At 43.5% G+C, this 72089-nt stretch overlaps 1 long non-coding RNA gene and 1 other non-coding gene across 2 annotated transcripts; both read left to right on the forward strand.

The window, feature by feature from the left end:
* The first annotated feature begins 10931 nt into the window (after window positions 1-10931).
* Window positions 10932-11050, forward strand: LOC112429299 (small nucleolar RNA SNORA26). Its single transcript, XR_003021490.2, has one exon. It is a non-coding gene; the product is annotated as a small nucleolar RNA SNORA26 (small nucleolar RNA).
* Window positions 11051-13445: 2395 nt separating this feature from the next.
* Window positions 13446-50294, forward strand: LOC139358818 (uncharacterized). Its single transcript, XR_011614322.1, has 4 exons — window positions 13446-13622; window positions 16704-16834; window positions 35081-35135; window positions 49702-50294. It is a non-coding gene; the product is annotated as an uncharacterized lncRNA (long non-coding RNA).
* Window positions 50295-72089: the final 21795 nt, after the last annotated feature.

Below are 72089 nucleotides of genomic sequence, written 5' to 3' on the forward strand. Positions count from 1 at the left end.
ATCTGAGGTCGGGAGTTCCAGACCAGCCTGGCCAACTTGGCGAAACCCCATCTCTACTAAAAATACAAAATTAGCCAAGTATGGTGGTGCACCCGGGAGGTGGAGGTTGCGGTGAGCCAAAATCGCGCCATTGCACTTCAGCCTGGGCAACAAGAGCAAAACTCCGTCTCAAAAAAAAAAAAAAAAAAAACTACTAAGTTATTGTTTTAATTAATCAAGCACTCACCCAGGACCCATGCCAAGTGTTGACTCTGGTTGTGACGCTGCAGGGAGGACCCACTGCTGGACATCTCTACAGTAGAGGCCCAGAGAGGGCAGAGTATCTGGATTTGCCCAGTGTCATGCAGAGGGTCATCAGCAGAGCCAGAGCCATACAGAGGCCTCCGCCCTCCTGTCCAGGCCCTTGCATCTCAGCCTTGCCTATACCTTTGAATCACCTGGGAAGGTTTTTGAACTCTCCACACCTGAGTTGCCTCATCAACTAAATCAGAAAATGGGAGAGTGAGACCGGGCCTGGATAATTTTTAAAGCTCCTCAGGTGATTCCAATGTGTATCCAAGGTTAAGCAGCCACTGCTTCCCCGAGGAAGCCTATCTTAGAGAAACAAGCTTCTTACAGCACCTGTCTGAGCTCAGCCAGGCACACTGATGTACCCGCCTACACTGACTGGGAAACCTAATTGCCTTAAGGTTCTTTGCAGAGCCAACCTGGACCTAATCATGCCATCACATCAAAATATTTACTCCCAATAGTCATTACCACCTGGAAGGGGCTTGTAGGTAGCTAGGGAAAAGGGGTGAGGGGAGGCAGCAGAGTTCAGCACGCCCTGTAAGCTAAGCAGGCTATCTGCAGAGGCTGCTGTTCTTGGCATCCAATACTCAACTATCCCCCAAGAGATTCCTTGAGTTAAGTGTTTGCGCTTTAATGCTCCGAGGGCTGAATCATTCGATTCTTCCTGGTGCAGGTGCTAGGGCTTGGGAACATATGATAGATGATTTGCGTAAAGTGCGTGATTTGCATAGAGTGGAAAATTTGCATGCAGTAAATAGCTAAGGGGAGGATAAAATTATGGTCTAGAAATGGCCTAAAATAATGTGTTAATTTGTAACCCCAGTGTAATATGAATGCTTTTCTGAAAAGTGAGCCTCTGCCTTCAAAGGGAGAAAGCTGCCCACTTCCTAGCAATCAAGGCTCATGTCCTGAGAGCCCTGTGCGACTAAGAATGACAGGACACAAGGACGCGTGGGACCACTCACCAGGCACCTGACCCTTCCACACCACTACTTTCTCCTGGCTCAGCACTATCAGCGTATTTCATTCAAGCCCAAAGATTGCTCATGAGGTGCTTCTCCACTGGACTGTGAGCTCCTTGAGGAAAGGAGATGTACACAATTCAGCTCCATTCCCCAGTATCGAGCAAAGGGCACAGCATTGTACCAGTTGGGAATGTTTTCAGCTGCAAGTAACAGAAAACTCCACTAAAAATTGCCTAAATCATAAGAATGTGTATTGTTTACTTAAGAAGTTCAGATATAGGTTGGGGGAGGGGTGACTCAACAATGTCATCAAGAGTCATCAAAGCACCCCTGGGCTCTTTCCACTCATCTTCATATCTGCTCTCATGATATCAAGATGGCTGCCTCAACAGCAAGCCATGACATCTTCACAATGCACAAAGCAGGAAGCAAGGGGACTTGCAACTAAATGGCTGCTCTATCTTATCAGGAAGTGAAGTTTCCCAGAAACCCCAGCAGACATCCCTTTCCTCTATTCCCCAAAGCTGAGTCACATGTCCACTTCCAAACCAATCAGTATCAAAAGGTACGAGGACTGAAGCAGGGCACATTTCTGCTGGAATAAAATTAAAATTCTCTTAGCAGAGAAGAATCAAATAAAGGCTGTTGGGTAGAAAACCAGTGATATCCATCAGTAAAATAAATGTCTATTAATGAAGATGTGAAGCAGTGACTCTTGGGAATTAAGTGGTGGCTCCTCTTTCCCCCAACCCTGAATCCAGATATTGGGTTCTTATCACAATGGAATGTGAGCAGATATAAACTGCATCACTTCTAGCCCATGTAGGTAAGAGCTGGTATACCTTCTAGGCCCCTCTTTCTTTCTTTTCCTGCTGCAGTGACATCAAAAATCACGTGTTGAGATGCGAGTATCTCAGAGAGCCTGGATGGCTGAATCACCAGAGGAAGGAGAGCACCCACAGTCTCCATCAGACATTTCAGGAGCAAGAAATAAACTTTCACCTTGTTCAAACACCAGCTTTGAGGATTGATTTGTTACAGCAGCATAACCTACCCTATCTTAATTCATACAGCTAGGACGCAGGTTCCCATTTGGTCCTGAGCAAAAAATTTAGAACTCTTTTTAATATCAAGAAGTCCACAGCCCCTAGAAGACTGAGGTTCTCAGTATGCTTTAAACCAATCTCAACCAGTAATTCATTAGCCAAGTTACCTTAGCCTGTCAGTATTGCCCTTTCCCCATCTAAGTGAAAATAATACTAGTTCCTGCTTCATAAGATGATTATGACTAAAGAGAGAAGACCTAGGAATTTTACTTACAGAAATTTATTCTACTTACGAACTTATACCTGTATGCAAAGAAATACAGGGAGGATTCTTATTTCTGGGTTTTCTGTAAGAGCAAAAGATTGGGCACAACCTAAATATCCCTCAAAAGGAAGGTAGTTTAATAAATTATGGCACATCCTCAAAACAAAATACTATGTCACTTTAAAAAAATAAAGTAGATCTATTTGGGATAAAATGAAAAAACTCGCCAAGATATATTGTTACTTGTAAAAAAAAAAAAAAAAAAAAAGGAACAGCACGAGATGTATAAAATGTAACCATTTGTTTTTATTTAAAGAGCAGTCTCATATATGATTGCTCATGGATTTCTTAAATTCTAGAAGAACATGCAAGAAACAATGTTTCTGAAGAGAGAAACAGAGACTGGGGTGAGAAGGGAGCTTATATTTTTATAGTGTATCTTCTTATACTTATTTTATTTTATTTATTTTTTGAGACAGTTTTGCTCTTTGGCCGAGGCTGGAGTGAAGTGGTGCCATCTCGGCTCACCGCAACCTTCGCCCCCTGGGTTCAAGCAATTCTCCTGCCTCAGCCTCCCAAGTAGCTGGGATTACAGGTGCCCGCAACCATGCCTAGCTAATTTGGTTTTTGTTGTTGTTGTTGTTTTGTTTTGTTTTGTTTTTAGTAGAGACGGGGTTTCACCATGTTGGCCAGGCTGGTCTCAAACTCCTGGCTTCAGGCGATCCACCTCCCTAAGCCTCCCAAAGTGCTAGGGTTACAGGTGTGAGCCACCGTACCTGGCCAATTATATTTTTAAAAGTGAATAATAACGTAAATTAAGTGCTTACCACTCAGTGACAATACATTTTTAAATTTTAATGTTACTAAATTAAAATATTTTCCAATTTAATTTTAATTTCAAACATATTAAATATTATTGTTATTGATGATGTTACTTTAATAAAAGAATATTTATGCCGGGCGTGGTGGCTCACGCCTGTAATCCCAGCACTTTGGGAGGCTGAGGTGGGCAGATCACGAGGTCAGGAGATCAAGACCATCCTGGCTAACATGGTGAAACCCCGTCTCTACTAAAAATACAAAAAATTAGCCGGGCATGGTGGCAGGTGCCTGTAGTCCCAGCTACTCGGGAGGCTGAGGCAGGAGAATGGCATGAACCCAGGAGATGGAGCTTGCAGTGAGCCGAGATTGCGCCACTGCACTCCAGCCTGGGCAACAAAGCAAGACTCTGTCTCAAAGAAAAAAATATATATATTTATGTCTTTTGCCCAAGATGACATTTCTAGGGCCCCTCCCTCTGGCTCCTTTGGAAGGCTTGTCTCCAACCTCCTTGACTTCTCTCTTTTTCTCCAAAGACTGTGAGAAATCTGAAGACCAAGCTCCTGTTTTTGATCTTTTCTGGAAGTAACAATTCCACCTGGATATATCCATGAGTCAACATAGCCCGGACTGCCTCTCAGAAAAGATGTGAGGCTCAGCTAGAGGTGCTGGGAATGTGGTAAGGTCTCTGCAGCAGGTGGAATTCTGCTGCTGTGCCTGAGGAGATGGTTCTCAGAGAAATATTTGTCCTGGAACCACAGTTGCAACTCCAGAGTTTGTAGTGGAAGGTGACTGCCTTCGCTGCTACTGTATGTTCCGCCTCCTGGGACTGGCCTGAAAAGAACACTTCTTCCCCACGGGGGCCACCCGGCCAGCCTGGCGTGGCTGAGCAGGGAAGATGTCAGTGTGGCAGGCTGAATCACAGTCCCCAAATATGTCCACGTCCTAATCCCTGGAACCTGTGAATGTTACCTGATAGGGCAAAAGAGACTTTGCAGAGGAGATTAAGTGAAGGATTGCAAGATGGGGAGGCTATGCTGGACATCTGGGTGGGCCCGTTGTAATCACGAAGGTCCTTATAAGAAGGACAGAGAAGGAGTCAGAGTCAGAGAAGGCCACGTGACAATAGAAGCAGAGAGAGATTTGAAGATGCTATGTTTTGAAGATGGAAGAAGAAGCCAAGACCCAAGGAATGGAACTCCAGATGCTGAAAACGTCAAGAAAACGTATCCTCCCCTAGAGCCTCCTGGAGAAACAGCTCTGCTGCAGTGGTCTGAATGTGTGTGTCCACCCAAACTCATATGTTGAAATCCTAACCCCCAAGGTGATGGTTTTAGGGAATAGGGTCCTTATAAAAGAGGCCTAAAGGAGCTTGCTTGTCCCTTCCCCCATGTGAGGGCACAGCCGGAGGGTACTATCTTTGAAGCAGGGAGCAGGGCCCTCATCAGACACCAAATCTGCTAGCTTCTTGATCTTGGACTTCCCAGCCTCCAGAAGTATAAGTAACAAATATATGTTGTTTATAAATTGCGCAGAATAAGATAGCTGCCCAAACAGACAAAGGCACCTGCCAACACCTTGGCTTTCAACTAGTAAAATACATTTCAGACTTCTGACCTCCAGAACTGTGAGGTAATACATTTATGTAGTTTGAAGCTGCTAAGTTTATTGTAATTTGTTACAACAACAATAGGAAACTAATACAGCCAGAGTCCACTTCTCACTGCCTCTCCACTCATCTCTATTCACCTTCTGCTCTCAGCTGCCTTCTCAACCAAATGTGACCTTCATGGTCCCAAGACGGCTGCTGCATCTCCACACCTTACATCCTCTCAATTTCCAGTCCTGGAAGATTCATCTTGACTAATTTAGGCCGCCTGCCCCCCTCTGGCTCTGCTAGGATATGGGGGGAAGGATTTGACTGAAGAAATGGTAGGACCCTTTGACTCTGCAGTGGGAGAGCGAATCAAGTCTGCACACCACGGCAGTAAAGTCGTGGTAAAGAGCAAGGATTGGGCTAGACCGCTTGTCACTACTGTGTGACCCTGGGCGAATTACTTGACCTCCCTGTGCCCCTTTTGCATAGGGATAATAATAGCATTCAGCTAATAGGGCTATTATGAGAATTAAGTGAGTTAATAAATATGAAGCTTTTAGAACAACCCTGGAACATAAAAGAGTTATAATGGGATTTTATTATGATCCTCCCAGAGGAAGTCAGGTGTTTTGAAGAAGAGGGATTAGATGCTGACTGGCCAAAAATATTGATGAATCTCCACCTTGGAAATGGGATTCTGGACAGGACAATGTGTATTTCTCTATTTCTAAAGCTCTAATGCAGGCTTTCCAAGGCCCAAAACTTGTTACAGGGGATGCAACAAAGTTTAGAACTCCCTGTCCAGCTTGGCCATGAGTAACACAAGTGGAGGGTTAAGGAGGGAGGAGGAGATGGAAGGAAGATTGAGGCTGGAGAGAACAAGCCCTGAGGTTCAATCAGAACCTTCAGCACACATTCACATGGTCAATATGGACTGGATGCTGGGGACAGATAGAGGATTAGACACTGGCCCTGATGAGCAGAGAAGGATGAGAGAGGCTCAGAACTATAAAATGGCAATGCAGCTGATCAATGTGAGCATTAGTGTATTTAGAAAGGGCTATGGCTGCGCAGAGGAGGGGCTGGCTCACTGCCCAGAAAATCCTGGAAAGGCTTGGGAGAAGGGGTGCAATGTGAGCTGGGTCTTAAAGGATATCTGGGCAATCTCTGGATAGAGAAGGTGGGGAAGCCATCCCAGACAGAGAGAACAGCTTGTGCAAAGGCACAGAAGTGTGGGCATCGTTGCTGAGGGAAGGGACACTTTTAGATCCTGGTCCTGCAGCAGGGTTGAGTTCAGAGCATGCTAGCCAAGGACTGGGGTGAGTCAGCAGGCCGAATGAATAACACGCAGCCTCCTTCCCCAGCCTGCATGATCTGCTCTCTGCCTTCTCTGGTCCCCTGCCGCCCCCCTGCACCCCGCCCCCACCGGGACCATTCTCCCCCCACCAGCCTTCTGTTCCTGAGATTCACCAAGCTCAGTCCTGCCTGGTTACTCCCCTGCCTAGAACACCCCCCCTCTACCCCCAACACATACTATGGCTGACTCCTTTATGTCATTAGGTCTCCATTCAAGTGTCACCTCCCCAGAAAAGCCCTCCCTGATCACCAAAATGAAACAGCCACCTTTGATCATAATGCTCATCCTTCACTAAAAGTCTTATTTGTTGACTTGATTTTGGATCCACCCCTCCCTCTAAAAGGTAAACTCCATGAAGGCAGGGCTCGTGTTTGTATGTTCACTGCTGTGTCCCTGGTGTCTTGGAATATGCCTGACACATCGTTGGTCCCTGTGATGGTTAATTTTATGTCTCAACTTAACTGGGCCATGGGGTGCTCAGATATTTGGTCAAACATTATTCCAGGTGTGTCTGCGAGGATGTTTTTGGATGAGATTAACATTTAAACCAGTGAGCTGAGTAAATTAGATTGGCGTTCCCCAGTGTGAGTGGGCCTTGTCCTATCAGGTGAAGGCCTGAATGGAAAAAAAGGCTGATCCTCTCCCAAATAAGAGGGAATTATTCCTACTTGGCAGTCGTCAAACTGGACTTTGGGTTTTTCCTGCCTTTAGACTAGAACTGAAACATCAGGTTTTTTTAGGTCTCAAGCTTGCTAGCCTTCAGACCACAACTACACCATTGGCTCTCCTGGGCCTCCAGCTTGCCAATTCACCCTGCAGATCTTGGGACACGTCAGCCTCCATAATCGTGTAAGCCAATTTCTTATAATGCATGTCTTTGGTTCTGTTTCTATTGGTTCTGTTTCTCTGGAGAACACTCACTACTCCAGTGCTCCATGAATGTGGAATGAATGAGTAAAAGAATAAATAAATCCTCTTTCAAAGGCAAGGTCTATGATAAAGAGTCTAACTCAAAAAAAGCAACGTAGAGCCCAAGCAGGGCTTCCTGGAGCCACTCCCAGGGGCTTGCCTGTACCTGCAGGTTTCTGGGAAAGAAAGAGTGGCGCTTCAAATGAAGGACTGACTCTCCTGATCATAGCCTGGGCTTGAGCTTCTCTTCATTTTAACTTCTCCCTTCCCTTTTCCTCTGCCGCATCAGGAATGGCATCCCTGGACCAACCAGCACTTCCCAACATGACTGGATGAACCGCTGGGCTAGAGTGTGGTCCTTCCTGGTGCATCCTTGTGCAAGATAATAATTATTCACCAGCCCTGAGTCAACCAGACCCAGGTCAGAGAGCCAGCTCAGCCAGGATGTCAATAAAACATAGAAAGCTGACATGTAAAGGTTTTCCCTTTCATATTTCCTCTTAACATTGCTCACAAGGTTTCAAAAGCACAAGTATGACCAACTTTCTTGAGCTGCTACCTCCCATGATGATGTTTGTCACAAAGTATTCCTAAGCATCTCCATACAATGTCCCCATGCATTGTCTCCATGCAGTGTCCCATGCAGGGATCCTGCAGATAGTCCCTTTTCTAACTTCATAACTACCTTTTTAAAAATGCTGTATATCAGGAACTGAGCTAAGTATTTCCCATTACGATATCTCATTTGATCCTCAAGAGAACTCTAGATGTGGGAACTGTAGCACAGTTCTCTGGGTGGCCTTAGACCAAGCCAGTTCTCACCCCTTTTCTTATCTGTAGTTCTCAAGAATAACTGCAGGACGTGCTGGAAATAAAACATCCTGAGATAAGAGGAGAACTGGTCAGGACAGTCCAGGCTCTGTTCCAATCCCTCCCTAGAAAAGAGATATCCTTCAGTGCTTAGCCCAGAGGGTCTTGTAACCCCGAGGTATAAAACTCATTGTGGGCTGCTTTCTGAGGTCCCTCAGCTGCTATGAAAGTGCAGCACATGCAGTTGAGACTCCACCCACCCAGGCAGCTTTCCTGAACCTTGGAGGACTGGGTGGCAATGAATCCTAGGTTTCTGTTGTCCCTTGTTGCCTGCCTATCTGTAAGTAATAAACTTGTTTCAGTTAACTTGTTGTGAGCATGGGTGTTCTCTCTCACCAAACTCAGATCAGTTGGTAACCAGTGCACAGGAAACCTTCTTTACAGTGTCTATTAATAAAGAAGGGGAAACCAAGGAACAAATATGTCATTTGTTAAAGACCAGAGAGCTAGTGAGTAGCAAAACCTGCACTGCTAACTACTATGTGTGTGCTATGGTGGCCCTGTTGCAGAGAAGAAAAGAATCATCTGAATCAGAGGACAGTATTTTAATCCAAAGGCTACATGGCTACAGGTTGAAAGCAGAAATCAGACCTTTCCACAGGTGCAGGAGCCACTGGGCCATCATCCATCAGCAGTGGGAGATGGCATTGGCAACCAGGGCTGAGGTTTGCTGGGAGCCAAGCTCTGGGCTTCAGCAGCCGCATCTAATTTTCCTGAGATCATACCAGAAGCTCTGCTCCTCTGCCTCTCAAGTCGCCAATTCTGACCCTGGTACCCAGCTACAAAAGTGATTTTACAGCATCTTGAGGATTTTGTGTAAAACCAAATTTAGGCATCAGAACAGTTAAAGGACACCCCACCCTCTTGCTATTACCTGGAAGGAATTTGCTTTACCTCTTTTCTATGAGATTACATATCCATTCCAAAGCTCTAAAATCTTGCAGACAAATGGGAGGCATGTGTGGCACTGGTGAGTCTGGGGTCTGCCCTAAAGAGCCAAACATTTTAAGAGAAAATGTTGAGAAAGGACCTCAGTACTTGGAATCTGAAGACTTGGATTTGAGTCTTCAATATGTCACATGGTCTTTCTGGGTCTCAGCTTCCATTACTCAAAAACAGTAGCAATGTCTCCAGCAGCATCTACTTTAACTGCTTGGCTGTCCGTGCTCCTGGGAAACTGTAGAGGTCAGTCCAAGGTCAAGAGTATCCATCCTTAACAACCCAGAACCTCTTTCACAAGCCAAACAGAACCTAATTGTTGGAAGACGGCCAACTATCACTCCAAGAAATAGCAATGTGTTCTATTGAAAATGCAATGTTTTAATAGTTTAATTTCTATGCATTTTAGCTTTGGAGATTAATTTCAAGTTTGGAAAATTAATTTTTTTAATGTAAATTGGCTTTGACTGTGAAAGAGCTGAGATGAAGTTCTGGGGTGTGGCCTCCAATCATAATGACCATCATTTGCATATCAATGGCCTCTCACTTCATTTGCTGCCTTTGCCAACCTCCGAGCTTAGATGGCTCAAGACAGAATGGAAATATGGGAGAAATGCTAGTCGTTCTTCCTTTTCAAAGGTTTAAATACAGGAAGTGCTTTGAAATAAAAATTTCCCCCATGGACTTTTGATGTCAGACTGAGCAGATAAAATAGATGATATTTTATCAAACTTACCAAGATTATAAGAGAGCATGGAATAAATTCCTTAATGCTTGCATGGGTGTACATGCCCTTTGGAATTCTCATTGGGCCTCCTAGAGATTATTCATGCACCCCCAAATATTTATTGACAGTTTACTTAGTGCCAGGCACTGTGCTATGTAGTAAGGCTACCCAGAGGAAGAAGACAGATGTAATCATTGTCCTTTGGAGCTTGGAAGTAGGATAGGCAGATCTGAATGAAATGTTGAACAACTATAGAAATATAATTTGTAATAAGGGCTCAGAGTGAAAACTAGAGTATTCTAAGAGTGTATAAGAGGGAGCATCCATGAGCAAAGGGACTAATGAGCAAAGACATGAAGGAAGAACACACGTGAAGAGAATGTGTGTGTGCGTGTGTGTGTGTGTGTGTGTGTGTGTGTGTGTGTCTTGGGAAGAAGGAAGGCAGAGGAATTGTTTGGGGCTTAAGAAACAGAAAGACAGTGCAGCAGCAGTGCAGAGAGCAAGAGGAAGAATGGTATACTCGAATGCTATAGACAGTGGCCAGGAGCCTTGGAAAAGATTTTTTTCTTTTTTGAAAGAACAGTAAGAATCCATTAAAGGATACTAAGTAGGGGGACAGGTGATCAGATTTACACTTTTAAGAGATATTTTGATTGTTGTATGGAGATGAGATTCAGAAGGGAGTCTGTGTGGAAGCCAAGAGATCCATTAGGAGGGTGTAGTAGAATCATGGCTTGGACAAAGCTGGTAGTAGAGTAGATGGAGAAAATGAATGAATTTGATAATTATTTAGGTGATCAAAACAGTGGGACTTGGTGATGGACTGGCTACAGGAGGAGGAGGAAAAGAAGCTGGCATCAAGGATATGTCCAGGTTTCTAGCTCACATAAATGAGTAGGTGGTGGTGTCACTCATGGAGATGCACTCATGCTGGGGGAGGGCATTGGTGTAGAGACTCAAGAGTTCAGTGTTGAACATGTTAGCATGAGGGACCTTTGAGACCACCTTTGAGATGAAAGTAAGTAGCTGAGTACCAGGACTATATTTAGGAAAGCAGGCTGGGCTAGAGATGGACATGTGAGAACTGTCTTAGCCTTGGATTGAGCTACGATTAGATGGTGTCAGAAAAGTGAGAAGCCTTTTCCTGTGCCCTTTTAAGGTTGACACAGTGCCTTAAGAGCCTAACACAGAAGTAAGTAAGTTTCCATAAAACCCAGAGACGATATTGCAAAATTCCTCTTTGGATCATGTCTGGAGTTACAGCTGAAAAAAAAAAAAGAAAAGAAAAAGAAGAGGAGAATACAAAATGAGCCTCAGGCAGCTCCAAAATTCCTCCTCTGTAAAACTGTCTCCACCACAAATTGTGGCCCTTGGCCCATGCAGTTCTTCTGTGTGCCGTGTGTGATATATTTGCACCTCATTGCTGATGGACTTTTTCTCTTTTCCAGTCCAAACCTTTCTTTTTACCCTCTGATTGGATGATTTCATATCTTTTGTTTTCAAGCTTGCTAATTCTTTCCTCTGTTTGATCAAGTCTGCTGTCGAAGCTATGTAATGAGTTTTTCAGTTCAATTATTCTAGTCTCTATTCCTAGAATTTCTATCTGATTTTGTTTAATTATTCCTATTTCTTTGTCAAATTTCTAATTTTGTTCCTCGATTGTTTTCCACTTTTTTTTTTTTTTTTGAGACAGAGTCTCACTCTGTTGTCTAGGCTAGAGTGCAGTGGCATGATCTCAGCTCACTGCAACCTCCGCCTCCTGGGTTCAAGCGATTATCTTGCCTCAGCCTCCCAAGTAGCTGGGATTACAGGTGTACACCACCACACCTGGCTAATTTTTGTATTTTTAGTAGAGACAGGGTTTTGCCATGTTGGCCAGGATGGTCTTGAACTCCTGACCTTGTGATCTGCCTGCCTTGGCCTCCCAAAGTGCTGGGATTACAGGTGTGAGCCACCACACCCACCCTGTTTTCCAAGTTTTATTTAATTTTCTATTTGTATTTTCTTGTGATTCACTTAACTTGTTTAAGAGGATTCTGAATTCTCTGTCTCACATTTCATAGATCTTCAATTCTTCTGGGCCTGTTGTTAGAACTTTGTTGTTGTTGTTGTTGTTGTTTTGGTGACATCATATCTCCCTGAGTTTTCTCAATCTTTGTATCTTTACACTGATGTTTGCCTATCTGAGGAAACAGGCACCTCTTCCAGTTTTCGCAGGTGTTCTTTGCTTGTGTTAGACCTTTACTACTTAGTACTGGAATTTAAACACTGACCTGTTGTTTCTCCCCATTTTGGGGAGGACTTACAATGGGCACCAGAACTAAAACACTGCACTGGAGCTAAAGTGTTGTTTTGTCATTGTTTCTTGGTCTAGGGAAAACTTATAGTAAGCACAGGAGGCTAAATGTTGCCCCGAACTATATGGCCACCCTGCCATATGGGAAAGACTTAAGCAGGTACTGGAACTTAATCCTAACCTTTTAGTTGTCTCTGGGCCAAGAAAACGCTTTCTGCAAGTACCTGGGCATCGTGGAAAATCCAGCCAGGCATTTGGGCCTTTCCACGGAGTGTGCCCCGTGCAGCACTATGGCTCCAGCCAGTCTCTTCAACATGGCATCCCCACCAATCAGAGCACAGAGTAGCCACCAAGATCCAAGTGCCAGTGCTGCAGTCAGCATCCTGCTGTTTGTCTCTAAGTCATCCCAGGTGGTTCAGCCCTCCCAGCACTCCCAGTGGTTCCCACGGGACAGAGTGGGCTTCCCTTGAAGATTCCCAGACCATAGAGAGATCAAATGTCCACCTCTAATTCCCTCCTCTAACTCCTGAAACAATGGATTGGGGTAAATTCTCTGTTCATAGCATCCTGCCTGGTTAGGGGAGGGGACAGCACAGTCTGAAACGATGACTTCCCTTACGGGTCACAGATTCTCTCAGTTCTATGGGTCCAGGGTTTTCTCTGCTTCTCCTCCAAGTGCTGGTGTGTTGGTGAGCTCAGGGTGGTATTCTGGTCTTGAATAGTTTTTAGTTGTATTTTTCTGAGAGGAGTGATGCCAAGGGACCTTCTACTCTGCCATCTTGGTGACATCACACCAGTCCAAATTTTTCATCAACACATCATCTACATAGTTTGTATTCTTGCTAAGGATGTACAGTCTGAATCTAATTATCAGAAAACGATCAGACAAATTGAGATTATGGAGCAATATACAAGTCAAGTAGTGTGGCGCTTTCAAAAGTGTCCATTTCATTAAAGACAAAATGAAATTAAATTAAAATAAAAAACAAGGAGACAGGTCAGGCGCAGTGGCTCGTGCCTGTAATCCCAGCACTTTGGGAGGCCGAGGCGAGTGGATCACCTGAAAGGTCAGGAGTTCCAGACCAGCCTGGCCAACATGGTGAAACCCTGTCTCTACTAAAAATACAAAAATTAGCTAAGCACAGTGGCAGGCGCCTGTAATCCCAGCTACTGGGCAGGCTGAGGCAGGAGAATTGCTTGAACCCAGGAGGTGGAGGTTGCGGTGAGCCAAGATTGTGCCACTGTACTACTGTCTGGGCAACGGAGTGAGAGGCTCCGTCTCGAAAACAAAACAAAAGAAACAAGGAGACAGTTCTGGAATCTTGATTTAAGGAAACCAAGGAGACATAACAACCAAAGGAATACATGACCCTTGATTGGATCCTCCTAAATTGAAAGGAAAAAATTATAAGGGTTATTTTAAGGACAATAGGGAAAATTGAAACATGGTATATTAGATAATATTATTGTATCAATGCTAAATCTCTTGGGGGTGATCATGCTATTGGAGTTATGCAGGAGAATGTCCTGGTTCTCAGGAGGTATGCACTGAAGTGTTTGGGGATGATGTGTTTGCAACTTTCAACTGGTTCAGGAAAAAAAAAAGTATATACAGATAGAAATGATACAAATATGGGAATGTTTTAACAAATTGGAGACTCTAAGTGAAAAGTATATGGGTATTCATTGTACTACTCTTGTAAATTTTCTTTAAGTTTTAAATTTTTCAAGAGAAAAAGTTAAAGAAATTACAATGACTTCTAAGACCAACTATCCAGAGTTAGGCCAAACTTCACAAGCTATGGGTATAATCTTCCACAAGACACAAGACTGCCCTCACTTCAGACACCAGCTGCAAGTTTGGGGATCCCCAGGCCACTCTCACATCTGACCAACTGGCTACAAACTCAGGAGTTCTCGTTACCCCCTCAAGTTTGATAATTCACTAGAATCACTCACAGAACTCAGGAAAGTTCTGTCCTTACAATTATAGTTTTATTATAGCACAAGGATATGAATCAGAACTAGCCACAAGGAGAATACATAGGCCAAGGTCTGAGAGGGTTCCAGATGCAAAACTTCCATTGTCTTCTCCTAGTGGAGTCAGGGCTCATTGCCCTCCCCGCATGTTAATATGTGACAATACACAAGGTACTGCCAATCAAGGAAGCTCACCTAAATTAGTGTCCAGAGCTTTCATTGGGGTCTTACTTTGTAGACGTGATCGATTGAATCACTGGCTGTGCCCCACCTGCTTCTCCTCCTCATCTGAGGAGTGATATCACATGGCTAAAAGCCCCATTCCTCTAATCACACCATGGTTCTTCCTAGTGTGGCCTGCTCCACCCTGAGTCATCTCATTAGCTTAAACTATCAAGGTCCACCACCACCACCATGCAAAACAGAGACACTCCTCTCATTCAGAAAATTCCAATTATTTACAGGTTATCTACCTTCTAAGAACCCAGGACAAAGGCAAGCCAACTTTTTCATTTTTTTTGTCCAGGCTGAAGTGCAGCGGCACAATCTTAGGTCACTGCATCCTCCACCCTCCCGGGTTCAAGCAATTCTCCTGCCTCAGCCTTCACGGTAGCTAGGATAACAGGCACCCGTCACCACGCCCAGCTATTTTTTTTTTTTTTTTTTTTTTTTTTTGTATTTTCAGTAGAGACGGGGTTTCACCAAGTAGACCAGGCAGGTCTCAAACTCCTGACCTCTGGCGATCTGCCCACCTCGGCCTCTCCAAAGTGCTGGGATTATAGGCATGAGCCACTGCCCCCCCGGCCCAACTTTTTTATTACACAGAATTAAGAGTTTAAAAAAAAATTGTATATGCAAATATTTAAAACATCCATCCAGCACCACAGTAGGTGGGGCCTAGAGCACTAGAATTAAAAAAGAAAAAAAATTAATAACTGCTAGACTCCAGGGATATTGTTTCAGCTCCATGCTCCCTCCAAACAGCAGCACAATCTGTTTGCATCTTGAATTTGAAGAGGCTAATCTCAGATGTCTCAACAATTCCCATTTCAAAGGCATTAGGATAAGTCATTTCACTTTTCTACACCGGGCCAGCCACAAACAGTAAATATACAGTTGTGTAGGAGTGACAAATGAAAGGAAATAATTTACATCTGTTGCCCCAATATGTTCCAATTCAATTTACTATGCCAAATTCTTATGATAATCACAGCCTATACTACTTCAGTCAAATCAGATCCCTCTAACTCTCCAACCCAAACAGGGAGGAACTCAGGATTCATGAGCAGTGTGAAAAATCACTGTATAATTGCAAATTAGAACCATAATCAGCCCTCTGGACCGCCTGAGCCCTCTTCATCACTATGCTGTGAACCAAGATGACTTCTTGTGAATGTATCTGCAGGAGAAAAAGCCAAAGCACTGACAGAGAGCAAACCCTTGTTCCTAGACCCAGTGGAGAGAACAGAGGGAAGAAATGTCTGTAAAAAAAATGAAAACGAGGAGGCTTGTTATTCAACAAATGGGGGCTCTAGGAGATTAGTGTTCTCTCTATAGCTAGTTTTTAATTAATCATTTATTTGTTTATTTATTTTAGTTTTTGAGATGGAGTCTCACTCGGTTCGCCCCAGGCTGGAGTGCAATGGTGCAATCTCAGTTCACTGCAACCTCTGCCTCCCGGGTTCAAGTGATTCTCCTGCCTCAGCCCTCCTGAGTAGCTGGGATTACAGTGTTGCGCCACCACACTCAGCTAATTTTTTTGTATTTTTAGTAGATATGGGGTTTCACCATGTTGGCAGGCTGGTCTCAAACTCCTGACCTCATGATCTGCCTGCCTCGGCCTCCCCAAAGTGCTGAGATTACAGGCGTGAGCCACCGTGCCCAGCCACTAGTTTATTTTTAAATACGAAAGTGATGACTGGGCATAGTGGCTCATGCCTGTAATCCCAGCACTTTGGGAGGGCCGAGGCAGGTGTATCACCTGAGATCAGGCATTCAAGAACAGCCTGACCAACATGGTGGAACCCTGGCTCTACTAAAAATACAAAAAATTACCAGGGCATGGTGGCGGGCACCTGTAATCCCAGCTGCTCGGGAGACTGAGGCAGGAGAATGGCTTCAACCCGGGAGGCGGAGGTTGCAGTGAGCCAAGATGGTGCCATTGCACTCCAGCCTGGGCAACAAGAGCAAAACTCCGTTAAGAAAGAAAGAAAGAAAGAGAGAAAGAAAGAAAGAAAGAAAGAAAGAAAGAAAGAAAGAAAGAAAGAAAGAAAGAAAGAAAGAAAGAAAGGAAGGAAGGAAGGAAGGAAGGAAGGAAGGAAGGAAGGAAGGAAGGAAGGAAGGAAGGAAGGAAGGAAGGAAGGAAGGAAGGAAGGAAGGAAGGAAGGAAGGGAGGGAAAGAAAGAAAGAAAGAAAGAAAGAAAGAAAGAAAGAAAGAAAGAAAGAAAAGAAAGAAAGAAAGAAAGAAAGAAAGAAAGAGAGAGAGAGAGAGAGAGAGAGAGAGAGAGAAAGAAAGAGAGAGAAAGAAAGAGAGAGAGAAAGAGATGCATGCATGTAGTATTTTTTGTTTTTTTGTGTGTTTTGTTGTTGTTCAAACAGTAAAAGGAGTGACATTCAAAATATTTAATGACTGTTGCAACTAGGGCACAGACCAATCAGGATGACGGATTCAAAGCCACTACGCTGTACTGGGGAGTACCTACTGCACAGCAGATTGGATATACAACAAAGAAAGAGGTCTCTTACCCCAGACTCCCAGCTGCACTCGCCAGAGGTAACCACGTTTATTTCTTAGGACTTATTCCAGAAATGTTTCATGCATCTACCAGCATATCTCTGTGCCTATATATCCCTTTTTGTCTAGAGCATTGCTTTTGAAAACACCATACTGTTCTGTGGCATAGTTTTTTTCTTTTAACAATGTATTTTGGCCAGGTACTGTGGCTCACACCTGTAATCCCAACACTTTGCAAGGCCGAGAAATTTGCCCGGTATGCTGGTATGCGCCTGTAGTCCCAGCTACTCAGGAAGCTGAGATGGGAGGATCACTTGAGCCCAGGAGTTCCAGGCTGCAGTGAGCTATGATCCAGCACTCCGGACTGGAGGACAGAGTGAGACAAAACAAACAATGTATCTTAGACATCGTTTGCTCTACATCTGTAGCTCATTTTTGTTACACTTTAGCAATGCTACTCAAAGTTTGGTCTGTTTACCAGTGCAGAAACCGTTTGCTACTGGCTTGAGAAAAGATAAGGGAGGAGCTTACACCAGAATGCAAATCAACTATGTCTCTAAGTGCACTGTTTATTTCTGTTGATATATACCCATGACCGTTGAACAACACAGGGGTTAGGGGCAATGATCCCTAGGCAATCGAAAATCCACCCATAACTTTTGACTATCCCCAAAACATGACTATTAATATCCTACTGTTAACTGGAAACCTACCAGTCAACATAAACAGTGGATTGGCACATATTTTGTATGTTATATGTATTTTATGCTGTATTATTACAATAAGATAAGCTAGAGAAAATAAAATATTAATAAAATAAGGAAAACGTATTTGCAATTCGTTAATTGGAAGTGGACTGTCATAAAGGTCTACATCTTCACCATCTTCACAATGAGTAGGCTGAGGAGGAGGAGAGGAGGAGGAGGAGGAGGAGGAGGAGGAGGAGGAGGAGGCTTTGGTCTTGCTGCCTCTGAGGTGGCAGAGGTGGAAGAGGTGGAGAAGGGGAAAGGGAGGTAAGACAGGCAGGCATATTTGGTCTAATTTTTATTGAAAAAAATCCACACATAAATGGACTTGTGCAGTTCAAACCCATGTTGTTCAAGGGTCAACTATAGATATATTTTTCTTTTTGTCAGAAAGACTCTCTTGATAAAGTCATTATTTACATTCTGGCTCAAGTTCCTTATCTCCTAGTCGGCCAGTAACAAACAACAGACTGTCTATTTTGAGAAGCACAGCCCCAGAGCATATACTTTAATAAGTTCTTTAACCAGTCCCCTCTTGATGAGCAATTGGGTTCACACAAGTGAACATTCTCGTATGCACACGTCTTCATGCACTTGGGAGAGGATTTCCGTAGCAGAGTCCTAGGAGTATCGAGGATGTGCAATTGATGAAAAAGCTGGTTATGATGGTGCCAGAGAATTAGAAGTGACCTCAGAGTCACTTCTAAATCAAAAATAATGGGTTATTCAACATGAAATTGAGTCATCCAATTGTCACATTTCATTGATGAGAAAGCCAAAACCAGAAAGGTAAAAGCAAGGCCCAAAGTCTAACAAGTCAGTGTCAGGAATGGGACCAACTACTCTGAAAGGCACTGGGTGTCAGCAGAACAACGACCTAGACACAAGGCCTTAGGGCCTGAGCTAAGGGGATGGATGGGTTGACTTTCTCTCCTCCAGCAGTATAACTGGAAACAAGGGTACCTCAGGGTCACCCCAGGGCCTAATCTACAGGAAATCCAGGTTCTGTTTTAATGGGTGCTGCTGAGCTTCCTAGGAACACTCGTGAAGGAGACTTTGGAGCACACTGCTGAGGCCTGTCTTAAGCTGCCTCATGGAGGAAAGAAGCAAAAGGCCACATTAGACCAGGATATCCTAAGAAGACAAAAAATTTATTAAGACCTGGAACTTTGAAGAGTTCAGTGATAGTGGGCTCTGGTCAGAGAAAAAGAGGAACAGTAAAAAGGAACTAGGAGCAAATGAAGGATCAAAATGATAGAGAACAGAGCCATATAAGACATGGATGAGGTAGAGGTTCTACAAAAGCTAAAAATGTGGTCACAGATTTAAAAGGAGAAACAGAGCAATGAAGTCCTGGAAGCCAAGAGAGAAAATTTCCAAGAAGAAATAAGCAGACAGCAACAGCAAAAGTTGCAGAGGACTCAAATGAGATGAGGACTTTAAAAGAACCCATGGATTTGGCAACATGGAAGCCACTGGCAGCCTTGTGGAGTCACTTCAGTAAAGCAGGGCCAGCAGAATTCAGACTGCAGTGTATGGAGGAGGGGATGGGAAGTGAGAAAATTGAGCCACTGAGTGTAGACGGTAATTCTTGGACAGAATGGTTGGGAAAGAAGAGAGAAAAAAAGGAGAGTAGAAGGTGGCTGCTAGGGGACATAAGAGTGTATCCTGTAACATTTTTACTCAACCTCTGTGTGCACAGGCAGGTCACTCACTCTCAGGGCCAGAGGTCGCTGGGGAGAGAAAGGGGAGTCCCAGCTTCCTGTACCAGCCTTCACTGAATCGTGGTTCCCTTAAGATTTGTATAAATTATCCATAGTAATAGAACTCTGTGCCCACACTGTTTGCAAGATGTGTGCATGGGGTATGATAATAACAATAGCCACCATCTATTGAGAACATATTTATGCAAAGCTAAGAGCTTTACATAAATTATCTCATTTAATCCTTACAACAACTCTGCGAGGTAAGCCTTATACTTTTTTCTTCAATTCGAACATGGTAAAACCTGAGACACAGAAGGCTTAATTAGCCTGCTACAGGCCATCCAGCAAATAAATGCAGCAACGGGATTCAAACCCCAGTTCATCACACTCCAATGCCTGTGCTCCTATTAAACCAGAGTCCCACAAGCTGGACTCTATGAATCACACGCAATAGGCTCACGTGGGAAACTTTTCAAAAATCCAAAAGCCCAGGTTCCATGAAAGATGTACTGACTTTTTTTAAATAAAAACTGGAGCCCAGAATCTGAAATCTCCACAAATGATACTATCAAGCTCTGCAAATGATTCCTATGCTCACGGAAGTCTTCTAAGGCAAAGTATCTACCTCCTTACTGTGTGAGCTGCCTGCCCTTGGTCTTCATCCACCTTAGAATTCACACGGGCTTCCTGAGGATAAAGACAGCCTGGCCTGCTTATTTGAGATAAAGTAGCCTCCCAAGGCCTTAACCTGGACCTACTAAGTGAGCATGTCCACGGGGAAGGCCAGCAGTCTGTTATATATATTTAGCAAGCTCCCCAGGCAATTACTATCTTCAGAGAAGACTGAGAAACTCTGTTCAGTTATTCACAGCTAAAAGTATCCTACGTGCTATCCTGGGTTCTAATCTAGGTTCTAACACTTAATCATTCCAAGCTTCACTTTCCTATAAAATGGGCACAAATGTGCCTGCCTGGCAGCGCTGTCGTGAAGAATAGATACCGTACCAATTTAGGATTAGAATTACCTGCTTACGACAAAAACAAAATAACAATGGCTTAAATGAGGGGGTTTATTTTTCCCTCAGGTTAAAGTCTAGAGGTAAAGCAATCCAGAGCCGGTATGAGGTCTGGGAGGAAAGACTCTTGCTATTAGTCTGCCCTTTCATCAGTAACACGTCGCCTCTTGACACCAAATGGCAAATGAGGCTGCAGCCATTTTGTCTACAGCCCTGGGTAAAGAGAAGAAGGGATTCACCACCCAGGCAGGCCAGATCCCCTTAAGGAGTATATCTAGAAGGTCCTCGTGATACTTCCGGTTTATATTGCATTGATCAGAACTTAGATACGGGCCCACACCTAGTTGCAAAGAAGGTTAGGATCTTTTTGTTCAGTATCAGGTCTTTGCCACCCCAAATAAATCAGGCCTCTGTTATTTAAAAAAAAAAAAGAGAGAGAGAGAGAGAGAGAGAGGAGAATAAATATTGGTGTTTCAGCCAGGCTCAGTAGCTCACGCCTGTATTCCCAGCCCTTTGGGAGGCCGAGGCAGGTAGATCACCTAAGGTTAGCAGTTCAAGACCAGCCTGGCCAACATGCAGAAACCCCATCTCTACTAAAAATACAAAAATCAGTGGGACGTGGGGGTGCACGCCTGTAGTCCTAGCTACTTGGGAGGCTGAAGCACAAGAATTGCTTGAACCCAGGAGGCAGAGATTGCAGTGAGCTGAGATCATGCCACTGCACTCCAGCCTTGGTGACAGAGCAAGATTCTGTCTCAAAAAAAAAAAAAAAAAAATGGTGTCTCAGTCACAAGAATGTGCCTCTGCAAACTTCTCACTGCAGGGAGCTGAGGGCACCAGCTGCTGTGCTTTAAAATCTACTGGCTACACCTCCCCTGGAGATGCACCCCACCAATGACTGAGTGCTGAGTACAGAGTCAGACCCAGTTCAAACAGACAAGAGACTCCTTTGTTAGCTGACTTTGGCTCAAGACTCCCTGAGGGTTTTGGAGAACCTTTGTTAGAATGCACCTTCCTTCTATTGCAGGGCAATACGGAATGCCAACCCAGCCTTCTCTCCCTCTCTCCTTTTCTTGGGGTCAGTGGCTCTCCTGGCCTTGTCTAACTCCCTCCCTCCTTCCTTTCACACAAGTATTTCCCCTCGTAAAACAACTGCATGTTTCATCCCATCTTGGTGTCCATTTCTCAAAGCAGCTGACTAACAAAAACGGCAAGTCAATTCACAGTTCCCAGCACAGTTCAGTAATACACATAACACCTGTGGAACTCTTCGATGGGAATGGAGTAGACAATAAATAATAGCTGTGCAGGGGGAGAAGGAGGAAGTAGTGCAGGGCCAACCATGGAGAAAGGAATGTTTTACTGAAAGGTGGGGACACAGGGTCTGAGGCAAATCACTGTTTGATTCTTCTTCACCCCTGAAGTATCTCCATTACAGTAACATTGGTTAACCACAGCATCAAAGTCAGTGTGAAGAGGGGTATATAGATTCAGGTAATTGTCATAAACCTGTAATCGAGGCCAAAGCAGGAGGATCGCTCGAAGCCAGGAGTTCAAGACCAGGCTAGGCAACATGGCAAGACTCCGTTTCTACACAAAAATACAAAAAAGAGCTGGGTGTGGTGGCGTGACCCTGTAGTCCCAGCCACTTGGGAGGCTGAGTGGGGAGGATCACTTGAGCCTGGGAGGCAGAGGTTGCAGTGAGCCAAGATCATGCCGCTGTACTCCAGCCTGGGTGACAGAGAGAGATTCTTTCTCAAAAAAAAAAAAAAAAAAAATTGTAATCACAGTACAACTGAATTGGGATTAGTTCACCAATCATTTCAAGTCATTTTTCAACAAAAACAAAGAGGAAAAAAGGCTGTGGTGCAAGCCCCAAGACAAAATCACACAAAATAAACGCAATGTCCCGAGCAACTCTAGTCCTCATGCTGGAAAAACGGTGACCAGATTATTTGTGATGGTGATGTAAGAACACTATTTCCATGAGAACTGTTCAGTGTGGAAGCAAAAGCACAATCTCTACAAAAATAATAAAGAATTTCAGCTGGGCACTCACATCTGTAATCCCAGCACTTTGGGAGGCCAAGGTGGGCGGATCACCTGAAATCAGGAGGAGTTCAGGACCAGCCTGGCCAACATGGTGAGACCTCGTTTCTACTAAAATACAAAAATTAGCCAGGCATGATAGCGGGTGCCTGTAATCCCAGCTACTCGGGAGGCTGAGGTAGGAGAATCGCTTGAACCCAGGAAGTGTAGGTTGCAGTGAGCTGAGATTGCACCATTGTACTCCAGCCTGGGTGACAGAGCGAGACTCTGTCTCAAAAAAAAAAAATAGTAATAATAATAAAGAATTTCAAAGAGAAAACACAGGGTGAGAGAAGGTGCAGTGGGGGCACAAGGTGGATGTGAATCTGTATATGACACATATGTGGCACATGGTAGGAGCCTAATAAATGACGGTTACTCAGATACATGAATAGCTCCCTCATGGTTGTAGATCACCACTCACAGATCCATTAAAGAAATATTTGTAGGCCGGGCGCGGTGGCTCATGCCTGTAATCCCAGCACTTTGGGAGGCCGAGGCGGGTGGATTACAAGGTCAGGAGATCGAGGCCATCCTGGCCAACATGGTGAAACCCCGTCTCTACTAAAAATACAAAAATTAGCCAGGCATGGTGGCAGGTGCCTGTAGTCTCAGCTACTCAGGAGGCTGAGGCAGGAGAATCACTTGAACCTGGAAGGCAGAGGTTGCGGTGAGCCGAGATCGCACTTTAGCTCGGGCAACAGAGCAAGAATCCGTCTCAAAAAAAGAAAGAAAGAAAGAAAGATTTGCAGAAAGCCTACCACGTGCCAGGTTCCGTACTAGGCACCAATGATGTCACCATGAATAAGAAAGTTGAAGTCCTTGCCCCTACAGTCCTTCAGAGAAATCTCCTTTGCAGACATTTTACATAGATCCCTCTACCTCTGTCTTTCTACGTTCACAGACTGAATGCGAACCCACATCTATCAGACTTAAAGCTCATATGGGCTGGTCCAATGGTAATGTGTTATCCAAATTTATTAACATTAGTGTCACTAAGATTGCTATGCAACTCCCCACTGCTAAATTTGATTTGTCTTTTGAAAAATTAAAGTAAAAGTTGGCCAGGGACGGCGGCTTACACCTATAATCCCAGCACTTTGGGAGGCAGAGGTGGGTGGATCACGAGGTCAGGAGATCAAGACCATCCTGGCTAACATGGTGAAACCCCGTCTTTACTAAAAGTACAAAAAATTAGCCGGGTGTGGTGGCGGGCACCTGTAGTCCCAGCTACTCGGGAGGCTAAGGCAGGAGAATGGCATGAACCCGGGAGGCAGAGCTTGCAGTGAGCCGAAAGCACGCCACTGCACTCTAACCTGGGTGACAGAGCGAGACTGCATCTTAAAAAACAAAAAAAAAAAATTAAAGTAAAGTAAAAGTTAAAAATAATGCCCATTCGAATTGCTTCTGAAATATTCTCTTGATCTCTGAAACCAAGTAGACTCACCCATGTAGAATCATCCTTGATGCAACCTTGGATTTCTATTGGCCTTTGTATTCGTCATCTATTGTTGCTTAACAAATTATCCCAAAACTTAACAGCTTAAAATAACAAGCATTTATTATCTCATAGAGCCAAGGAGTGACTTAGCTGCATGGCCTGGCTCATGGTCTCTCATGAGGTTTCTTGCCATCAAGGTGTTAGCCAGGGATTCAGTCTCCGAAGGCTTGACTGGGGCTGGAGGATCTGCTCCCAAGGTGGTACTCTGACATGACTAACAAGGTGGCACTGGCTGTTGACAGTAGGCTCAGTTCTTTACTACATGGGTCTCTCCTTAAGGCTCCTAATGACATGGCAGCTGGTTTTCCCTAGAGCATGATAGGAAGACAGAGACAAAACCAGAGACAGAGAGACCAAGAGACAAGCTATGATGTATTTTAACCTGATCTGAGAAGTGACATACCATAACTTCTCCTGCATTCTGTTTTTGGTGTTTTGTTTTTGTTTCTGTTTGTTTGTTCGAGACAGGGTCTTGATCTGTCACCCAGGTTGGAGTGCAATGGCATGAACACAGTTCACTGCAGCCTCAACCTCCTGGGCCTCAGCCTCTGTAGTATCTGGAACTACAGACTCACACTACTATGCCCGGCTAGTTTTTATCGTTTTTTTAGAGACGAGGTCTCATTTTATTGTCCAGGCTGGTCTCGAACTCCTGGGCTCAAGCAATCCTCCTGCCTCGGCCTCCCAAAGTGCTGGGATTACAGGCATGAGCCACTGTGCCTGGCCCCGCTTCTCCTGCATTCTGCTGGTGACACAGACCATTGCTGGTACTATATGGGAGGGGACCAGATAGGGGTTGCAAACCAGGAGGCAGGATCATTGGTGGCCCTCTTAGAAACTGGTTACCACAGTCTCCAAGAAGAACCCCCTCTCCCCAAACTTCACCTAAAAGCTGGAACAGGGAGGTGCGCAAATTTCACTGTTTCAAAATACAGAGGCACACAGCAAACTGAATTTAATCTGTCCTGGAAACTCATGTTTTAAGCCCAGTGGAACTGCTTTTCCTCAATTATACTTGAGCATCATGCCAATAGCCTGCACAGAAGGACATTATAAGAAAGAGCTCCAATTAAGTCATTGCTGTATTGCATCACTGTTCAGTCAGCTGACCCATGGGAAAAATCTCTCTTCAGTCTCAGGGTCAGGAAAAGTTGAGCTTCTCCCAAATATTTGTTTTTCTCATATAAAATCTAGAATTTTGCTACCACTCACATTTCCCTCTTTACTTTGGCCGTTCGGAAGCTCGGAGCCAAACGTGTAAGTAAGCCTTTGCTGGTGTTGACATTTTTGAGCTAATGTCATCTGGGAGTTATTTCTTCCACTTGTTTTCTATTTTCCCTAACTCCCTCAACTTTTTGTCTTATCCTTTTGTATATTTTGTACTTTGGTAATTCCTCTCAAAGCTTTTGTGGATTGAGATGGAGTTTAAATACACAATAAAATGAGTTTTTGCCCAAAAGACTGATGACCTGCATGTGCCATCTAGTGGTGAGAGAGACAACTGCAAGAATAGAAATCTCCCTCATTTTTCAGATGTGTTTTGGATGGAGAGTGGGGAGTAGTGGGCAAGGGAAGAGGAGAGAGACCAGGCCTCCTCTGTGTGCTTTGTCAGGAAATTGAGACTGGTGAGTATTAAGAAGCCTCTAGGCAGGGCCAAGGAGCAGGTGATTCAATGGCTGGAACTGAAAATAATTTATCGGAATCTGAAGAAAAAATCAAAAAATAGTGAAGAATGAAGGCACTGGCAGTGGAAGGGTTAAGAAAAAAAAGTGCTAGTAAAAGTAAACAATGAAAATAGACCTGATTCAAGCAAGTAATCACTTGAAAGGTGCTTAATGTAGGTTGATTGCAGATGTGACCAGCCATTTTTTAAACATTCACATTAACTGTAGAAAGAAGGTTAGAGTCCAGTGTTTTTATTTTACTTCAGAGAAAACTGGGGCACAGAAGCATTAAGCACTTGTTCAAAGTCATACAGTCTGTGAGTCCCAGGTCCAGGGCAACTACTGGACCAGTCCTCTTTCCCCAGCACCACCCTACTCCTAACTGTATGTAGCAGATGCTCTCATTTGGGCTTTCCTTTTGCACACAGGATTTCAAAATAAAAATGAGGTCATCACATAAAAATGCTGGATCCAGCATATTTTCAATGAATTATTACTAGCTGGTTTTGTAGCTACGTCTTGACCTACCCCAAAAAATATCAGGGTAGCGGTTCAAAGCACTGGCTTCGTTAATCTTCACTATGTGGCAAGTCATCAGTTCACAATGACAGAAAAGGATTCGAGAAGCCAATGGCAGTAGGTGAGGGAGCCCCAATCTGGGGAAGAGAAAGTAAATTCAGTCATCTACCATGTTAACCTAAGCATCTGCTCTGGACCAGGTTCCAGGCAGGATGCTAGGGTGGCAATATCAACAATGCGCTGGCAATGTCTGGAGCTATATGTATCCCGTCTCCCTGTACCCTGACATGTGTTCTTGGACACAACTTCAGCCAAAACTGAGGCATAGCTTGGATCTGGAGGGCCCTTGAAGACCTAGCCCAGGGATCTACAGTCTCAAGTGGAATGTCTTGGAAACAGCCTGAAGTCAAGGACCACTGAGGGGGCTGGAGATACTGTCTAAAAAGGAACATGAGACATTACCATGTTAGACAGCACAAATATGGAACATTTTAATCATCTGAGAGAGTTCTATTGAACAGCACTGGCCAAGAGTGCCCTTTCCCGGATTTTCTGCTCCTCTGAGTCCTACCAGTTCTCCTAAACCCTTCAAATATCAGCAGAGACTGATATGAGTCACTGATTCCTGGAAAAGGCAGAGCTCTGGGACAATGGCTGTTCCAAGTTGACGTCCTCAGAGGTACAAATGACACACCAGAGACAGAGGGCATCTGAAGTTGTTTCTTAAACTTTCCAGGCTTCTGTGCCGGTAACGGGTGCCAGAGGGGGCAAAAAGAACAGAAGGAATATTGAGGGGCTCAACTGTTGAGATCAGAAAAACCCAATTTCCTATCGAGGTTCTCCATTACTGGTTGGGTAATCTTTAGGCAAAGCCTTTGGGCGCCAGTTTTCTTTTTTTTTTTTTTTTTTTTTTTTTGAGACGGAGTCTCACGCTGTTGCCCAGGCTGGAGTGCAGTGGCGCGATCTCGGCTCACTGCAAGCTCCGCCTCCTGGGTTCACACCATTCTCCTGCCTCAGCCTCCTGAGTAGCTAGGACTACAGGCGCCCGCCACCCGCCCGGCTAATTTTTTTTTGTATTTTTAGTAGAGACAGGGTTTCACTGTGGTCTCAATCTCCTGACCTTGTGATCCGCCCGCCTCGGCCTCCCAAAGTGCTGGGATTACAGGCTTGAGCCACCACGCCCCGCCAGGCAAAGCCTTTGGGCGCCAGTTTTCTTACCAGCAAAAACTGAGAACTATGTTTGTCACAAAGATTAAATGAGACAGTGGATGAGACAGTGTCTGGCTCATGGTTAAGTGTAGATTTCTTACTCATCTCTTCTTGCCCTTTTGGAGGCTAATTTCCACTCTGCCAAGGATAAGAACCACATGTCACCTTCTCATCAGGTGACAGGTGGAGGCTAGTCATGGCTAGCTATTCCACTCATTCTGTTAATGAATATTTGTTATGAAAACAGCAACTGGCCAGGTGTGGTGGCTCACACCTGTAATCCCAGCACTTTGGATCACCTGAGGTCAGAAGTTTGAGACCAGCCTGACCAACATGGTGAAACCCCATCTCTACTAAATACAAAAAATTAGCTGGGCATGGTGGTGCACACCTGTAATCCCAGCTACTTGGGAGGCTGAGGCAGAAGAATCGCTTGAACCTGGGAGGCAGAGGTTGCAGTGAGCTGATATTGCACCACTGGACTCCAGCCAGGGTGATATAGCAAGAACCTGTCAAAAAAGAAAGAAAGAAAGAAAGAAAGAAAGAAAGAAAGAAAGAAAGAAAGAAAGAAAGAAAGAAAGAAAGAAAGAAAGAAAGAAAGAAAGAAAGAAGGAAGGAAGGAAGGAAGGAAGGAAGGAAGGAAGGAAGGAAGGAAGGAAGGAAGGAAGGAAGGAAGGAAGGAAGGAAGGAAGGAAGGAAGGAAGGAAGGAAGGGGGAGGGAAGGAAGGAAGGAAGGGAAGGAAGGAAGGAGAGAGAGAGAGAGAAAGAAAGAAAAGAAAAGAAAAGAAGGAAGGAAGGAGAGAAAGAAAGAGAGAAGGAAGGAAGGAAGGAAGGAAGGAAGGAAGGAAGGAAGGAAGGAAGGAAGGAAGGAAGGAAAAGAAAGAAAAGAGCAACTGCCAGGCCTCGTGTTCTGCATCATACAAAGATAGAAAACACGTCCCCAAGAGGAGGAGTTCACTGTCTCATGGGAAAGACTGGTAGGCAAACCAATAGTTATATAGCAGGGGGACAAGAAGTGAATTGAGAGTGCATAGGGAGAGCACAGAGGTGGTGATATTTCAGCCAAGACAGAAAGTGTGAACAGAAGTTTGCCTGATCAGCAAGCACATAAGAGAGGGCATGCCAAGCAGAGATAACAGAACTTGCAAAAAAAGAAGACTGGAAAGTGAGGTAAATCCAATTACAAAGGTCTCTGAGCACTGTGCTGAGGAGTTCGAGCTAAAACGTGTAGGGGACACAAAGCCTCTAAAGGAAAGTCAAGCCATCATATTTGAGTACTGAAAATATTCCTATACTGCCAGTGTGGATACGATTTAGAAGAGGCAAGACTGGGCCAGGTGCAGTGGCTCACACCTGTAATCCCAGCACTGTGGGAGGCCCATGCAGGCAGATCACCTGAGGTCAAGAGTTCGAGACCAGCCTGACCAACATGGAAAAACCCTGTCTCTACTAAAAATACAAAATTAGCCGGGAGTGGTGGCACATGCCTGTAATCCCAGCTATTCAGGAGGCTAAGGCAGGAGAATCGCTTGAACCTGGGAGGTGGAGATTGCGGTAAGCCAAGATTGTGCCACTACACTCCAGCCTGGGCAACAAGAGTGAAACTCCGTCTCAAAAAAAGAAAAAAGAAGAGGCAAGACTGGTGAAAGGAAAACCAGTCTCAATTTGTTCCACTCTCCCCTACTTCACTGTGTTCCAGTCACAAGGGACTTCTCTGAGTTCCTCGAATTACAAAATACCAAGCTCTTTCCCGCTCACAGCCTTTGCACTTGCTGTGCCCTCTGCCTGGACTACTCTTCTCTTGGATGTTACACAGCTTCCTTCTTCTTGGTCTTCGTGTCAAGCATTTCAGACCAAACATTTCTTTCTTTCCCTAATCAATCTAATGTATCAATTTTCCTCCGTTATTCTCTCTTGTAGCATCCTGGGGGTGGGAGTGTTCTATTCATCGCAATTTGAAATTTTATTCTTATTTGTATTATGTGATCAATAGCTGTCTTCCCCATTAGGCTGTAAACACCATGAACGTGAGGTCATGTCTGCCCCTGTTCATCACCATGTCCCCAGCACCCAACACAATGCCTGGCACGGTGCTAACACTCAATAAACACTGCATTTATGAGACAGTGAGTACAGCCAAGATGATCATGGCTTAACCAAGGAAGTAGCAGCAAACCTAGGAAAAAGAAACAAATGCTACACAAAGTAAACAGGATAGGTCTTGAGGCAGAATACGGTCTGGAGGCAGAGAACTTAAGGACTTGCTAGAATTAAATCAAATGAAACACTTCAGCTATGATAAGAAATATCCTTTCTTTCCCTCTTCATATTTATTTATTTATTGAGTTCTGCTCTGTCGCCCAGGCTGGAGTGGAATGGCGCGTTCTCCGCTCACTGCAACCTCCGCCTCCCCGATTCAAGCGATTCTCCCGCCTCAGCCACCAGGGGATTACAGGCTCATGCCACCACGCCCAGCTAATTTTTTTTTTTTTTTTTTTTTTTTTTTAGTAGAGACGGCGTTTCACCGTACTGACCAGGCTGGTCTCGAACTCTTGACCTCAGGTGATCCGCCCGCCTTGGCCTCCCAAAGTGCTGGGATTACAGGTGTGAGCCACCAGGCCCCGCTGAAATATCCTCTGGTAAATGCCTTTGTAACTTTTAGCCTCTTCATTTACATAGGGCATACACCAAGTAACCAATGGAAACCTCTAGAGGGTATTTAAACCCCAGAAAATTCTGTAACAGTGCTCTTGAGCCCCTATGCTCAGCTGGCTCCCACCCTGTGAAATGTACTTTCGTTTTCAATAAATCTCTGCTTTTGTTGCTTCATTCTTTCCTTGCTTTGTTTGTGGCCTTTTGTCCAATTATTTGTTCAAGACACCAAGAACCTGAACACCCTTCACTAGTGACAGTTTGAGACAAGTATCAGAATCAGTTCGGCCTGTACCGAGTTCTAACTGCACTTCTAGCTGTAGAGCCTGGGCAGGTCAACCACCTTTTATCCACCACGCCCTCCCTATTTCCCTCGTAAAATGAGAACGACACCCTTGCAGCTTGGCTGAGCGAATGTCCTCAAACGCACAAAAAACAGTGATAGGGATGGGGCCGCGGGTTCTGAGGGCCCAAATGAGCACACCCGGAATAGCAGCAGGCGCTCCATGAGGGCGGAAGTCACAGCTTGATCTAAGTACGGTGGGTAAAATGGATCCCCCATATGCGCAGCGCCATGGTTCTTTGTAACCTCATAAAGGGTCCGATGAGCAGCAGGGGCTGGAGAGTAATTTAGGGCCAATATCATTTGTTTCTTTTACATAATTTCGCCATTTCTCAGAATTCTAAAATTTGTTTAATCGAAATATCAGCTTGAGGGATGCGGAAAACTACAGAGTAGAAGGAAAATCTCCGCTGAGGGATAACCAAGACGTAGAGATGGGAAAATGTTCATGCTCAGCACCCCCTGGCGGGAGGGAGGAGCCGATGTGGAAGATCCCCGCAGCCCCGCCTCTTTCGCGCTGTTTCCAGTCCCACTCGGGACCCCCGGGGAGTGCTAGCGGCACTCGGAGACCTTCACGTTACTACATTGCCCAGGGGACCCCGAGGCCGGCGTGGGTCTCCTCACAAAGGGAGGGGCCGAGCCGTTAGATGGGTGTTGTTTTAATCGAGCAGGTTTCGCCCTTCCCCGTCACCCTGTGAAGCTTCCAAAAAACGTCCGGCCAACCACACGGATCCCATCTAATGAGCCAGGAGGAAGTAGGCGCCCTCTGCGAAATGTAGTTTCCAGGAAGGCTTGTGGGAAACAGAGTCCGAGGCAGGCGACAGAGCGCTCTTGCAACCGGATAGAGCCGGGCTCGGGGCGCGTCACGTGACCTGGGCACCCAACTGTTCCGGGACGTGGACTTTGCCTGAGCTGCTGTTAGGAGACGTGCTCAGGTCGGGAGCAGCTCCTGCCATCGCCTGGGCTCGACTTCTGGACTGGCCTCCAAAAGTCTACGCAGTCCCTGCGTCTTCCCTGTTCCTTTGCGCTGACCTCATATTTGCATACACTGAAACTTGTGGCTCTCCCTGTCTTGGAGTGGTAGGCTCTGTAGGACCTCACCGTGTTCTCTTACCCATGGTTTCTGCGGCAGCCAAAATGAGCCACTCCATGTACTTCAGAGCTTTAGGGAATAAACCATTAATCAAGTCATTTGATTACCTCATCTTTGAGGACCTTTTCCACTACCTGTTCACACTCCTTGTGCTCACCCACGACTGTCCCTCAGAAACTTAAGTCCTGTGACCCTTCTGCATTCTATCAGTCTTCTAGTTTCATTTCTTGTCCTAGCCAACCTAAATCCTAAGAATCCTCTCCTGCCTTATTTCCTTCTGTAACAACCTCAAACCCTGGATTAATAGTTGCCTAATTTGGGTCTACTGGGTGCAACTGGAGTGGGGGAATACATCGCCACAGGTTGGTGCCACTAAAATCAAGGTTTCAGACTTCAACTAAGCCCTAAATTCAACCAGCTGGTTACAGCACTGTGGGGAAGGAGGCTAACCAATAGAGGGAAGGGATTTGTTACCAAGAGTCCTGGTGGAAATACAAGGCTTTGGAAGGACTATCTTTATTGCCTCCCACCTCACCCCTACACTTCATGTTTGTACTAGAATGGCATAAGAATGAAATGTAGAATTGATGCAGGCAAACCCAAAAGTAGGGGCTCAGCTTGGGCGGGTTCTTGGCTTCACCCAGGAAAGAATTCAAGACTGAGCCAACAGTAAAAGAAAGCAAGTTTGTTTGAGCAACAGTGTATAGGAAAATGGCTGCTCCATAGACAGAGCAGAGCTATCCCATAGGCAGAATGGCACTCATGGATTGCTGAATAGCTATCTTTATATTCACTCTTAATTATATGCTTAATAAGGAACAGGTTGTTCACAAACTTTCTAAAAAAGGGGCAGGGAGCTCCTGGAACCATATAAAGTAACTTTAGGATTTTTGCCACGGAATTTGTAAAGTGTCATGGCACTTGTGGGAGTGTCTATGTGCAAATGTAGTATAACTCCTAGTCCTGGTTAGTTTGGGCTGGTTTCTTTGCTACATCCTGTCTTGATCAGCAGGGTCGTGACCAGTGCTCAGAAAACAAGCCCTGCTAATCTCTTACCTCATTACCCCTTCAGAGATTATATACTCCTCTTTAATCATAAAGGGTTGTAGAAGGGTGGAGGTCCATCCTCTGTCACTGCCTCCTACTGATTTTGTGGGCATAGTGTCCTCCTCTTGTGCCTGTGGGGACTTACGAGAAACAGGTTTAATTCTGGACAGGTGTACCCAGCTAGTGACTCCCTGAAGTTCAACAGCAGTGGGGATGCTTAACAATGCCTGGTAGGGTACCTTCCATTTTGGTTATAATTGATCCTCAGAGGATCCTTCTTCCCAAGTTTTTGATAGGACTCTGTCTCCTGGTTGAACAGGGGAGCTATTTTTTTTTTTCCTTTGTGAAAAAGGGCAATACCTTATTTCCATATTCTTGAAGGGCCTTTTGAACCTGGTCTAAGTTAATATGAGTAAGCATTCTATATGTTTCCTCATCAAACAGGAAGTCTGAAGTTAAAAAAGGGCCCCCCATAGGCCATTTCAAATGGGCTAAGTTTTAAGGTTCCCTTCAGAGCCATCCTTATGCACAAAAGGTCCATGGGAAGGAGAGAGACCCAGGTCTCTGAGGTCTCCTGACAGTTTTGCTAATGCTCTTTTTAAAACATGATTGGCTTTTTCTACCTTACCTAAGGATTGAGGCCTCTAGGAGGAGTAAAGATGATAGATAATGCTTAAGGCTGAGGAAACCTGCTGGGTCACTTTAGCTGTGAAGGAAGGTCTCTTATCACTTTGCAAACATTTTGGTAATTCAAAACTTGGGATGATTTTTTTTAAGTAACAATGTGGACACTTCCAGTGCTTCTTCTGTCCTTGTGGGGAAAGCTTCTATCCACCTGATGAAATTGTTATAAGTACTAGCAAATACTTTAGTCCTCTGTATACGGTGGCATCTGGGTGAAACCTATTTGCTAGTCTTCCCCAGTGCAGGTTTGAGTAGGGGTGGGGGTATAGGGTGGCTTCCTGAGTTGTTACGGGCAGAGTTCACAGGCCCTGGTGGCCCTTTTTATAGTCTGAAATAGCCCTGCTATTCCAGAATAGGTAAGTCCCTGCCTAACCCCAATGTTAAATGGATTACTGATGGGAGTAGCCTTATTCATGAGTGAGTAAAGAAGGCAGGCCAACAAGAAGTTGAGGCCAAAGCTTACCTCCTCAAACTGTTGCTAAAAAAGTGGAATTAATCATTCTAATTAGGGACCTCTGATAGGGAAAAGACTTAAGAGTCAATATATTTACTGATTCAAGGCACAAATATCGCTTGAGCCCTGGAAGTGGAGGATGCAGTGAGCCGAGATCGTGTCATCGCACTCCCGCTTGAGCTACAGAGTGAGACTCCATCTAAAAAAAAAAAAAAAAAAGTATATCTATATATATATATGTGTGTATGTGTGCATATATATATGTTTGTGTGTGTATATATATACACATATATACATATATGTGTGTGTGTGTAAACCATTTAACATTGGGGTTAGGCAGGGACTTATCTAGCTTTAAAAGTCAGGCCTGCTAGAGTAGGTCTGTTCTACCGTTTTCACTGTTCTTGGCACATGGAGTCCAGCAACAGGGTAGCAGCATTTAAAACCTGACATACTTTAAGGGGAAGCTCTTGGGTATCGAGCAGAAGGGTCTAACATTTGAGCAACTGACTCCCTGTTAGCCATTAATGTCCTTTTGCTCTAGGACCTAGTGTACTTGATTGAGAGGGGAAAGTAATGACATCTAATTTTTGTCCCAAGGAAGAATTCCTTGCTTTTTTTTTTTTTTTTTTTCAGATGGAGTCTTGCTCTGTTGCCAGGCTGGAGTGGAGTGGCGTGATCTTGGCTCACTGCAACCTCTGCCTCCTGAGTTCAAGCAATTCCCCTGCCTCAGCCTCCTGAGTAGCTGGGACTACTGGCACATGCCACCACACCAGCTAATTTTTTTGTATTTTAGTAGAGATGGGGTTTCACCATGTTGGCCAGGATGGTCTGGATCTCCTGACCTCATGATCCTTGTGCTGGGATTACAGGTGTGAGCCACCGCGACCAGTCGACTTCCTGGCTTCTTCTACCAATAGAGTGGTGGTGGCCACAGCTCACAAGCATCCTGGCCATCTGGCCACCACCTGATCTAGCTGTTTAGAGAAATAAGCCCTGGTCTAGGATTATTCCCTAGCCTTTGAGTTAGAACACCCAAAGGCATCCCTTGTTTTTCAGCCACAAAGAGAGTGAAAGGTTTTTCTAAGTTTGGGAGTCACAAAGCAAGGGCCGTTCCCAGATTTTCTTTTAAGGTTAGGAATGCCTGTTGGCAGTTTCCATCCCAGTTCAAAGGCTCGTGATCATTCACTTTTAGAGCTTCATAGAGTGGTTTTGCTATGACCCCAAACCAGGGAATCCAGATATGGCAGAAGCCAGCCATTCCCAAAAAGGTTCTTAACTGTTTCTTAGTCTGATGGCACTGGAGTGCCAGAATGGTCTCTTTTCATTCCTGGGCTATTGTCCTGGTTCCAGGAATGAGCATGTATCACAAGTATTTAACCATTTGCACAGAAATCTGGGCCTTGTGAGGGATACCCGATACCTTTATTTTCCCAAGAAATTAAGGACCTGAATTATATTTTTATCAGAGTTGTCCCTAGTAGGGCTGGAAATTAATAGGTCATCCACATATTTTAGGAGGGATCAATTCATTAACTGCGGTTCCCTTAATTCTTTTGCCAGTGCATCCCCAAAGAGATGAGGACTGACCCTGAAGCTTTTGGAAAAGACATTCCAGGTAAACAGAGATGTAGCATGAGCGTCTGGACCAGTCCACTCAAAAGCTAAAATATACTAGGAGTCTGGGCACAAAGGTATACAAAGGAAAGCATCCTTTAAGTCTCATATGATGAATCAATTAGCATCTTCAGAGACTTAGGTCAATATTGTATAAGGGTTAGGAACTATTGGATGGACTGGAACTAATGCCTCATTAACTCCCTTCAGATCCTGAAGAAATCCATATTCCTCACTTGGTTTCTTTACAGGCAGGATGGTAGTATTACATGGGGACTGACAGGGTTGTAATAGTCCTTACTTTAGAAACTTCTATCCGGGGCTGTATCCCCCCTTTTGCTTCAAGTCTCAAAGGATATTTTTTCCATGGGTAAAACATTAACAACTCTATCAGGAACTTCTTTGTCCTAAACAGAAGAGTCTACTTGAGAAGTAATATGCAGTGGAAGGAAAGTCTCTTCTTTATCTGTAGTAAGTCAAGCACTTAGAACTAGAAGTAGTGCCCCTTCCTGGCCTATTGCCTTTTTGTGGGGCTCTCCAAATTGAACTGTGGCTTGTAATTGGAAAAGTAAGTCTCTTCCCAGTAAAGGAATAGTGCACTGAGACATAAGCTAGAACCTGTGGGAAAACATATGGTCCGCTACAGTGCAACCAAGGGGATGGGTGAATCTCCTAATTTTTGGCTGGCTATCAATCATGTACCTTGTACAAGGTGGTACCCTTGTACCACCAGTATGGTACAAGAGTAGGAAGTCAGTGGCCCTGAGAAATGGGTCAGAACTGAGAAGGCTGCTCCTATATCCAATAAGAACTCAGTATTCTTACCTGCCACATCAAGAGTTACCCAAGGTTCCTCTGTGGAGATGATAAGGTGTCCAGTGGGAGCTATGGGGAACCTCAGGTCCCATCACTTCTCTGTTGTCTTGGCCATTACGGGTTTGAGTGACCCAGATTCCCCTTGGAGTCTGAGGCAGTCCCTTTTCCAGTGGCCCTCTTTCTTGCTTGTGGTAGGCACACTGATTGGGGCCAGCAAATTGGGCGCTATTGTCTGGGCAGCCCAGACACCAATCTTGCAACACTTCCTTGGGACGAGTAACTTTGAGGCAGCAGGTGGCTTAAGGCAGCCACTAACAATTGGGCTTTTTGGCTTTTTCTTTTGGTTTTCTCTGCTTCCTTTGCTCTGTCCCTGTTGTTGTAAACCCTAATGGCCATGTACAGGAGTTGACTCGTGGGAGTTTGAGGTCCCGTTTCTGCCTTTTGTAACTTCCTCATAATGCTAGGGGCATATTAAGTAATAAAATGCATACCCAGGAGAGCTCACCCTTCCAGGGAGTTTGGGTCTACATTAGCATATTTCCTGCTTGCCTCAACCAAACGGTCCTGAAATAGAGTGAGATTTTTGTCCTTCCTCTGAGTTACTTCTCTAACCTTGTCGTAATTAACTGGCTTAACCACACACTTTTCCATACCTCCTATTAAACAAGTTACCATGTGATTTCTGTGTTCAAGGTCTTGGGAACCCCACTGGTAATCCCATTGAGGGACCAGATCTAGAGCTGCATCCCCCCTCACATGATAAATGGCATGGCCTTAGTTACCAGTTGCCACTCCATTCGCATATTCATGAGCAGTATCCAGAATCCTTTGTTTCTCCTCTACAGCACAGCAGGTAAACAATAATATTTGCAAGTCATGCCATTTTAAATCAAAGAACATGATCAACTGGACAAACTTCTCTATAAACTTCCCTGGATCCTCTGAAAACCAACCAAATTTCTCCTTGCATAAAGCCAAATCAGACACAGAAAAAGGCACATGGCTGAGTACAGTGGCTCACACCTGTAATCCTAGCACTTCAAAAAGCCAGGATGGGCAGATCACTTGAGCCTAGGACTTCGACTCCAGAGTCAGGCATCCCAGAGTCAGGACAACAGAGGACCTCTCAAAATTAGAAAAGAAGGGGTTAAAAACAAACACGGGAAGTGTCTTGTCTTACACTGAACAGAAACAATTGCCCAAATGTCTAAAGAAAAGACCACAAACATGACAACAAAATAAGTGTAAAAGTGAAATGGCGGTCATTAGACACTAAAGAGAAAAAGGAAGGTCCAGGAGAAAGGGTGACAAGAACATGCCAGGCCTGCTGCCATTTGGGACACTCAAATGATGGGGGACAATGAGCTACCAAGCCAGAGGCTCAGTTCCCATTTCCTGGTTCACCCAAAAAGGTCAATATTGAGGGGGAACAAAGGGAAGACCGACCTTTGTTTGTGGAAGTCAAATGGTGCCAATCTGTCTTAATTTGGGGTTTGGGTGAAGATTTCCCTCAGGTTCCCTTGTCTTGTGAGTTGCCAGGAAAGCTGATGGCTCTGAAAAGAGTCCTTTAGGCACAACCCTACAGCGCAAACTGCCCTAGAGTTACAGCTTCATAGTGTTATAGCTCCACAACTCCGATCTCTACTGAGTCCCTTTGTCCCATTCATCTTGTTTCCACTGTTTGTCCCATCTGGGTCACCAGGCTGATACAGGCAAATCCAAAAAGTGGCGCTCAGTTCAGGAGGGTACTTGGCTTCACCCAGGAAAGAATTCAAGAGTGAGCTGACAGTGAAAGAAAGCAAGTTTATTTGAGCAACAGTGTACAGCCAAGTGACTGCTCCATAGACACAGCAGGCCACCCCATAGGCAGATTGGTCCACAGCAGCACTTGTGGGTTGCCGGCTACCTATATTTATACCCATTCTTAATTATTTGCTAAATAGGGAATGGGTTATTCACAAACTTTACGGAAAAGGGGAAGAGAGTTCCCAGAATTATATAACTTCCAGGTCATTGTCATGGCATTTGTAAACTGTCACGGTACTGGTAGGAGTGCCTTATGCAAGTGCATTATGATTGCTAGTCCCACCTGGCTTTGGCCAGTTTCTTTTCTACATACCATTTAGATAGACAGGGTCCTGACCAGTGCTCAGAAAACAAGTCCCACTGATCTCCTACCTCAAAACAAACCAAAACATTAATTGTGAGAATATTCTGGAAAGACAATTGGTAAGAAAGAAGATACTGTAAACACTCAAACAGAAATGTAACATAACCTATAATGAATGAAATAAGAAATAGCAAGGGAATATAGCAAAGATGTTAAATCAGTGTAAGTTAAGAGTTAAATGAACCCAGAGAGCAAATGATAAAGTCCTTTAAAAAGCACAATGATGGAAAGAATGGGGTGTTCCTGGTACAAGGCCTGGCATAGGTAATGTTTTGTTAGCTTTCCAGAAAGATTAAAAGATCATGCCCAAAATATTCCCTTGAGAAGTGGCAGGTGTAAGAGGACTCTGGAAAGGACTCTAAGTAATCCAGCTTCAAAAAAATAATTTTTAAAAAGGAGTCTCTTCTTGAGGAGAAATGGAGATCCAAAACAGATGTTCGAGCACATCAGAGGCCCCTACTGTTCTGCATCTGCAGAGGCAGAATCCCATGCAGTCTGCACTCCTGTTGTCACCGAGGCCATTAAGCCATCTCTGAGCACCTGCTGGGGGCCACACACAGCCTGAACCCTCTCCTGGAGTGTGCTGCCAAGCACTGGAGAGGAGATTTAGTTTGTTTATTCTTATCATGATCATGTTTTATTAATTTATATCTTTCATTCCCCTATAACATGAGGTTTATTTGTCATCCGTGAAATACCTTAAGCCAGATCTATACTGTTTTCACATACCATGTAATATTTGATATGATTAAGAAAAGCTGTGCTTGCTTTGGCAACACAAACACTAAAATTGGAACAGTGCAGAGATTAGCACATGGCTCCTGTACAAAGATGTCACACAAGTTCATGAAGCATAAAAAAGAAAGAAAAGAACAGCAGTAAACTGGTGAGTTAACAGTTAACTGGAAAAGGTATCGCTTTGAAGGCAATCCAATTTATTACCCTTCGACATATCAGCCTTACCACCTGATTCTAAATTTAAATATTTGCTGTTTACCAACAGGAAATTACAACTCTATTTACATGTGTCTCTGAGGAAAGAGCATGCAGAGAATGGCCACATCTTTACATATGCATGGCAAATATCTGGAACAAAACAAAACAATTCTGGAATCCCACATGACATTAATATTTTAGGAGTAGAGCACAAGATCTCCTAAGAACAACAACAAAAAAAACTTCACATTATAGAAAAAGGAATCACATACACATCAATATTGAGTAAGATAGAGCAATATATCTCAAACTACTTGTGCAAAACCAGTTGGGTTTTTGTTCATTTTAATTCATTTCAAACAACACTTTTGTGAAATAAGAGTTTGTTTCCAGAAAAAAATGATATTATAGTAAATTATAGAATACAAAATACAAGCTTCATTTTTTAAATTTTTGATTCAGCATAAATAAAATCACTCTAAAATTGTAGTAAAAGTTCCCAAACACTTAGGGTCAGTACTGTATTTAGTTCATGGCACACCAGATCACTAACTCACACTTGTCCAAGAACCATATTTTGAATACACTGAGATAAAGCGTCTAAAAATGGAGATCTTAGCCTGGCACGGCGGCTCACCCTCCTAGTCCCAGCTACTCAGGAGGCTGAGGCAGGAGGATCTCTTGACCCCGGGAGTTTAGGCTGCAGTGAGCTATGATAGCTCACTGATAGACGGAGTGGTGCGATGTCAGCTCACCGCAACCTCTGCCTCCCAGGTTCAAGTGATTCTCCTGCCTCAGCCTCCCAAGTACTGGGATTGCAGGTGCACACCACCACACTGGTCTAATTTTTGTTTTTTTGTTTTTTTTTTTTTGTAGAGACAGGGTTTCGCCATGTTGCCCAGGCTGATCTCAAACTCCTGAGCTCAAGCCATCCACCCGCCTCAGCCTCCCAAACTGCTGGAATTACAGGCAGTAATTGAGCCACTGTGCCTGGTGGATATCTTGTCTCTTAAAAAAAAAAAAAAAAAAAAAAAAAAAAAAAAAAACTAAAAATGAAAAAATCATGAAAATGGAGATCTTCCAGAAGCATATCATGTATTACTCCCTGGCTCAAAGTTTCATTATTTTTACAGTATTGACTTTTTTTGAGTGGTAATAATATAGTTTAAAAGGTCAACCAGGAGGGCCAGGTTTAAGAAAACAGGAATCCCCTGTATTTTCTTTCACTTCCCAACTCCCAATTCCTCATTTCCTTCCAAGTTTCTGAATAATAAGCATATGATGCTACTTAAGTGACACATGTCATTCCACATAATACAAATAATTATACAAATAGTCCAAGTAATAATGATACCCATCATCCAACTTGAGAAATAAAGCATTAAATCTAAAGTTTTAGCTCTGTGTTACCCCCCTCGATTTCATTTCCTCCTGCCAAAAGGGAATCACATCCTGAATTTGGTGTTTGTTATTCCTATGTATCTTTTTATACTTTTACTATTAGGTTGCTGCAAAGGTAATTGCAGTTTTTGGGCCAGGCGCGGTGGCTCACACCTGTAATCCCAACACTTTGAGGGGCCGAGACCGGCGGATAGCCTGAGGTCGGGCATTTGAGATCAGCCTGGCAAACATGGTGAAACCCCACCTCTACTAAAAATACAAAAATTAGCCTGGTGTGGTGGTGCATGCCTGTAATCCCAGCTACTCGGGAGGTTGAGGCAGGAGAATCGCTTGAACCCGGGTGGCAGTTTGCAGTGAGCTGAGATCGCGCCACTGTACTCCAGCCTGGGTGACAGCAAGACTCTATCTCAAAAAAACAAACAAACAAAAAAAAGCACCAGCCTAACTAATAGATATATGTCTATATTGTAAAATATATATTACTTTTCATGTTTTTAAGTTTTATAAAAATGGTACAATACTTTCTGAAACTTGCTTTTCTAACTTAACATTATGTTTTTGACAGTAATTCACAGTGGCACATCTAGTTGTGGTTCATTAATTTATTTTGTTGTACAGTGTCTCATTATATGAATATACCACAATGTATGTACCCATTCACCTGTTGGTGGACATTTGGGTGATTTTCTTCTCTTTTTTTTTTTATTGTTACAAACAATGTTACAATGAACTTTCTTGCAAATGTCTCCTCTTGTACATGATAGGAGTGGTAGTGCTGAGTTGCAGGACATAAGCACTTGACCTTTAGATATTGCCTACTGAGTCTCCAAAGTACTTGCGCCAATTTACACTTACTTCTGCAAGTGTATGAGAGTTCCCATTGCTCCATCTAGCTACCAACATCTGCAATTGTCAGACTTTTCCATTTTCCCAATCTGATGCATTTAAAATGGTGCTTTATTGCAGTTTAGTGTGCACTTCCCTGATTCTTAATGAGATTATCTTTTCATACATTTATTGTCCATTTTGGTTTCTTATTCTAAGATTTACCTGTTTGACTTTTACCCATTTTCCAGGTTTTTAAAAAATTATCGATTTATGAGTTATTTATATGTTCTGGATTCAAATCCTTTGTCAATTATGTATATTGCAAACATTTTCCCCTAATCTGGAGTTAGACATTTCTTTCTTCTTTTTTTTCGTAAAGATGGAGTCTCACTATGTTTCTCAGGCTGATCTCGAACTCCTGGCCTCAAGCAATCCTCTCGCCTTAGCCTCCCAAACTGCTGGGATTACAGGCATAAGCCACCGTGCCTGCCCTCTTTTCACCGCATTAAGGATGGTTTTCGGAATCCAGGTGTTTTTAATTTCACTGATGTTAACTATCAACTTTTTTCCTTATGAGTTGTGCTTTTTGTATTTTAGTAAATCTTTACTCTAACCCAAGAGTGTAGATATATTCCCACATTCTAAAAGTTTTCTAACTAGATTCCTGAATTCCACTTGGAATTTTATTTGGTCTGAGAATTCCAATTTTGTTTTATTTTTTCTACATGAATAACTTATTACTCATCACTTTTTGAAAAGTCTATCTTTTCTCCACTTACCTGCAATGTCACTGTGTCATATATATCAGATATCAATCTATGGGTGTGTTTCTGGGCTCTGTATTCTGTGCTGATGGTCCAGTTATATATCTTTGTTTCAATGGCACACTTTTTTTTTTCTTTTCTTTTCTTTTTTTTTTTGAGACAGACTTTCACTCTTGTTGCCCAGGATGGAGTGCAATGGCGTGATCTCAGTTCACCACAATCTCCGTCTCCCGGGTTCAAGTAATTCTCCTCCCTCAGCCTCCCGAGTAGCTGGGATTACAGGCATGTGCCAACATGCCTGGCTAATTTTGTATTTTTAGTAGAGACGGGGTTTCTCCATGTTGGTCAGGCTGGTTTTGAACTTCTGACCTCAGGTGATCCGCCTGCCTCAGCCTCCCAAAGTGCTGGGATTACAGGAGTGAGCCATGATGCCAGGCCCACACTGCCTTAATTACCATACTTAATATGTCTTGTTGTATGCTATGGTGAGTTCACCCATTCTCTACTTCTCATTGTGTCTTATCTGTTCTTATATATTTCTATCTACATTTTAGAATCAGCTTAAGTTCCAAAGAAATATGTTAGAATTTTGATTAGAACTGCAGTAAAATCGGCCGGGCATGGCGGCTCATGCCTGTAATCCTAGCACTTTGTGAGGCCGAGGTGGGTGGATTGCCTGAGCTCAGGAGTTCAAGACCAGCTGGCCAACATGGTGAAACACCATCTCTACTAAAATACAAAAAATTAGCTGGGTGTGGTGGCGCGGCTGTAGTCCCAGCTACTCAGGAGGCTGAGGCAGGAGATGACTTGAACCCAGGAGGAGGAGGTTGTGGTGAGCTGAGATCATGCCACTGCACTCCAGCCTGGGTGACAGAGTGAGACTCCCGTCTCCAAAAAAATAATAATAATAAAATAAATCAAAAAGAGAACTGCAATAAAATCTATACATTCCTGTGGAGAATTGACATCTTTATAATATTACATTTTTATGTCCACGTTCATAATATGTTTTTCTGTTTATTTAATAGGTTATATTTAAGATTTTTTCATCACTTTCTAGAATTTTTTCATAAAGGTTTTAAACATCTTTTGTTATCTTTATTGCAAGGTACTTTATCCTTTCTTTCTTGATGTTATAAATGACATCTTTTTAAAAATTGTATTTTCTGTGTCTGAACCGCTTGAAAACAATTGAATCACTTGGTAAACTCTCCTATTGATTCTAAAAGCCTTTTTGTCAATTATCTTGGCTTTCTCTGTGTAAACAATCATATAACCTGTGAATAATTGCATGGAAGTGATGTTCAGTAGGCAAAATAACAGCACCCTAAAGATGTTCATGGCCCAATTCCCCTCGTGTCCCAATTCCCCAAATCTGTGACTATGGTACTTTACATGACAAAAAGGACTTTGTATATGTGACTAAATTAAGGATCTTAAGATGGAGAGAGGTTCCTGGATTATCCAGGTGGGCCCAATGTTCTCACAAAGGTCCTTTTAAGGGTGATGCAGTTTTATTTCTTTTTCTTGTCTTCACTGACTAGGCTCTCCAAATACAATGTTGGATAGAAAGGTATTAGAGGACACCTTTGTCATCTTCCTGATTTCAAAGTGAATCACTTTAAAACTTTATTATTATGTATTCTATCTGATGTAAATTATTAGTAGAGCATTTTCATCAAGTTAAAGAAATTGCCTACTTCTGGTTGGCTAAGATTGTTTTTAACTTAAATAACTGCTAAGTTTCATCAAATATTTGTTCCTTGCCTATCAAGATAATCATGTAGATTTTCTCCTTTAGTCTATATTGTGATGATTTATATTAATACAGCATTTTTAAGTTGGATCGATTTTGCATTACTAAAGACCAGCTTGATTCTGCCGTATTCAGCTTGCTAACATTTTCTTCAGAACTCTTCTGTCTATGCTGATGAGTGAAAGTGGCTGTAATTACCTGTCTTCTATTGTCCTCATCTAGTTTTTGTTCAGGGCTATATAGCCTGTACTTGTATTTTGGTTGATTCTTTTCACTTTAGAAATTCCTTTAAACATACTTCCACTTGCCTTTATTTTCCCATATAGTTATAGCTTCTGTTTCAGTCAATATTTCACATTATCAGAATTACATAACTATTATATGCTATTGAGCCACATAATATATTTATATATCCTTTCCTGTACAACTTTTGGGCTTAATAGCCTCCTTTTTCTTTTCTTTTCTCTCTTGCTTTGTTTGTTTGGGGCTTAGTTTCTTGAAACTGTCATGCAGAACTGTAAGTCTCCTCTCAATACACTTAAATATTAGAAAACTGACCAGGTGCATGTTTTTCATGGAGAAATTTCTCCTGGAGATGTCTTGTTGTTATCCTCCAACCTAGATCTCTTGTGCTTTATGCCTGCTTCCAGTAGTTTTGGGGGGACTTCGTTGGACTAACACTCTTTGTATTCTTTTTTGTTTCTTTCCTGTATTGGAATCTGTGTTTCCATGGTTTCCATGATTTCCTCTATTTACTGGCTCTTTTTGGTGGAGTACATGCTCTCCTTTTGAGAAAGGGTAGGTGGAAGATAAAATTTTTGAGGTCTAACTTGTCTTGAGTGTGTCTTACTTCTGCTCTCTCATATGTTACTTTGTCGGGTCTAGAATTCTAGGTAGGAATCTTGTTCCTTCAGAATCTTAGACGGGCTGTTGTCTTCCATTTCCAGTCTTGCTAATGAGAACACCAATGCGATTCTGATTCTTAGTTTTTTTCATGTGAACTATTTTTCCTGCTGTTATGATAGTCTTTATCTCTGATGCTCTGAAATTTCATATATGCTTTGGAATAGTATTTTTTCCCTCATAGCATTGGACTGTTAGGCCATTTTAATCTGAAAACTCACATCCTTAATTCAGGGAAATCTTATTATATTATTTGGGGTGTGTGTGTGAGAGAGAGAGAGAGAGCAAGAGCGAGAACGAGAGAGAGAGAGAGAGAGAGAGAGACACTTAACATACAGGTAATTTAAGTTATGAAACATAGTAGTAAAACAAATTCCCAAGAACCTATCACCCAACTTAGGAAATGGAACATGCCCAATGCCTTGAATCATCGTGTACTGACTTTTTCTGATTTCATTCCATCTTCTCCCTTGCCTGCCATGCCTCATCCCCTACCAGCTACATAATCACTTTCATGACTTTTTCCCCAATTATGTTGCTTCTTTTTATTGTTTCACTAAATGTGTATGTATTGCTAAACTATACCTCATTCACTTTTTTTTTTTTTTTTTTTTTTTGAGACAGAGTCTCGCTTTGTCCCCCCGGCTGGAGTGCTGTGGCGTGATCTCGGCTCACTCCTGGGTTCATGCCATTCTCCTGCCTCAGCCTCTGGAGTAGCTGGGACTACAGGCACCCGCCGCCACGCCCAGCTAATTTTTTTGTATTTTTTTTAGTAGAGACGGGGTTTCACTGTGTTAGCCAGAATGATCTCAATCTCCCGACCTTGTGATCTGCCCTCCTCAGCCTCCCAAAGTGCTGGGATTACAGGCGTGAGCCACCGCGCCTGGCCACCTCATTCACTTTTGCTTTATTTTGAACATCATAGAAATGGCATTGCACAGAGATGGCACTCTTCCACGGTTTGCCTTTCATTCAAATTGTTCCTAAGAATTACCTATATACGTGGCTATAGTTCATTACCTTTTCATTGCAGCGTAGCAGTCTGTTGTGTGAAGATACCACAATTTAGTTATCTATTTTCCCAGCAACAGGCATTAGGTTATTCCCTCTTTTAAAAATTCTGTCTAGTCTACAGATAAAGAAATCTAGTGATCATTTCTTTCCCTCATTTTCTCTCTTCTCTGTGAAAGTTAGTTATTAGATCTTCTGGGCTAAGCCTTGAATTTTCTTACCTTTTCTTTTTTTTCATTTTCTGTTTCTATTTTTCTTCTACTATCTCAGAGAATTCCTCAAATTATATTCCAATTCATCTGTTGATTTTTTAAGATTTCTGCTATCATATTTTGAATTTTCCTTTTTTTCAACATTTATTTTGGATTCAGGGGTTTCATATGCAGGTTTGTTACATGGGTATATTGTATGATGCTGAGGTTTGGGTTACAGAAGATCCCATCACCCAGGTAGTGAGCATATTACCCAACAGATGGTACTTTAAATTTTCAAGAGCTTTTATTCTTTGGATATTCCCTTTTGTGTGTGTGAGAGACAGAGTCTTGCTCCTGTTGCCCAGGCTAGAGTGCAATGGTGCAATCTCGGCTCACTGCAACCTCTGCCTCCCAGGTTCAAGCGATTCTCCTGCCTCAGCCTCCCAAGTAGCTAGGATTACAATCGTGCACCACCACATCCGGCTAATTTTATATTTTTAGTAGAGACAGGGTTTCTCCATGTTGGTCAGGCTGGTCGCAAACTCCTGACCTCAGGTGATCTGCCCGCCTTGGCCTCCCAAAGTGCTGGCATTACAGGCGTGAGCCACCACGCCTGGCTATATATTCCTTTGTATAGCTTACTATGTCATAGTTTTCACAGATACCAGACTTACAAGGTTTAGGATTTTCTTGAAATTTTATTTTGCTTTCTGTAGTCTGTTTTCCTCTACTGTGGCTGGTTGGGTGGTTGATTCATTTATGCCTCTGTCTTTCATGTTAGAAACTCCCCTCTGATGTCAAGTGATGCTAATCTACCTACTCAGACATAATAGTAAAGGGACCAAAATGGTAATTTCAAGTTCTGTGTGTATGGGTGAGGCTCATCTGCCAGTGGACTTCACAGTAGGCTAGTCGGGTGGGGACCCAGCTGTTTCACTGGGGAAACCTGTGTTAGTAGGTCTTTTCTCTTGGCCTAGTCAGTATCCCTAGAGGAATCTTCCATTCTTCTTCCTGGAAACTATAAGCTCTGCCATCATGCTGGCTGCTGAGCAGGGAAAGCGAGTTGGAGGGTTTGCCATCCACAGGTAGACGTCCACTTAGTGCCCATTTTCAGTATAGTTCCCTGATCTCAACTGCACCTGGCATCTCCAACACTAGCATCTCCTCATTTGAATGTCCCATCCCCTCCAGCTATAGTGGATAGTTGCCTGGCTTGTGCAGAAATGGGGTAGACATCTGGGAGTCTCTTTGCTCCTCGAACAGATAGCCAAGATGTGTCTCCCATTTTCAGCCCCACCCCTTGAAGCTTTGTCATTGCCTGGGGTAATACCCGAGGTTCATTGCCTCACGCCAAGGAAATCGAGGACATGGACACACACAAGAAGTGAGTTTAAGAGTGAAGGTTTAGTGGCCGGGCGCGGTGGCTCACGCCTGGAATCCCAGCACTTTGGGAGGCCAAGGCGGGTGAATCACGAGCTCAGGAGATCGAGACCATCCTGGTTAACACAATGAAAACCCGTCTCTACTAAAAATAAAAAAAAATTAGCTGCGCGTGGTGGCGGCGCCTGTAGTCCCAGCTACTCGGGAGGCTGAGGCAGGAGAATGGCGTAAACCCGGGAGGCGGAGTTTGCAGTGAGCTGAGATCACACCACTGCACTCCAGCCTGGGCGACAGAGCGAGACTCCGTCTCAAAAAAAAAAAAATAAATAAATAATAAAATAAAATAAAAAATAAATGAAGGTTTAATAGGCAAAAGAAAGAGAAAGGAAAATGGCTCTCTCTTCTGCAAGAGAGAGAGGCGCCCAAGCGGAACTTCTGGCCCGCGGCAGAGCGCACAGGGTTTCACACACAGGCTTGAGGACGCGGTGTCTGATTTACACAGGGCCCGAAGATTGGTTGGACCTAGTGTGATGTTTATATAGCGTGTGGGGAAGCCGGCCACCCCACCCTAATCTTCTTTATGCAAATGGAGTCTTTGTGTGACTGGGGCCATGTTATCTTCTCCCAACCGCACACGTGGTTGGCAAGGAAAAGGGAAGATGGAGTCATCACTTTGAACATACCTAGTATCCAGTAGCCCCTTTCCTATTGCCTCAACTGCCAGCATTCACCCATGCAAGCTTCTAGCCTGCCTTTCTATGTCTGCAGCTTGATTTTACCGGCTGCTCTCTGTTAGAAAAGAAAATGATTTAGAGGCTGCTTTTCATTAAAAGGAAAAGCTTACCGAGGACTTCCTTACCCTCACTATCTGCCTAAATAATTCCTTTTTAACTCCTGTATCACCCTCATCCCTATCTTCAGGGGTATTCCAATAGGGGTCCTGCAGTAAGAAATCTACCAACTTCTTTTCACTGGGTACCACCCCTCTTTTTAGGTTTAAATTTCAACTTTCTCTGCTCTTCTAAGTAAATTACCACGGACTTAATTGATCACCTTCCAAAATTTTCTTGACATTCATGATCTATTTCTATATCCTCTCTGAAAGTCTCTGTCCTTATACATTTATGGTTTTATTTGTTGTCATTTCTCCACTGTCATTTTGAGGCTTTGAGAAGGAAGAAGATATAAAGGCATATGTTTTCCATGTCGCTACCCATGATGCACAGATGTTAGAAGGTGGGCAAGTACCTGAGGGGAGAAGCCTAAGAAACTGCAGGCAGTCTGTGGGCCTCGCTCTATGTCTGCAGCAGCCTCTGGTTTTCAGGAGCCTCCATACCGCTGGCCGACTGCCTGACACAGTCGGTATTCAGTTATGTGGCAAGTCAAGAGGAATTCTCTGCGTGTTTGTTCAGACCAGTGACACTTTCACAAAAAGCAGCTAAGAAGGTGCTATTGAACTGGGGAAAGAGAATCCAGCTCAGTTAGAGCAAGCAAAAGTCTATTGGAAAAGCATTGATTGCCAAGATCTGGATAAACCTCTCCCACATTCCCTCATTACTGGAGTTAATGCTGGGGAAGGAGGAGAGGGAGGCAATCTTGAGTGCTATTGAGAAATAACCCAGGGTAGCAGAGTTCACAATAGCAGCCCCAGCTCGGACTCCTGGAATCAAGGTGGACATGACTCCCGCACCTGAGGTTGAGTTCCTGAAGGAGGAAAACAGCAGATTTCTCGTCTCCAGTCAGAGGGATCCCCAAAAGGGTAGGACTTGATTAACAACTACTGGCTACCTTGCTTCCAGTGTAGGCAGAGAGCCCCAAACAGGACAGCTGTGTCTCAAACAGGATAAGCTACCCCCTCGCATCTGGCAAACTCAGGGCAGATGGGGCAGGTTCTGAAGGAGGACAGTATAGTAGCTCCTATGCGCCCAGGGCTCTGTGACCTGGGGTTGGGGCATTTTCTCGGAGATAACCAGAGAAGCCCCCATCTAGAAGGGGAGCTGAGCAACTCCACGTGGAATTTCTGAGAAACAGACCGCTGATTTGATGTGAATGCTCACCCTTTTCTTCTGATGCTGAGCAATCTGGAAGCTGCAGTCATCCTGAGAGCTAAGTCATGCCAGACAGGAGTCAGAAAATGGGAGAAGGGCTTGGAGGAGTCGCTCTTGTCCTCCTGAGTAAGCAAGCTAGCTCCAGGATAGCTGTCGCTTTTGTTTGTTTGTTTGTTTGTTTTTAGAGACAAGTCTCTCTCTGTTGTCCAGGCTGGAGTGCAGTAGCACTATCATAGCTCAATGCAGCCTCCACCTCCTGGGCTTAAGCAACCCTCCTGCCACAGCCTCCCAAGTAGCTAGGACCATGGGTGCTCAGCACCACACCAGGATAATTTATTTTTATTTTTTTACTTTTTGTAGAGATGAAGTCTCCGTATGTTGCTCAGGCTTGTCTTGAACTCCTGGCCTCAAGCAATCCTCCCACCTCATCCCCACAAAGTGCTGGGATTACAGATGTGCGCCACCTCACCTGACCAAGCTGCTTCTGTTTTCTACAGAGTGGCAGAACTCACATCAATGAGGAAATTGTTCACACAACTGCCTTTCCACTCATGAAGTTGAGTAAGGGAGGGAAGAAGGAAAGACTCACGGCAGATGCTGTTGGTGCCTTGCCCGTAGCCCCTCAGATCCCTGGACCATTTACTGTGTCCACCAGCTCCCCATGCACCTTCACTCCCAACAGCCTGCACCTGCATCTCTTGGTGGAGAGCCTGGGAATTAACATCCCCCTGGGACAGCCCTTAACAAGTGACTGACAAACATGGGAATACAATCCTCTGGCTCTTGCTTCCTGGTGAGGGAAATTGGAAAGTGTCTCCTGAGTTCCCAGGAGAGACAGCCAAAGCAGCCTTCCCCGGACTCTGCCTGCTGCCGTTCCTTTGCCTGGCCTTCTTTCTCTCCTGGTCCCTCTTTCCCGCCCACTCCTAAATGGTTTTTTCTAGGAACACTTCTTAAATAAATAATTTTTATAGGAATCCTCTTCTCAGAGTCTGCTTCCAAAAACTCAACCTAAGACAGCCTCCTATTTCAGAGTCCTTGCTGGTTCGTTGCTACTAAAAAATTGAAAAACCAGTAGCCCTTTGTTTATTAGGCACGTTAAGGATGCTGTGGGTGTAACAAGGTAGACTCTGAGGTGAGGCAAGGGTGGAGACTTCAATTACTTCTTTAAATTCAAGGAAGAGAACTGGGCCTCTGAAGGGAACCTGGAGTGGTAAGGAGAGGAGGGAGCTGGGAGTGTGTGGTGGAGAAGGGCTGGGCAGGGTGTGAAAGCTGTCTGTTGTACCGAGCCTTCAGCAAGGCTGCTGCTCACGCAGACTGTGTGGGTGTGAGGTTTGGGGCAAGGGTATCCAATGAAAAGGCTGCTTGGGATGCTGCAGTGCAGAACAGAAGAGCGGGATGGAAAAGCAAAGCAATCCTCCAACTGAACTCAGTTCGTCGCAGCAGAAACTCTGAGCCACCAAAGGACATTATCCACCATGAGCATGCCACACCCACCCACTCCCACCCCCTGTCACACACCAACCAACCAAGAGGTTGAAAGGAATAAAATACATCCCCTGAGATCTGGATTATGCATGCAAATAATCAACTTGAAATAATTATTGAAGGGTAAGTTATAAAATCATCCTAAGAAACTATCCAAAGGCATTTATAACCCTAAAACAGGATTTCCTAATGATTATCTGTTAACAGGATCCTGCAGCAAACACAGGAGTTAACGGAAGGTGGGTGATGCAATTAGAAAGGATAAGCTAAGGCAGTGAATTCCACACCCATAATGTCATAATGCAGGGCTTAGAACACAGCATCCTTCCCCCTACCTATGACCTGAGCCCCTTCCCTGCTCCTCCAGCCCATAACAGAGCCAGCACAGCCCTGGGACTTCCTCTTCTCTCCCCAACCACCTGGGACTCAGCAGCTGTGCCAATAGCCCTGCTCCTGCCTGCCCTCCCACTCCTCAACCCTGCTGCCAGCTGCCCACTCCATGTGGCCTGGGTCCTAACGGTGGGTGCTCCAGGGCCAGTGAGTTCTAATGAAAACAGGGAGCGGGGGACCTGCCTCCGAATCCACTCTTGTATCTGACTCATTCTCCCTTTTGAATCTTTATTCCACAGACATTGATTCACCACGTATCACGTAACAGTCTCTGTCCCTGTCTCTGTTTTTGTTTCTTTCTCTGTCTCTCCCTGATTCCATTCCTGCCTCTCCCCTTGTCCCTTCCTTCCTCCGTCTCTCATCACATCTTCCTTTCCCTCTGCCTATCCCTTCTCCCAGTCCTGGCCTTGTTAATTAAATTGGTCTATGTCTCTGAAGACAGATGACACAGCAAATCTGACACTGCCCACAGAAGCTCACATGTCTCAATGCAGTTTGTACTAACACATTCACTGTTTTCTGCTATTATAAATAACCATGTAATGAACATCGCTTTAGATGTCTATCTACATATCTGATTAATTCCTGCAGGCTGCTGTACTCCCTAGATATGACATTTTTAAGTCAAAGGGTATAGACAGTTTTAAGGCTTATTGTAGGTATATTTGGAAAAATAGTTTTTACAGCAATGTCATGCATGTAACTGGACTTCTTTAAGGTCATACAATTTCAGATTTAAAACAGGGTCATGTGTTTTTCCAGGGACCCTGAAGACATTCACATTCTGAATATCTCTGCAGATCATGTGGTTTCTTAAGGACCTAATCCCCTTTCTGCACACTTAAATATTAATTTATCTATCAATTTGTTCATCAACACATGTGCCAAGCCTAGTAATGCCCCTGGACCACACCTTGGCGATTTAGAGCCTTTCCAAAATCGTGGGTGACTCCCTCCTTTTTATGGGCTCAATTTCAGTATTTGGTATTTTTTAAATCAAAAATAAAATGGAAGTTTTTGAGTACTATGAGGCAGAATGTGATCAAAGATCATTCCACCACCCATTTATTCTTTATCCAGACAGTACCAAACAATGTTCGACACTCACCTACACTGCCTTCAGTTTCTGTTGGTTGAGACTTCTCCTTTTTTTAAATATCTAAACAGCTTCAGATGTCCTGTAATTTTTAGAACACTTCGCTGCTTCAAAAAAAGGAGGCGTCTGGGCCTCTTTTATTCCTCCCTAGGGTAGAATTTGTGGGCCATGGTGCCCACCCATATTCTTTTACCTCATTTAAGATAGGTTCAATGGACTGGCCCCTCTTTATTATCCAATGGCAACATGAAAACACCAAGCATTATATTTTTCACTTGCTGCAATATATGCTCACAGATCTTGGTGTAACTTGCTCAATAATCACAATTTTTAGCTGTAAGACAAGTGTCAAGGGGTGTTTTGAGGTCCTCAAAGTTCTCCCAGAACATTTACTTACACTTGGAAGTTCATAATCTAATGTAGGATATAAGCACGTCAATCAGATAATCATAATATGGTATAATAAAGGCTTTTAAGCAGTTGTACTACAGGTGGGATTTGGGGGAGGAGAACCCAGAGAATAAAGGGCAAGAGACCTTGAAAACTATGCATCTGGCACCTACTGCTGCATAACAAACACTGCAGCAACCTCAGTGTTGAACAATACGTATTTGTAAGTTTCTCATCCCGATGACTAGAGGTTTGCTGTGCAGGGACTCTGATCTTGTCTAGGCTTATATAGGCTTCACTCCAGGCCATGTATTTGGTTCAAGTCTGTTCCATGCATTTGGGGCCTCCTTGTACCTGTGGCTACCTGGTTATCATGGCAAAAAATAGGCATGAAAGAGACCGAGCCCAACATGCAAGCACATTTTAAGCCTTTGCTCACATCATGTGTACTAACATGCATTGGCCAAAGTAAGTCACATGGGGAAGCTCAAAGTCAAGATGAAAGGAAGAACATTCCTCCATGGAGATGTAGTGAGAAACAGTGAATATTTGTGGGATAATAATCTAATCTACCATGAACCAGATCTTGAAGAACCAAGGAGTATTGGTTCTTCTCTAGAATGGAATATCCTGCGGAAGTGGAATATGCTGTTCCTTGGGAAGGACCACATCAGGAAAAGCAGACAGATACAAAGATGCAAGGTACATTTAGGAATTATGGGTGATTCAAAGTGCAGAAGCTCAGGACACTTGTGAGAGATGTCCAGGACATATAGCAAGCAAGCTGAGGCAGGATCTCAGGGTGGGAGGAAACCCAAAAGGTCTAGACAGCTTGGGACACAGTAAGAGCCCTGCCTCCTTGTTGGCTTTTTTGTTTTTGTTTTTTTACAGTTTGTTTTGTTTTGTTTGAGACACAGTTTCACTGTGTCGCTCAGGCTGGAGTACAGTGCACGATTTCGGCTCACTGCAACGTCTGCCTCCCAGGTTCAGGAGATTCTCCTGCCTCAGCCTCCTGAGTAGCTGGGACTACAGGCGTGTGCCACCACGCCCGGCTAAGTTTTGTATTTTTAGTAGAGAGGGGGTTTTGCCATGTAGGCCAGGCTGGTCTCCAACTCCTGACCTCGTGATCCGCCTGCCTCTGCCTCCCAAAGTGCTGGGTTTATAGGCGTGAGCCACGGCGCCCAGCCCTTGTCGGGTTTTCAGGGGACTCTTCCCCTATCTCTTGAAGTGTCTACTACCTGGTTGGGGGTATGGAGGAAAAAAACTTTCATCAATCCTCCATATTCTCTAGGCAAAAACATTACCTCCTCTTCACCATCCAAGTGCAGAACCCTACTAACCCTCCCTTTCCTCATCACTTCTGCTACCCAGCATAGCATGTAACAAATCCTTATGGTATATAATCCAGAATATGTATACAGCTGGGAATTCTTTCCTCAAAATTATTTTTTTCTGATAAGGCATATTTATTGAAAGAATGACACAAGATGGTGAATGTTAAAGATCTACTGCCTGTCTCCAGAAATAGCCACACTTCACACTTTGATGTACAACCTTCCAGATGGTATGTAATATAATTCCATAAGTGGAATCATATATTCTGTGAGGTTTAACCAGCTGTTTGATATCAACTTAAAACATCACCTATCACTTTCTTTTTCATGACTGTGTAGTATTTTATTATATGGCTATACCATCATTTATTCAATCAATCTCCCAATTTTAACCACTAGAAATAATACTCTAAAGGATATCCTTGTAAATACATCTCTGCTTACTGATCTAGTTAATTTCCTAAGTGTAAATTGCTAGAAGTACAATTCTTTGTTCAAACGTACACCCATTTAAAGTTTCCATACATATTGTCAAATTGCCTGCCAGATGGTTGTACCAACATGCATTCTCAGCAGTGGTGTCTGAAAGTGGCTTTTACTCACACACTTGACAGCGCTGGGTATGTAACACATTGCTAATACGAACAATTTTATCTTGTTTCTTATTATAATAGAGCAATGACTTTTTTATTTCTTTGTAAAAAAATTTTGAACTAGAATTCTCTTAGCAGAGCTATCAATAAGTATGAGGGTAGACCATCGACATTTTCGGAGAAAGGAATTATTAAAGATAAAAGCTAAAATGTCAAAATAAGCAGACTTGATAAATAAAACTAAGCTTGTTCTTTAAAAAGACTAAAAAGAAGAAAAGGAAAAACTACTGTTAAGCATAAGCAAAAAATTAAGAATTAAATCACAAGTAACACAATGCCAGGGATAAGGAGTAGGGTCTTTATCTCCACATATTAAGAAGAATTAAGTTATTTGAAAATTTTATGTTAAAATTGATGTTAATATACCTGAACATTTACCTAAAATGAATGGTATTCCATAAAAATATAAGCTCCTAAAACTGATTCTAAGGAACCTATATAGGCTAGATGCAGTGGCTCCTGCCTGTAATCCCAGCTCTTTGGGAGGCCGAGGTGGCAGGGTCTCTTGAAGCCAGGAGTTCAAGACCAGCCTGGGTAACACTAAGAGACCCTGTCTCTACAAAACATGTTTTAAAAAATTAGCCGGGCATAATGGCAAGCACCTGCAGTCCTAGCTGCTTGGGAGGCTGAGCCAGGAAGATCCCTTGAGCCCAAGAGTTTGAGGCTACAGTGAGCTATCATAGTGCCCCTGCACTCTACCCTGAGTAACAGAGCAACTACATACCTCTAAAAACTAAAACAAAACAAAAGGAACCTATATACTAAAATCTATTGCTAAAACTGAAAAGGTAAATAATCTATACCCCTAGGTAATTCTGCCCCAGATGGTTTTATGAGTAGGTTCTAGGAAATCTTATTAAAAATACCATTTGTATGTTGTTTAAACTAGATATTTAAACTAGGAACAAAAAAGATCCAATTTCATTTTATAATGCAAAAATCCAACCAAGCACTTGCTGGTATGAAAGTCTTAAATAAAATATTAGTAAGTCATACCCAGCAGTATATTAAAAGAATTATGTACCGTGACCAAGTAGTGTTTATTTCAGGAAGAATGATTGGTTCAACATTAAGAAATTTTTGTTGAACTAAGCATCTTGTAATACATCAGATAGTGAAAGGAAAAAAACCATATGATCATCTCAATATATGCCCAAATGCATTAATTAGAGTATAACCTCCATTTCAGATGATGATAATAATGACAGTGATGACAAAAATGATGATGAACACTTTACTAAGCAAAGAACAGAGGGCCCAGGGACACTTTTTAAAATCAGATGCCAGAAGCAGCAAACTTAATGGTAAAACATTAAACACTGGAGGCGTTTCTATTAAATGGGATGCTCACTATTATTGCCATTAATCAAAATGTTTCTAGAGTCTCAGAACAGTGCCATTAGGTAAGAAAAAAAACAAAGGGAATACATATTAAAAGAAACAGCAAGTTATTTGTATTTTCAGACTATAGTCTTTTCTTCTTAGAAAATCCATGAAGCCCAACAGAAAATATTACTGAAATTAATGAGAGAGATCAATAAATCGGTTCAATACAAGAAATATAAATCTATGACTTTCTTATATTCCAACAATAGCCACTTAGTAAATTGTACTGAAAAGAACTTCCATTCATAATTGCAACAATAACTGTAAATAACTGTGTGTAACTATGACCAGAAATAAAGAAAATATACATGAAGAAAATTCTGGCTGGGCGCGGTGGTTCACGCTTGTAATCCCAGCACTTTGGGAGGCCGAGGCCGGTGGATCTCGAGGTCAGGAGATCAAGACCATCCTGGTTAACACGGTGAAACCCCGTCTGTACTAAAAAATACAAAAAATTAGCCGGGCGTGGTGGCGGGCGCCTGTAGTCCCAGCTACTCCGGAGGCTGTGGCAGGATAATGGCTTGAACCCGAGAGGCGGAGCTTGCAGTGAGCCAGGATTGCGCCATTGTACTCTAGCCTGGGTGACAGAGTGAGGCTCCGTCTCAAAAACAAAACAAAACAAAACAAAAAAAGAAGAAAAGAAAATTCTAAAATATTCCAAACTAGAGAAAAAGTTGGAGAGGTATACCACATTACATGGTATAAATATGTTAGCTTTCCCCGAATCACTTTATGGATTTAATACAGTTGCAGTCAAACTCCCCTTGGGATTATTTTTGGAACTTGAAAGACTGATTCTAAAGTTGTCTACAAGAATGCATGCGTGCGAAGCATCATGAAATTTCTGGGTGGGATCATAGCCACACAGAATAAAGACTACATTTCCCATTTTTCTTTGCAGCTAGATGTGTTCATGTGACTAAGTTTTGACCAATGGGAGCATTTTGTTGCTGCATCCAGAAATCTTTAAGAGACAATCTACATATACCCTTTCCCCTTCCTCTTTCTCTGTCCTGCTACGTGGAACGTGAAGTCTGAGGATGAAACTGTGCAGGCTGGACTTTCAAGATGAAGCTCACATTCTAGTAACGGCGGAGCAGAAAGTTGGAAGGAGCCTGGGTTCCAGAGATTTTCATGAAAGAGAGACACTACATCAGCTCCAGATTAACACAGAGCTTAACATGAGAGAGAAATGAACTACATATCTTATTTGAGCCATTGTTATTTTGGGTTTTCTTTGCTCACAGGTGAATCTAATACTATTAAAATAACCCTTCATATTTCCCCCCATGCTTATATAATTATTTTCAGACCTATACGAACAAACGTATACACACATAAGTTTTATATAGTTTTCTGTCATTGTTTTCTGGGAGAAAAAAAAAACTTTCTTCATCTTGTTTTTTCTCAGTCAATACATTGTGAAATATTATCCATGTTCATTGGTATAGCTCTAATTCATGGTTTTCATTTTTTGTTTGTTTGTTTTGAGATGGAGTCTTACTCTGTTGCCTAGGCTACAGTACAATGGTGTGATCTTGGCTCACTTCAACTTCCACCTCCTGGATTCAAGCAATTCTCCTGCCTCAGCCTCCCGAGTAGCTGGGATTACAAGCACCTGCCACCACACCCGGCTAATTTTTGTATTTTTAGTAGAGACAGGGTTTCACCATGTTGGCCAGGATGGTCTTGAACTCCTGACCTCAGGTGATCTGCCCACCTCAGCCGCCCAAATTGTTGGGATTACACCACACCCAGCCTAATTCATGTTTTTTGATGGCTTCAAAAAAAGTATCAAAATGTATGCCCCTATTCTCCCATTGGTGGGCATTAGATTTGTTTTCTTTTTTTTCCCCCCTCACAACTAACAAGAAATACATCTGCATCCTTGCATACTGGTGCTCTTGTTTCTAAGAGAGAGAATCCTAGGAGTAGGCTAGCTGGGTGAAGGATGTATTTATTTTAAATTTTAATAGCTATTACTAGATTGCTTTCCAGAAAGCCTGCATCACTTAGATTTCTATTGGCAATGTATGAGAGACACTTTGCCACATCCCTACCAGCAATAGCTCCTTTTTACTTTGCAGTCTGGTGGACATAAAGTGGTGTTACCTCAATTTGCTTCTCCCAGACTATTAATCAAATCTGACAATATATTACTCCTATGTCTTCTTTTCATAGTTTTCATCCATTTATTCCTCATAGAACAAGCTCACTTTATTCAATTCAAACAAAAACCTATGAGATTCTAAATGGAATTATAATAAATTGATATATAAAATTTTTGTGTTATGCCTTTCCATCCAAGAACATGGTAAACTTTTTATTTGGTTCTTTTATGTATTTCAATAAACTTTAGAGTTTTTATATAGTTTTTCCTATGCCTTTCCCGTTAAATATATTCTTAACTATTCTGTAGTTTTTGAGGCTATTATAAACATTTTCCCGTACCATTTCTAGGTATTTATTGACAAAATAAAGAAAATATATGGATCTTTTTTGTGTATTTACTTTCTAACAAGCTGCCTTATCAAATTATCTTATTCATATACTCTTTTTTTTTTAACTGAAACCTCTTGCGTTTTCTTGTTAATAACATCAGAAAAAAAAGAGTAGCTTTAGGTCTTTATTTCCAGTATTTATGTTAGCCATTTCATTTATTTTTGGAATTTTCTAGAACCTCCAAGACCATGATAAGTACTAACAGCCCATGTTCTTATTTCTTATTCCTCTCCTTCAATTGCTGGTGTTCCTACACTTCTATCCTTGATTGGACCTCATCACATCTTACTGAAGGGCAAGAATAATGTCTACAAAAACACGTTTCTGTGTTTTTGATTTAGCAACAGGTAGGTCGTTGACAAACTTAGTGATAGTATTTTAATGATAGGGGCAGAAGCCACAGAACAAACACTGGGGAATAAGGTCAACCAGGCCCAAGGGGAATTTTTGTGCAAATATTTGAGGGCCTGAGCTCCCCTAGTGCTTAAGGGATACTGAAAAACCTTTCAGCAAGGCTGGAGCTTATGGTACACATGGAAATGAGCAAGAGTCATATTAAGCACTGTGCTTTACTCTGGAAGACATAGACAGCTATGAAAGACCTGTAAACTAAAGAGTTATAGCATTAGGGTCACTTTTTAGAAAGAAAATAAAGTACCATTTCTTGAATCCACTCACCCATTTCTCTCCATTCTTACTTGGATTGCCTTTCCTTGGATCACCCCGTCCACCCTCTCCACACACGTGAATTGCTGCAAACAACTTCCTGGTCTCCTTCTATTTGTTCTTATCTCGCTTCAATCCATTCTTCACACCAGCTTCCACAGTCACCTCTCCTTTGTTTTGTTTTCTTTCCTTTTGTGTTTCAAAGTAATATTTTCTAGATTTCAAATCTAATAATACCATTTTTCTGCTTAAAACATGTTATTAGGCCGGGCGCGGTGGCTCAAGCCTGTAATCCCGCACTTTGGGAGGCTGAGACGGGCAGATCACGAGGTTAGGAGATCGAGACCTTCCTGGCTAACACGGTGAAACCCCATCTCTACTAAAAATACAAAAAACTAGCTGGGCGAGGTGGCGGGCGCCTGTAGTCCCAGCTACTCAGGAGGCTGAGGCAGAAGAATGACGTAAACCTGGGAGGCGGAGCTTGCAGTGAGCTGAGATCCGGCCACTGCACTCCAGCCTGGGCGACAGAGCGAGACTCCGTCTCAAAAAAAAAAAAAAAAACATGTTATTAGGAGTCAGTAAAGAACTACCCTGCCTTCTATACGATGCAGGCTTCCCAGGTGAGTTCCCAGGGACATCTGCTTCCACCCTTTGATTGGCAGAATCTCTACCTGAGGAGTAATATGTTCTTTGGGCTCCTAGGGGGAAACTTAGTTTCTGCTCTAGTGAAACAAAGCTAAATGAGAATCCAGTGACCATCCTTTGAGGCTTAGGGGTACAGATTTCTTCCTCAAAACTGTTTTTCAACTCCACTCTAAAGCCAGTTCAAATGGTCATAAAAGTAACTGTGCTTGTCCCATTCCTCGGCTGTATGTTCCTTACAGAAGACCCTGACAGTCTTACATCTGCTAAGATAAGAGGATAAGTTCTCTGAAAGTTCTGGTCTGTAGATCTGTGTCTGAGAGAGGAACCAGGCAGATTTGGATAGGGCTTGGGGAAGAGATTTCTTCTTGGAAGACTTCACATTCAAATGAGTTCAAGGCTGAGATTCAGTAATAATAATGGTGACTATGATGTGGTAGGATGGTTTTGCTTCCATATATTTTCTCCCTTTTCCTCGAAGCCTGGTGCCTCATGAGGCTGCGATATTGGAATGAGCTCTGAAATCATGTAAGTCAAGGTTGGGAAGCAGATGACACTTTTTCTTTCTTTCTTTCTTTTTTTTTTTTTTTTTTTTTTTTTTTTCTGAGACAGAGTCTCATTCTTGTAGCCCAGGCTAGAGTGCAGTGGAGTGATCTTGGCTTACTGCAACCTCCACCTCCCGGGTTCAAGCGATTCTCCTGCCTCAGCCTCCTGAGTAGCTGGGATTACAGGTGCCTGCCACCATGCCTGGTTAATTGTTATACTTTTAGTAGAGATGGGGTTTTGCCATGTTGGCCAGGCTGGTCTCGAACTCCTGACCTCAGGTGATCCACCCACCTTGGCCTCCCAAAGTGCTGGGATTACAGGCATGAGCCACCGCACCCAGTCAACACCCTTTTAACATTTCAAGAGAAATAAATCCATTTATTTAGCAAATACTTGTATGTGCAAGACATTGTTCTGGGTGCCGGAGATACTGCAGTGAGCATGACAATCAGAAATCCTTACAATTAAGGCACTTACATTCTCATGGCAAGAAGGGACAGACAATAAATAGGTAAAATGTATAGCACATCAGACAGGTAAAAAAAATAAATAAATAAATAAATAAAAGAAGATAGGGGTAGACAGTCTTATAAGGGAAAGGAGTTTGCCGTAGAATGGTCAGAAAAGTCCTCCCTGACAAGTTGACATTTCAGCAAAGACCTAAAGGAGTCAAAGGAATGAGCCATATGGCTATCTGGGATCAGAGCATTCCAGGGTAAGAGAAAAGCAAGTGCAAAGACCCTGGGACTGGAGCATGCTGGTATCTTCACGAAACTCAAGGAGGTCCATGCGGCTGGAGTGGAGTGAGAGGAAGGGTAGCAGGGGATGAGGTCAGATAAGTAATGGAATCAGATCATGTAGAGTCCTATTGGCCACTACAGCATTTTATCTTTTACTTCTTGTCTCACCAATGGTAGAGGTGGTGACACTTGTCAGTTTCTAAATATATTTAGAAGCTAAAGCTGATGGAATTTGCTTATAAATTCAACGTAGGATTAGAAACCAAAAGATTGGTCATGGATGACTCCAAAGATTTTGGCCTGAGCAGCTGGAAGTATGGAGTGGCTATTTGCTGACATGCGGGAAGATATAGAATGAGCAAGTTTTAAAGAAGTCTGGAATTCAATGTGTTCTTTTTGAGATGCTACTAGACTCCTAAAAGAGGATGTCAAGCAGGCAGTTAGATGTACGAGCCATATGTTCTTGGGAGAAGCCTGGGTTAGAGATCTAAACTGGGGAGTGTTTAAAGCCATGAGGATTGGATGAAGTCACCAGGAGGTAACTGGACATGGAGAAGAGTACCAAGGACCGAGCCTGGGGAAATTCAACATTTAGATGAGGATATAAGGAATAACCAACAAATAAGACCAAGAAAGAGTGTTGTTGGAGTGAAAAGAAAACCAGGAGAATGCAATGTCATGGAGGCTAAGCACAGAAAGTGTTTCCAGGAGCAAAGAATCATCAACTGCACAAGGTGCTGCAGAGAGGTTATAATAGTCAAGTCAAACTAGATGCTGAAATTGAGACAACCCCATATCTTAGCGGTATCAGCAACCTAACTTTGTTTCTCATTCATGTGAAGTATATTCAGCAGCAGAGTGGGGAATGAAAGGAGGGAAACGGCAGCTCTCTGCTCCATGACAGCAGTCAGGGTCTTATGTTGATCCTTATCTTCAATTTTTGGCTTCCAAGGTCACTCTATCCAGCCAGTAAATGAAGGTGAGAGATGAGGATAGTGCATTGGTTAGAGTCTGGCAAGAAATAGAGGACACACTCAAATTTAGGAAAGATTTAATAAACAGACGACTTATAAAGGTGTGAGCAGGGGCAGGAAAGCTATCAAAGGATGTTGCTATAATCCAGAGATGGTTGACAGTAGGAGCTGTTACCACCCCTGAGTCTGAAGAGACAAGAGAAAGTAATGGTTAGTGGAATTGGGAGAGAGGAAGAGCTATGTGGAGTGAGATGCCTAACCAAAGCTTCAGTAAAGGAAACAGCCAATTCAAAGCAACCCTACAGAGAGGAAGCCAAGGGAATAAGTATCCTGACCTCATTCTCCTTTTTCCTCCCAGTCTCCTACAGATACCTCTGATTGACTTGACCCAATCAGAAACCAGAAGGCTCATTGATAAAGTGTCTAGTGATTAGGCTCCTAAGGCAGGAGCAGAGTGGAAAAAGGTGAATAGAGGAGGCAGACCTCCAGCACAGAAAGGTTTTGTGGGTCAGGCTTGAAAGTTGCATAAATCCCTTCCACCTACATTCCATTGGTCAGAACCCAGCAATATGGCCACACCTAGCTACAAATAAGTCCAGAAAATGTGATCCAGCTGGTGCCCAGCAGAAAGAAGAGAGAGACTTGGTAAAGAGTTAACCTCTACCACATGGTCAAGAAAGATGTGAACTGAGAATTGACCATTGGATTTAGCAATATGGAGACAATTGGTAATCCTGATAATTCAGTCTTGCTAGAGTGGTAAATGTGAAAGACTGATTGGAGTGGGATCAAGAAAGGATGGGAGGACCAGGTATGGTGGCTCATGCCTGTAATCCTAGTTCTTTAACAGGTCGAGGTGGGAGGATCACTTGAGCTCAAGAGTTCGAGAAGAGCCTGGGCAACATAGTGAGACCTTCTCTCTACAAAAATAAAATAAAATAAAAATAAAATAAAATAAAACACAATAAAATAAATTAGCCAGGCATGGTGGTGGGTGCTTGTAGTCCCAGCTACTCGAGGGGCTGAGATGAGAGGATCACATGAGCCTGGGAGGTTGAGGCTACAGTGAGCGAGTGAGCCATGATCATGCCACTGCATTTCCCACACACAGGGTGGGGAAGATTCATGAAGGTCTTCTTCAGCCTGGGCAACAGAGTGAGACACTGTCTTAAAAAAAAAAAAAAAGAGGCCGGGCGCGGTGGCTCAAGCCTGTAATCCCAGCACTTTGGGAGGCTGAGGCGGGCGGATCACGAGGCCAGGAGATCAAGACCATCCTGGCTAACACGGTGAAACCCTGTCTCTACTAAAAATACAAGAAAATTAGCCAGGCGAGGTAGCAGGCGCCTGTAGTCCCAGCTACTCGGGAGGCTGAGGCAGGAGAATGGCGTGAACCCGGGGGGTTGGAGCTTGCAGTGAGCCGAGATCGCGCCACTGCACTCCAGCCTGGGGCACAGAGCAAGACTCCGTCTCAAAAAAAAAAAAAAAAAAGAAAGAAAGAAAGAAAAAAAGAAAGAACAGAAGAAAGAATGGGAGAGGAAGAATTTGAGGCAGCAATTGTTAAAAACAGCAACAACAACTCCTTTCAATAGGTTTTGCTACAAAAGGAAGCAAAGCAATAAGGTAGTAGCTGGAATCATTGTGAGATAAAGAGTTTTACTTTTTTTTTCCACAATAAAGAAATAGCAGCATGTTTTTATGCTGATGAGAATGTTCCAGTAGAGAGAAAAAAAACTGATGATTCAGGAAAGAGAGGGAAAATTGCTGGAGCAATTTCCTTGAGTAAGCAAGAAAGGATGGGATCTAGCAATAAGTAAAAAGTTGGCCTTGGAAAAGAACACAGGTAGTTAACAAGGAAAACCGAATATATGGACAGAACCCTGGCAGGAAGTAAATGTTGTGGGGGAGGTTGTTGAAGCTCTTTTCTAATGACCTGTATTTTCTCAGTGAAACAAGATGCAAAGTTATTAGCTGAGAGTGAAACTAGGGGAAGAATTGTTGGGGGTTTAAGCAGAAATAAGGAAGTATGACATAGTTACCTAAGAGAATGTGAGGTTGCTACCCAGCAGTTAATCGTCCCTGTGGAGAGGGTCCAGTTGTCTCTGAGTCCACTCAGGCGGGGCACTTCAACCATCAGCTTATTTAACTCCCCCCTTTCTCCCCTCAGAGGACCAGTTGGAATCTATTGGCCCCTTGGTCCTCATATTCTCACTTGGAGCCAGTTCATAAAGTTCACAAGGCCACAAAGAGAGAAATTTGGTAACATTGCTGAAATATATTAACAGCTGGGCATATCTCATACTTAGAAGGTTAGTACTATCACTTCCCTGTACTAGCCAGGTGAAGGCCTCCAGCCCTGCCTTTTTTCCTCAATCTGTAGACCTCTCCTTGTCCTAATCCAGCTTCAGAACTGAATAATAATAATTGATAACATGTGTTAGCACTTACAAGGCACTACTCCAAACACTTCACATTTATTTAATCACAATAATTCTATGGCATAGGTACCATTGTTATCAACTTCATTTTATAATGAAGAAACTGAGGCACAAAGTAATTAACAGAGTCGGTACCTAAGCTGAATTTGAACTCAGGCAGTCTGGCTCAGGGGCCATGCTCTTGACCTCTACATACGTATCTACATGTACTGAAAGTGTCAGAGAGTGATAAACACTCCAGGGAGCTGGGCTTGGGCAGAGTAAATAAAATTTTAGGAGGACTGCAGTCAAGTAGGTGGGGATGAGTCTCTGTGCTTGAGAGAGGGTTGGTGAGAGATTGCTGCTGACAGAAGAGTGGCCACATGGTGACCCAGAAAGCCTAGGACCAAAGGGCAGAGCCAATATCAGTACAAAGACAAGTTGAACAGGCTGAAGAAGACTTTCATGAATCTTCCCCATGCTGTGTGTAGACTCTGCACCAATCAGCATAGGATGCTTGATTTAATCTTGATTTGCTGTTCCCCTGGCTTCCATATGTGTTTCTCTTGTTTCCATGACAGGGGAGCATATGCTGTGATGGGAGCTACAATCATGATACGGTAAAATGGTTCCCAATCAATGAACACTTCAATGAACAATAAACTTTATGAAGAACTTCATCAATGAAAAATCTATCAATGAGTGCAGAACACAGCATGTTACTGACATTATGTAGTTCAATACTTATAACACCACTGTGAGTTACACAGCATTGTTCCCATATTCAGATAAGGAAAGGGAGGCTCAGAGAGGTTGTGCTGCAATACCAAGGTCTCATAGGTAATACATGGGAGAGGCAGAGCTTGAGCCCAAGCTTGCTTGGAGTCCGAAGTCTGTGCTGGCTACACTGTACCAGCTGCCTCTCTATTTTGAGATAAAGCACCAGGAGCGCTACAGAACCCTTCAGGGTCCCCAAGGGCCTCTGGGTCAGGGCTCCTGGGCGAGAGGGACTCCCTTTAATGAACGCAATTGAGAAACAATCCTCCTCTTTATTTGCCTGTAACAGGGGCTCAGAAAAGCTAATTATCTTCCTGTGAACCAGTTAACTATTCAATTTTCTCCATTTGGGTAATTAATTATCAGAGTCAAATGCAGGATCCAGCTAATTTTAGAACCATGCAGCTGTAGGGTCATCTGGGGAACAAGCTCAGTTGAGAAAGGAGGAAGAGCAGGCGCCAGCGTTTGTCATGGCTTAGAGAGAGGCGGGGTGTTGAGGGACCTTGGGCTGGCTGGAGTGGAGGGTAGCGAGAATGCTTAAGGCAGGCTGGCTGGGATTCCCTCAGCACCAGACAGCAGAATAGTCAGTGTCCAAACACAGGAGGACAAAGATGCTATTGCAGCTGCCAGTCCCATGTTGGAGAATTAAGGGAGGGGGGACAATTCAACCATCTCTTTAACTCCTCCCTTTCTACCCTTAGGGGACCAGTTGGAATCTATTAGCCCCCTTGGTCCTCACATTCTCACTTGGAGCCAGTTCATAAAGCCACAAAGAGAGAAATCTGGTAACATTGCTAACATTTATCAAGAGCTGGGCATATCTCATACTAAGAAGGTAAGGTACTATCACTTCCCGGTATTAGAGATGAGAAAACTGAGGCTTAGAGAGGAGATAAAACTTGTTCAAGATTTCGTGGTTAGGATACAGCAGAAGCTGGGATTTGAGCTCAACTCCTGAACCCATGATCTCACTGCCTCCTAAAGCGCCATGCTATATGTACAATTTTAATATGAGCAGCACCGAAGTGAAGACATTAGGGTATTTGGGGCATCAAGGGTTGGAGGAGTACTTGGTTCACTAAAACAAAGTCAATTGGTTAAGGATATTCAAATCCTCAGCAAGCTCCTCGGCGGGGAGGGGAATGTTCCTCCCATCTGCCAATGCAGAGGGTATAGATTCTCACCATTATTCATTCCCATGTGCTCCAGGGGTATCAAGAAAGGTTAGAGAATACCTGGCCATAGACTTTGTCCCCTGGGCCAGTTGCTGGGGGTGAGGACAGGGGTGGGAATGAGAGTGATGATAGTTTTACTGGGCATTTAGTATATGCCAAGAAGTGTGATTAACTCATTTCATCCTTACAACAGTACTGGAAATCCCCATCCCCATTGTACAGACAGATAAATTGAAACACAAAATTTAGTCCCTTGTCCTTGGGAAAAGAAGTTGAATTCAAATCTAGGCAATTTGACTCCACAGCCTATCAAGTCAACGGGGCCCTGGCAGAGGGTCAGAGAGATAGCCAGACCTGGTGAGAAGCCTACCCCAAACCATGGACAGCTCCCAGGTGGCCCTGTGGTTGAACAGCCCAATTTCTGAGACTACTTCAATGCCCTCCCTGACCACCACCAGTGTCACCCATTGTGAAGCACTCTGCTGCCTTCCAGAAGGGAATTCTCCTTGGACTGACTCTTAGGGAACAGATCCTCCGGCTTCATTCAGGTCCCTAAGAAGCCCTATGGAACTGGTCCTTGAGCCAAGTATATCCCTCCTTAGGGTTCTGAACACCCATCCTCTGAGACAAAAGGATTTTCTCCAGGGTAGGTCAGGCAGGGAACTGCTACCCACATCAGCCCAACAGTCTGTCTCTGCCCACTAGTCCTGCTCTTCCCACGCCTACCACCCTTCCCCATTACTATGGGAAAGCCAGTTCCCTCTGCCTCAGTTCTCCATATGTACTTTTACCATCTCTGCAAAAGCCCAGGGCCAAAGCAGTCTCCCCAAATTAGGTCTTCCTCCTTTTGACAGCCCTTATGGGAGTTGCCAAGTTCAAAGTCAGGCTCCCTGGCCCAAGCTGCTGGCCCAGAGCCCCAGCAGGTGCCGCATAGTTGCTAAGCAACATCTCCGAATCTCTGTGTGTTCCTGTCACATGATTATTGTAGCTAAGGAAACAAGTCCTCTGGCATCCCAGGACGCAGCAAGGCCTAGGCAGCAGTGTGTTACCTGAGGCCTAACAAAAATCCTGCTGTCCTGTGTTCCTGACAAGTTGTGGTTCCCTAAACTGCTATAGGAGACTATCAGGTTGAATTTTGTCTTTCATCCAGGTACTGACTCTTAGAAGAGAAGGCCTAAATAGGAATCTTAGTCACTTGCTGCGCACTCATGGAATCCAGTTCTTTGGGATGGTCAGTAGGAGCAATGCCTTTAGAAGGGTATATTAATAGGCTCGGATTCAAGAGACAATCACATATCCCCAATTACCCCATTCTCTATCCTTAGATTCCATTGTAGAGGCGAAATGGAAAAGGCTTGGATTGGACAATGGAAAAGCTGAAGAGAGGCTGAAGACAAGAGCATTGCTCCAGGGTCCCAGGTCTACAGCAGCACAAGAGCCAGACAGGGAGTTCCCTACAATGCCACCTTGCCACACCTGCATCTCAAACACTAGAGGAAAGTGGATGACACATCAGGGGATGCTACTGTCTCCTTGGAGGGCCTGCCTCCCCAGTCTTCCAGCCCATACTTCCTGCAGCTTCTTCTCCAGGATTGGCCTAGAAATAAGGAAATCTCTATGAAGGACAAACAGCTAAAGAGGTAAACAATAGCAGAGGAAATATAAGATTTTTTTTTTTTTGGAAACAAAGTCTCTTTCTATTGCCCAGGCTGGGGTGCTGTGGGGTGATCTCGGCTTACTGCAACCTCTGCCTCCTGGGTTCAAGTGATTCTTGTGCCTCAGCCTCCCAAGTAGCTGGGACTACAGGCGCCTGCTACCACGCCTGGCTAATTTTTGTATTTTTAGCAGAGACGGGGGTTTTATCATGTTGGCCAGGCTGGTCTCGAACTCCTGACCTCAGGTGATCCACCCGCTTCAACCTCCCAAAGTGCTGGGATTACAGGCATGAGCCACCACGCCTGGCCTAAATATAAGAGAAATTGAGCACCAATGAGGAAGGCACAACAAGTGAATAAATGGAATTCCAAAAATAAAGAACAGAGAAAGCCAATGGAAGGAAATTATCAAAGAAATAATTGAAATCTATTGAAAATAGTTGAAATATTCCAGAAAAGAAAGGCATGAGTTGTTTCCAGATTCAAAGATTCCAAAGAGTGGCCAACATAAACTCTGGAAATATTTCCATGTCAAGTCACATCTTTCAGAAGTATCAGATCACTGGTGACAAAGAAAAGATGCTTCCAGAGAGTAAAAGCAACTTTCATAGAAAATGTCAAAAACCATAATGGCATCAGACTACTCAAGTGGCAGATCCAACACCATGGGGCAAGATCCACTAAATATCCAAGGAAAATAGTTTTATCTGTTCTATTACAACTGTTTTCATTCCGACAGCCTATTTTTTTAAACAATCAATCCCCCTTTCATAACATCCTGTCCTTTTTTTTCATGAGTGCAGTGTCTAATACCATCTTCTCCCTACATCATCCCAAATTCCTCAAAATTGTATGCAGTAGTGTGGTCTTTATCTTTCACATTGGAGCCTTTCTTCAAATACTTGGGGATGTTCTCTTTGTCACCAGTGATCGGATACTTCTGAAAGATGTGACTTGGGTCGGGTACAGGGGCTCACGCATGTAATCCCAGCACTTTGGGAGGCCAAGGCAAGTGGATCACCTGAGGTCAGGAGTTCGAGACCAGCCTTGCCAACACGGTGAAACCCTGTCTCTACTAAAAATACAAAAATTAGCCAGGTGTGGTGGCAGGTACCTGTAATCCCAGCTACTCAGGAGGCTGAGGCAGGAGAAATGCTTGAACCTGGGAGGCAGAGGTTACAGTGAGCCAAGACCATGCCATTGAACTCCAGCCTGGGCAACGAGAGTGAAACTCCGTCTAAAAAAAAAAAAAGAAAGATGTGACTTGAGATGGAAATATCTCCAGAATTTATGTAGGCTACTCTTTGGAATCTTTAAATCTAGAAACTCATGCCTTTCTTTTCTGGAATACTTCAATTATTTTTAATAGATTTCAGTTATTTCTTTGATAATTTCCTTCCATTGGCTCTCTCTGTTCAATGACTAACAGAAATTCTTGAGTTTGCAGAACAACAGATAAGAAAAGAAACAACTTGCTGAAATGCTGAACATTCCTCTGCTTATGAGATAACAAAACCGGCTGGAATCAAATGGAACCAGTACGGCCAACTAGAGTCTGCGCAGAACCAGCTTGCTGAATCGCAGCTTGAATTTCTGCCACATGTTTCATGCTAACTCCCTCCAAGTTTGCACATGTGCTCCATGAGGTAGCACAGAAAGATAACTGCACGTGCCCAAGGACTGTCCAGACCTCCCCTTTTCTTCCACCAATCACCTGCTAATCTCAAAACTCATTCCCTAAACCTTTTCTAATAAAATGACTGCCTGAAAGCTGGCACAGAGAGACAGGTTTGAACTAGACTCCTGTCTCCTTGTTAGTCAACTTACAATAAAAATCTTTTCTTTTCTCAAAAGCCTGGTGTCTTAGTAATAGCTTCTAATGCATCAGGCAGAAAGCTCCTTTTGCTCTCTAATAGTTGTTTGGATAATTCGATGTTTGGGTTAGCCTTAGGTTTAAGTGTTTAGGTTGTCTGGACCTGCTTAAGAGTAAAGCATTAAAAACTTGATCAAAAGCTCTTTGCACTTGGCTTGAGCATGTGGTCTACGGGCTTCCCTGTTTGGTGATCCTCCTGGGTCCATTTGTGAGGTCCTCCTTCTCAGGCTGGTCATTTTCCCAGAGAAAAGGGTCTCCCACTCTCCTGTCTCAAGGGTATAATTCTGGCTACCAGTATTCTAGCAGTTGTGAGAGAGAAAAAAAGGGTGGGAATCTCCCAGTCAGTATGCAAACTTAAATCTAATTTCCCTACTATTATCAGGGAATATCCCAGTCCTCAATTGTGCCTGGCACCCCCAATTCAGAAGCCCTCTTTTACCTCCACCAGAAAATAAACATGCAATCTTCTGCTGAGGTTAAAGAAAGGATCTAGGAGTCTGCATATCAGACTTCTGCATATCAGAACCAATCTTCCTCTTTCAACCCCATCTGGTGCCACTAATTCCTGAGCCTTGGGGAGTTTCTGCCATGAAATCAGGTTGCTGTTTCTTGGCTTTTCTCACTGCCAGTTTAGGATTCAGCTTTCTGGGTCTGTGAAGTCAACCACCATTCATTCGTCTGCTTTCCAGCTTCTAAAATTGTATTGCTGCTTAGGGATAGGGATACATCTGCCCTCCCACACTCTTTGTCTTTGTACATTTAAACATTTTACAGTTTCTTGCAGTGTTGTTTTTGTAGGGTTTTGGAAGACAGGGTTAGTCATCAATCGCACTTGTTCAATCTGCCATCTTGAACCAGGGGTCTTTATGCTGAAGAACGACCAGTACTAAAACATCTAGATCCAGCCTGGGTTCAGATGCTGGCTTTAGTACATGAATAGCTGTTTTACCATGGGTAAGTTACAGAAACTCTCTATATCTTAAAGTACTCCATCAGAGTTAACTATTATTATTATTGTACAGCATTGACTATGTGCCAGCACCTATAGCAAAGGCAATGTGTCTCCGCCAGGATGAAAATTTCAGGTTAGCTGCTGCTCTTTCCAGCCCCAAACTGGTGTGACCAGTTTCCCCACTCTGGTCTATACCATGTAAATACAATATGTACCCTAAGTAAATTATCAAGCAGGTGGAAGTTCTAGTTGTGCAAATACAGCTGGTAACAATGTAAATACAGTATTTAAATGAACTAGAGGCCAGCAAGGCAGGGCAGTTGTTTACAAATGTAGTTGAATCCCTTCTGTTTTAAGTACAACAGCCATGGGCATCATTTCCCCCAAATGACTTACCCATACATTTATTTCTCAGCATCAAAATCATGTTGTCTATTACTTGTTTTGCAGGGCAAATGACACCATCTGGACCCTAGAAACAGCACATGCTTGGTGCAGTCACCCTCCCCCAAGCCAGTATCTTAAGCAAAGTCTCCTCCCCCGTTAAATGAGCTTCCTTCATGTTTTCCTTTCTTCTGGTCCGCTTGGCTTTCATGTTCCTCCCTCTGCTCTCTTTGTCCTGCTGAGCAGACAGCAAACCTGCAGGTTCTGTGATCCTGCTGCTCAGCTTTAAAACAAAAACCAAAAACAAAACCATGTTGCAATTTGTGAACTTTCTCTCCTGGAAGGCATAAACCATCAGCTTTCCTGAAGGTAGTTACTGCAAAGCATTGGTCTTACAGAAGAAAAGGACTGAAGAGGGAAAGAGAAAGGGACACAGACAAAGAAAGGAAGGGAAGCATTCGGAAGGAGGGAGAGAGGCCAGCTGGCCCACAGGTTGAACCACATACTCAGCCTTTAAGAAACTGGGCTTCTTTAACATGGGTGCAAGTATCAGCCAAGGTATTTCCACTGCAGATTCACGACCGAGATGAAGATGGCTAGACATTTTTCAAATGAGAGCAACTGGGCCTGTACTAGAAGACGTATTCAGGCTATTAATATCTCCATGCCCTGCCATTCCCTCTGCCTGAAAATGTTCTTTCTCCAATACTTTGT

The sequence above is a fragment of the Macaca nemestrina genome, chromosome 15, assembly GCF_043159975.1.
Source record: "Macaca nemestrina isolate mMacNem1 chromosome 15, mMacNem.hap1, whole genome shotgun sequence".
In the NCBI taxonomy this organism is placed as follows: Eukaryota; Metazoa; Chordata; class Mammalia; order Primates; family Cercopithecidae; genus Macaca; species Macaca nemestrina.